We start from the raw sequence: 65,831 nt of genomic DNA on the forward strand, positions 1-65,831 counted from the left end.
CTATGATATTCCAACAAGAAACCAACAACACTTCCTTACAAGATACAAAATTCCAGCCTTTGGATATCTAGGATGAGGGATCCATATATAGATGATTGAAAGGGGGTGAGTCAGCTTCTGGGATTTTGATTAGTGTCCTCTCTCTGATAGTTCTTGATTCCACTTGGAGATTGATGATCTCTTACTCATCCCTGGGAGAATTCAGAGAGGCAAGTGTCACAGGAGAAGTTCCTGGAAGATTCCATGATCATCCACCTTGCAAACTGTCTCTGCCATTTGTCCACTCTCACCCATCGCACCCTACAAAAGGGAGTTTCAATATGCATCGCACCCTTTACACTAGGTAGGTGGGATGCATCGCACCCTTAGCACTGAGCAACCTATATGGTCCAGTTTTGACCAGTTCTGAGCAGTTTCCTATAGAGAACTTCTGGGAGATGATGTAATCAGTTGACCTTGTTCCTTTATGGTATGAAACAACACTTTTAGGGACTTAGGAGCCCTTGGTTTATGGACATGTTTGATTGGGGTTGCAGTGCCCAAAAATGTCTATAACACACCAACAAATTGGCATGGCATGCACTAGACATAAATAAAACTACAAATCAAGTACAAAAAAATCACAAAAGATCGAAAGCACAAAACTCCCAACAAACAACATGACTCAATCCCCATGGGTTCTAAATTCTTCCAAGGTAAAAATCAACCTGAGCCTTCTCTGAGATTTCATGGAAATCTCTTTTTCCATGCATTCCTCTGCATCATTCTGCCATAACCACACAATTGTCATTGCATAAATAAATATAATAATATATCAGTTATGTTAACTTATTGTGACAAGCATGTTGCCTTGTAAATCTGAACACGTACATCCATAATCTCTCAAGGGAATCCAATTCCTTGATGGATCTAGCCATAATTGGAAACCAACTGATATACCCATCAAATGCATGTTCATGATTATAACACATATCCACATAATGTCATCCAAAATCAAGGTTAAGAAGACTTCATGTGTTCATGCAAAGCATTTGTTTGGAATTGTGGTTTTTCAAACATAAATAAAGGAATTTTCACCCAATTCCTTTCTTTTACCTTTTACCTTGTTGCAATCAAGTCTTGTTATGTATTGTCACATCACCCACCTGTTAATTATATAGATAAATCAATTGTTACTTTGTCATGCTAATACCAAACATGTCACTCTGCAACTATTCACACATGTCAATCACACATTCCAAAGATCAAGACATCGTGTCTATTAATCTAAAATCAACCTTTACCAAGACTAACAACTATGTCATAATCAATAGTCAACTCATAGTCATTAATCACAATACTACAACTAGCACCCACTTTAACTCAAGTACATATTAGTTGTCTCAACACATTGTGTTAGTACAATTGTCTTGAACAAGATCATTACTTCATGCAATCTTATAGACACATACTCATATCATACAATTAATCAAACATTTAAACAACATGTAAGCGTACCATGTTAAATAAACCAAATAGATGACATGATCAAACTCATACCTCAATGTATCTTAGGGGAGGGTATTGCGTCTACACAAGTCAATCCAAATCAGTAAACACAATATCACAAATATATCGGCTCAAACCTGATGTAGAGCGATAACTAGGGTCTCTCACACCACCAATTATTCCACATTATTAAGTCAATCCGGGATCGTTTTGTTCTTTCAAGGAGTAACTCAATCCGAGGTTGTTCTGTCCAAGTAGTGCTCGGTAGTATAGCGTTCTAATGACTTAAAAGGAAACAAACACTAAGTTGTAACTAAACCAATTCAGGAAATGAAATCACACAAGGCAGATGACCAGTCAAGGGTACGGAACCAATAACCCTTCCCTTTAGAAACTGATAAAGAAAGAAAACCAAAGCATGGGCTTATAGGTCAGGAAGCTAGGCAGCGTCTTGCTGGGCTCACGACAGCCTTAGGCCTGCTATTACGCGAAAGCAATAAAGGCAGATTAGTGAAAGTAAAATGGAACAGAAATTCTGTAAAATGGAACAGCAGTAATGAAATGGAATAGCAGTAATGAAATGGAAAAGCAGTAATGAAATGGAACAGCAAACTATCATAAACAGGAAACGTCAATCATATAAAATGGAACAGCAAACCCAAATGGAACAGCAACCCAAATGGAACAGCAAACCCAAATGGAACAGCGACTCCAAATGGAACAGCAAACCCCGAAGTATGTACACGGTCTATACTACTGCAGCGATCCGAGAGTAATGTATGATGTGACTATGTTTCTGAACAAAGTGATATTACCTTCAAGTCTCACAAATACTTATTCCATATGAATCCAATAATGATAACATTCATACCAATAACTTGCTGTAGAAATGGATGCAATTCGAATAGAATCAGTTTGTGTAATATAGAGACGTGAATTAAAGAACTTATTCAGATTCAAGTATTAATTAAGAAGCATAGTCTATCATAGCAAAGATATATCGGATTACTGTAACAAAAGAAATAAGCAAACCACACAAATCACCGTATGATACAACAGCGAGTGACCGTCGGAGCTGGGCCCTTGGCTATGATGGTACACTGCTTAGAGTTACTTCAGATGTAGAAACGAAGTGAACGCCAAATCCTTTATATTGATTGCATTAACAAAAGTGTACAAAATCAGATCTTACAAAAGCTCAGTGATCAAAATCGTTCTCAGTTTATAATTATAACAACAGTCGTTCCCCCACGCTCGATGGCGTGGTACCTTTATATAACAGAAATGACGGAGATGTCTAGATACAAAAGATAAACTTAAAGCAGCGATCCCTCAGGATCGAAGATCCTGAGGGATTCGCTAATCGTTCGGGTCTCCTCTTTCCTTCTTGCGTTCTCCGTCACGATATCCTGCGTTCTTTTCCTAGATTATTCGGTTCCAATTTTACTTGATCTTGTCCGCATCCGGTTCCCTATCGACGGGGCAGCAGTTACTTTCCTTGCGCTTCTTGTTTTTACTCGATAATCCTCTATTTCCGCGTCCTTCTGCATAGAAAACATCGATTATTAGTGATTGAGCTTTGTTTGTCCATTTTCACCCAATTTACCAAAACCCTTATATTTTTAGGCTCATAATGCAGAAAAGATCAGAAATAGTATTGAAAAACCACTAGATTACTTATCAAAAAGCATACCTTCCAGGTGCTCCACACACCCCCCTGCTTACCCTGTTTCATGTCCTCATGAAAACGTTGTAATTGACATGCAGGGCTGTGAGAGAGTAGGCCGGAGAAGGGATCTCACGAAGAGGCCGACAACCATGATTAGCAACTAGATGGTCAAAGAACTGGTCTAACTGATCTGCAGGCATCTCATATAGAGCCTGATATCCAGGTGCAGGATGCCAAACAATTGGGCTGCGAAACCGATACCCCAACCAAAATGGTCCTGCTCGCAGAATCCGTTCCCCATAGAGACTCAATCGACTGGCAACCAATTCAAAATTCTCGAAGTTAAAGGGTTCCCTGAGCTGGATTTTTGGGTTAGAGGTTCAGTATCGAAACTTTGCAGCATGGAAGGCCTGGTCTTTAATAGTCAGGAAATACTCCAGACCATTTCGGATCAAGTCTCCGTGCATGGGACCTAATATCTTCATGACATCTGGGATCCTCATCATACTCCTATGCTCTCTCCATAATGCTGCTGGGTCCCTAGGTTCAGCTCGTACCCATAGGTCTAAACTATTTTCTTGCCTCTGAAAGATGTTGTAAGCTTTAAGCCATTTTAACTGATTCACCCCAAATGAGATAAAGGCTTGAAATTGTATATCGCCAACGAAAGGGCCAGGATTCAAATCAGTTTCCTGGTCTAAGACAAGATTGTGCAAGTAGAATTCACATAACAACCTTTGAACTTTAACTCCATAGTGCTTGCAGCAATCTATAAAATCATTAACAATGTTGATATGGATGGGTGCTCCTGCTCTAACAACTTTTATTTTTAATCTCAAATAACGTTTAAGCAAAAACAAAGCATAATTTTTAGCAGGGGCTCTACAAGTCAAAACATCAGTATACAAGGAACACAAGGTGTCCATCTGCTTAACAACACTATCTAGTCGACGAGTTACCTTAGCAACCTTTTCCTGCTCCTTCTGCCATCCTTCAAAGGCCTGGCTCTCAGACTGACTGATGTTTCGAAGTTGCTGTTGGAGCTCCTCATATATTTCCTTGGGGACCGTCTGTTCTCGTAACTGCTCGGCCTCCTGCTGGGCTTCCTTCATCATTTTATGCAAGGTTCTGGTTTTCGGGTCTTTCTTCCAGACAACCGTAGAAGCTGGAAGTTTAACCTGGACCTTCCTATTGCGTTGTTTGGAATTTTGGACCCGAATTACACCCGAGGGGGGTGCTTCTGTTTGAACCTCTTTGTTATCTGTTTCCTTTTTAATGCGAACAAAGGGTTGTTGCGGTCTTCCTACCACCGGAGCCTCTTGCTGTTCCATTGGAATATCCATTTGTTCCTCCGAGCCAGATGGAACAGCAGTTTCTATTGGAACAGCACCCTGTTCCTCATTATCATTCGGAACAGGGGACTGTTCCTCAACAGTAGGTCTCCTGATGGGGTTTCGTCCATCAAAACGAACCCTAACCCTCGGGGTTCTTGCTGCCGTGGTCCTTTTCCTTTGCCTTGCAGTTTTTTGTATTCTCAGACTGGCTTTCAACATTCTGATTTGTTGCCGAAGTCTGGCTATCGTGCCCAGCATCCTCTGGTGCTTCTTCCTCAATTTTGCAATTTCCCTAGCCTCGGCAGAGGGTTTGGCCTTTACTTTTACTTCTTCTTCTTCTCCCGGAACATCTTCCGGTGCCCTGGGGACAGATTGTCCCGCATTGATGTCTTCTGCTTCATTACCAAAGCCAGGCAGGTTTTCTTCCCCTGCTTCTTCTGCATGCCCTTCTTCAGGTAACTCTTCTTCTGCGGGACCGTCAAGGATGCCTCCTGGACTGGAGGCTTGGCCGTATTCTCCCATATTGGCCAGAACTGCTGCCAATTCCTCTTCTCCTGGATGGTCTTGCAACGGGCTCCCCATGGATTGTGCGTTTTCTTCCTCAATTCCTTCTTCTTGCTGGTTAATTCCAGCCTCTAGTTGCTCAACATTTCCTTCGGGTAATTCACCTTCCTCTTCCGAAGGTTCGTCCTCGATTTCAATTGGTTGGGCCGCAGTTTTCTGAATCTTTTCCAACCTTCCCCGTATTCGAACCAATCGAGCTGACTTCCTGGGTCTTTCAGGCAGGTTGGGAGTGCCAACAGGTTCTCTAGGTTCCTCTGGTCGTTCCGGCATATCGGAGGATCGCTTCCGTTTCGAAACAGCATGCTTTCCTGCCGCTGACTTCTTACATTTCTCAGATTGTTCCGGCGTGCTGGAGGACTGCTTTCGTTTTGAAACAGCATGCTTTTCTGCTGCTGGCTCCTTGTGTTCTTCTGAACGTTCCAGTGTGCTGGAGGTTCGTGGTAAAGCCAGTCCCATTTTAACTGTTTCGACCAATTCCTCCCAGGTGTCTTGCTGTTGGGCAAGACTATGGCTTATTATTAGCCGAATCAGTCCGTGGTGGCTAACAACCGTCTCTGTGTGCTGAGCCTTCTTCAAACTTCGGGCCGCATCATGTAATAATGAATTTAAAAAGGCAGGGAGATTTACAGAGCATTTTCCCTTCAAAACAGCTAGAAGTTTTAAGTGACGAGCCCTTACCACATCTTTTCTCCCTTCGCAGGTGATATAGCTCTGCACTATCTTCGCCAGCTCGGTCCAGGGTTCCCCCAGTGTTGTCGGCAGAACTCCTTTCCCTTTGACTGTCAGACTTTGGCATTCGCTTTGGAAAATTTCCATTGCTTTCTGCAGTCTTTCCTTCTTTAGCTCCCATCTGGGTCCAACAGCTGGTAATCCTGAGGTTTCTGCAATAATGTCCTCCGTGACTTCTATCCACTTTCCTCCGACTATAGAGTGGTTTTCCTGCAGATTTTGCAGGAATTCCAATGCTACAGCCTCGTTCGATTCTTGCAGGCGGTTGAAGTAATTCAACCATCCTGCATTTTCCAGAATTTCGCGGGCAGCAGCAGACGCGATCAGCTTGTGCGGTTCACTTCGGATTGTTTTCCCACCCATAGCTTACTCTCAGAAATAAACTCGGGAATGACACAGCAACTGTCCGCGGTATTTACCGAACTGAGGGGATACTCGATGCTCTTTTTAGGAAGGATTTTCGCAGAGCATGCAGCAAAGAGAAAGATCGTGGATGGCAGTCCGTAGAATGAGATCATCATACCGTTAAATCATGTTATTATTTTGCCCGAATGGTGTGCAGCCACGTAACCATTGGAGTAATGAGGTCACCTCCCCCCCCGCGATCTGATAGGCTGCCCCCAGCCGTCAAAGAGAGGAGCAGCAGCCAGTCGGGAGTCAAATCATAAAGTACAGCAGGTGGAAATTATGCCATGTTGTAAAGGACAATGAAGTACCGAAACCGAGGCAGAAAAATGGATCGCTTTTAAGATAAGCCAGTGTGATATAATGAGGAGCCGAGGGTTGGACGTCTGTCAACTATACCAAGTCTCCAGTAGTCATTGTCAATTCCGTTGCCATGATTGGTGATAATGCTCATGCGATAATTATATCAGGGTGTGACATATGATACATGCAAAGGATATAAAAGACAAACAGACTTAATATTATACCTGTTGGTGTAAATATTACGACTCCAATGCCATTAACAGAGCTCTGCTGCCAACAGGTGTTCATAACCTTGGCAAAGTTGTTTATCTCACCCTCCGGAACCATTATCCTTTGTGTATCTACTGAAGAGTGCTTTGTCAAAATGCAGGCCATTATGCTGGCTTGGTGACCAGATAACCATAATGCCATTCACAAGGTAGGCACGAAACGTGGTCAGGCTGGCTCGTGATGAGACCTCCTGTTCCAAGGTTTGCTTGTTATTTTACCTTTGGACCATATCCCTGGTGTGGTGGCCGTAATGGGAATGCCACTTCGCTTCCATCCTTATGATCATGGTAGGCTGGCTCTGAATGAGACCCCCTATCCTGCATTTGATGATTTCATGTCTTGTTCTTATTTTTTCTTTTATTCTTCTTTTGCAACACACTTCTTTTTTCTTTGTTCAATTACACATAAGGGTGGTTCCGCACTCCTTAAGAGCGGGGAATGGTGGAAGAAGTCTTACAATCCCAACAGACAGATATAAATTGTTTGCTCATATTCCTCAGTAATGATCAAGAAAGTGTTTAGGAAGATCGACATGATAAAAATTTCCAAACCATGGTTCAGGAACAAGATAATGACAGTAAAGACGAAAGTTAATGTCCTTCCTCTTGACTTCTCATATATACTGACTGTTAAAATAATAGCGATTTATGATATGCAGGTTTCGGTATATCATGCTTTTATGTTCATTGCATAATGTCATTGCTATATCTGAAGGATTTAGGAGAGTATAATCGCAAAACGTCCAGATAGAAGCAGAAAGGTTCTGATGGTGTCTTCTCTGAACTAAGCATGTAGATGACTCGTCTTGCGGAAAATAGCGGAATTAACCAAATTCTGCATCTAAAAAAGAAATATGCGAGTGCTGTTCCTTTTTGCAAAGGAACAGCAAAGCACAAAGAGTGTTGTTCCTTTTCGCAAAGGAACAGCAAAAATCCACACGGGCTGTTCCTTTTCGCAAAGGAACAGCAAAAATCCACACGGGCTGTTCCTTTTCGCAAAGGAACAGCAAAAATCCACACGGGCTGTTCCTTTTCACAAAGGAACAGCAAAGCCCAAAAAGTGTTGTTCCTTTTCGTAAAGGAATAGCAAAACCAAAAAGTGTTGTTCCTTTTCGCAAAGGAACAGCAGAACAAAAAGTGTTGTTCCTTTTCGCAAAGGAACAACAAAAATTCCAAAACGCCAAAGTGTTGTTCCTTTTTGCAAAGGAACAGCAAAAATTCCAAAACACAAACGTGCTGTTCCTTTTCGCAAAGGAACAGCAAAAATTCCAAAACGCAAAAGTGTTGTTCCTTTTCGCAAAGGAACAGCAAAATAAAAAGTGCTGTTCCTTTTCGCAAAGGAACAGCAAAACAACAAGTGCTGTTCCTTTTTGCAAAGGAATAGCAAAACACCAAAAGTGTTGTTCCTTTTGAAAAGGAACAGCAGAATCACATGAGTGCTGTTCCTTTTAAAAAGGAACAGCAAAATCAAACGAGTGTTGTACAAAATAAGATAACCAAAATACTACAAAACAAAGATGAAAAGAACATATATACAGGATGTTATGTACAAATTATGAAAAACAAATTGCTTAAGTTATGGGTGAGGAAGATTTCACTTCCTCTGCTAGAATCTCCAAATCAGTATCTTGCTGAAGCTGTTGACAAAAGGATTCCCGAGTAAGAGGCTTTCGATAGAGGCGAACTCGGTGGCCATTTACTTTAAACGTATGTCCAGAACCGTCAATCGTGATCAGAGTGAGGGTCCCATTGTCGTGCACCTTCTGGATCTCATATGGTCCTAGCCAGCGAGTCTGGAGTTTCCCCGGGAAGTCCTGGAACCGAGAATCGTATAACAGAGCCCAGTCTCCTTCATGGAAGACTTTATTCTTTATAAGTGCATCGTGCCACTTAGCTCGCTGATGTTGGATTAATGTTGTGTTTTGTAATGCAGAGAGCCTAATCTCGTCCAATTCGTTGATTTGTCGTAGTCGATTGATCTGTGCCTCATTCAGATCTAGGCCGACCTCTTGTGCAGTTCGTAGTGTTTGGATCTCGAATTCGATAGGAAAGATTGGTTGTTTCCCAAACACCAATTGATAAGGTGAATAGCCTGTCGTACTTCTCCATGTGGTTCTATAAGCCCACAGTGCTTCAGGTAGCCGAGCAGCCCAATCACGCCTGTGTGATGCGATGGTCTTTGTTAAGATCGACTCAATTATCTTGTTACTGTTTTCTACTTGTCCATTTGCCTGCGGATGGTAGGGGGTAGTAATCTTATGTTGGATATGATAATTGTTAAATGTTGCAACTAGTTTGTTTCCAACAAATTGTGGTCCACCATCTGTAATTACTTCTCTCGGAAGTCCATAACGTACAAACAAATGGAACAAAAATTGTATTACCGAATCTTCTGTAGCCCTAGCTAATGATTCAGCCTCAACCCATTTAGTAACATAGTCTGTTGCTACCAGGATGTATGTCCTTTGGTTTGAGGGTGGATTAATGGGCCCGACGAAATCGAGAGCCCATCGTTCAAATGGATCAATAACCACTTGTGGTCTCAGAGGCATTTCATCAGCTTGACCAGGTTTTCCTGCTCGCTGGCAGCTATCACAGACCTGCACAAACTTTTTCGCGTCCTTAAAGATTGTAGGCCAATAGTACCCTGCCTGTAGTATTTTATGTGCTGTTCTCTTGTCGGCAAAGTGCCCCCCGCATGGTCCACTGTGACAAGCCTTTAAGATGTCTAGGATCTCATCCTCTCGAATACACCTTCTGATTTGCATGTCTGCCCCTGTATGGAATAAATGGTCTCCAATCCACGAAAATCGAGTGCTTTTTTGAACAATTTGTTTCCGTTCCTGAGGGGTTAGGTGTTTTGGTAACTTACCCACTGCAAGGTAATTGGTGACGTCAGCATACCAGGGTGTTCGAATGGCAATGGCAAACAGATGTTCGTCAGGGAATTGATCTTCCACGGCTGCTGCTTCGCTTGATTTGGGTATTATTGAGAGGAAGTCGGCTACAGGGTTCTCCTTGCCGGGTCGATCCTTAATTGTGATGTCAAACTCCTGCAACAGGATCAACCATCGAGTTACTCTAGCATTCGTGACAGGTTTGTTTGCTAGATATTTAATAGCAGAATGATCTGTATATAGCACAACAGGGTAACCTGTAATATAATGCCTAAATTTATTAACAGCATGAATTACAGCCAGAAATTCCTTTTCAGTAATAGTATAATTGAGTTCAGTAGAGGATAAATTTTTGCTAATATAGTAAATAGCGTATGGCTTCTTATCCTCTTCTTGTCCTAGGACTGCACCGATTGCTGTATCCGAGGCATCCGATGAGATCTGGAATGGTAGATTCCAGTTTGGTCCTCGAAGGACTGGAGCTATTGACAGCAACTTTTTCAATTCTTTAAAATCCTGGTCGCATTTATCTGTCCACAAAAAATCGACATTACCTGTCAGAGCATATAGAGGTGCTGCAATTCGTGAATAATGTTCTATAAAGCGTCTGTAATATCCAGAAAATCCAAGGATACTACGTATCTCTGTTTGAGTAGTGAGGGTAGGGATGAGCAAAAGAATCTGAATTTTAGCAGGGTCTACCTGGATGCCAGCTGCTGAAATGTAGTGCCCCAGAATGAGCCCTTCCGTCATCATCATGTAGCACTTCTCGTGGCTCAGGCAGAGTCTGGTAGCAATGCAGCGTTGTAGAACTTTTTCCAGGGTATCCAGCGCTGGATCAAATTCATCCCCATATGGTGTGAAGTCGTCCATATACACCTCAAGTCCATCGTTTATTAAATCTGCAAAAATACTAAGAATAGCCCTTTGAAATGTAGCAGGGGCGTTACATAGGCCGAAGGGTAATACACGATAGGCAAACGTTCCCCAAGGGCACATAAAGGTAGTTTTATCCTGGTCTTCAGGGGCAATTTGGATTTGGTTATATCCACTGAAGCCATCCAAAAAGGAGAAAAATTTCTTCCCTGCTAACGTGTCCAATACTTGATCTATAAATGGGAGGGGAAAGTGATCCTTTTGTGTAGCCTTGTTTAACTCCCTGTAATCGACGCAAATCCTCCATTTTCCATTTTTCTTGGGTACCACCACAAGGGGAGAGACCCATTTACTGTCAGAGATAGGGTAAATAAAGTTAACATCTAAGAGCTTCTGAAGTTCATCTTTTACTATCTCTTTTAGGTGAGGGTTGAGTCTTCTTTGTGGCTGACGGACAGGTCTTGCATCTTTCTCTATATAGATGTGATGGGTGTATAATTGAGGATCAATCCCCTTCATGTCGGGGTAATCCCACGCAAATGCATCTTTGTATTTTTGTAACAGATTAACAAGTTTTATTTCTTGATCTGGTGTAAGATTGGTGTTAATATTCAGAGTTTTACCAGAATCAATTTCCACTACTTTAGTATTAGCAACAGCAGTTACTGGTATTGTCTGATCATGCGGATCTTTTAAGGGATCTTCTTCTAGCTCACTGTCAAATGCTGCCTCTATCATAAGACACTGCATATGTGTTCTAGCTTCAGTTTGACTAATAAAATTGTTAATGGCGTCGTCTTCTGTTTGATCTTTGAAATCTAACGCCTTCTGTATAGTTAATGGAGATCTAATATTGTTAGCAAGATATGATACAGGATAAGAGTTAGTTCTAATCATTGGCAGACTCGGCTGAGCTGGAGGATATAGAATTAAATTTTTAACATTGGGTCCTTTAGCTATAGTCATGTTTCCCTGCCGGCAGCCAATGTAGGCATCGGCAGTAGCAAGCTAGGGTCTGCCTAGGATTAACGGATGTCCATCTAGTCGGGTTTTAGGATTAATTACCAGGAAATCTGTGGGATACTCCCATGAATCTACGGAAACCATGACATCATTCAGAGTACCTTCTGGTCGAACTACAGATCGATCTGCCAATTCTAACAGAGTAGAGGTAGGTTCCACTGACGTAATGCCAAGCTTTTGGCAGGTGGAGGTTGTCAAAATGTTGATTGCAGCTCCCAGGTCGACTAGAGCGTTAGTCAGGGTTTGGCCATAGATTTGAACGGTTACAATTGGGTTCCCGGGATCTTCATATTTGATAGGTGTCTCCTTTCCTGATAATAGGTCGGATAAAGTACCAACTACTTGGACTCTAGGGTTAGTATTTGTATTCCTCCTTGATTTTTTGATGCATAATTCCTTTATGGTTTTCGCATATATAGGAATATCTTGTATGGCTTGGAGGAATGGAATCTTTATATACAAATTTTGTAACTCTCCCAAAATGTCAAAGTCTGGAGGTTGTATAGGTCGAGATATGACTAATCGTTCTGGGAAAGGAGGAGAGGATGTACTTGCTTGTTTATTATTTTTCTCTTTGTTTTCATCCTCCCGTTGTGGGGGTTGTTCTACTGGTAACTGATTTTCAATATGAACCGTTTTGTCTCCCTCTGTTTCTATTATTCGTCCCGATCTTAACTGAAGATCGTTGCACTCCCTTAGGTCAGACTCAATCTCTGATGTGTCTATAATTTGGATGGATTGGACTGGCCTATTATTAGGATTGGGATTGGGTTGGGCTGGGAGTTGCGGTCTCAGATTAGACTGGGGATTTTGTGGTAAAGCTGGCAGAGTTGGTTGAGGGAGTGGGATTGATCTTGCTGGTTGATATGTCGATCTTGACCAGCTTGTCTGCCAGGATGAGCTTTGCGAAGTGGAAGGGGTCCACTGTGGAGGATAGGAACTATTATGCCAATATGGTGGAGGATAAGGGCAGTTTGGCCAACCAAATTGGGACATCCAAGGATTTGGAGTAGGAAACATTTGAGGTGACCAATTTGAAAACGGGGGTTGGGACTGATTTTGCCACATGTTCTGTTGCTGAGTATTGAACTGCGGGGATTGAAAAGAAGAGGAGGGGTCTGAAAACATACCTGATTGCCTAGGCTGCCATTGACGACGCTGGTTAACAAAATATGCTAGTTCTGACTCCTCTTCTGCTTCTTTGTATACTGCCTTCAAACCAGGAAGTGAAGGGCAGCTTTCGGTCAGGTGGTCCTTGGTGCAGATAGCACATATTTGGACTGTATCCAGCGGGCATTCCTTGTGGCTGTGTTTCTTCCTGCATCGTGGGCAAAAAATGGCTAGATTCTGCTCTGCCTCGGCTTGCTTTTGTTTGGCCTGCACAATGTCAAGTTGTGTCGTTAATGTTCCCAGGATATCAGTTTTAAAATTTTCTAGAAAATTTCCAAGTTCCACCCGTGTTACTCCCTCTGTTAATGTTCTGTTATCTCTGGGGAAGCGATCATATTCTGCTGGTTTTATCCTCGTGCTGCCTCTTGAGCTCCTGATACACAGATCAATGATATCAGCAAAATTTTCCTGATAAATTTCCCCTTTCCCCATGATGTTTAACGTTTCGATCCATTGCTCTCTCATACCTCTAATTAATGCAGTTTTCAACACGTTATCAGGCAGAGGTAGTGATGCATAAGGGGATCTTTGCAAGTTATATTGGAAACGTTCCACATATTCTTCTAAGGTTTCGTTTGGTCTGGCTGACATTTGAAAGATTTCATCTTTTAATTCCCTCGATCTACAGTAATCTTGGTATTTCTTTAAAAAGGCTTCTTTCATTTGATCCCAATTGTTAATAACCCCACCACCTAAGCCCATAAACCATCTTAACGCAGCCCCTTTTAATGTAGAGGGGAACAATTTCAGTTTCTGGGGATCGGTGGTGTAATCGTATCCTCTACATAATACATCAAATTCGAACAAGAATGCGTCCGGATCTTCTGATGTGAGGCCATGAAATGTGGGAATATGCTGGAGAGGGATGGCTTTCATGGGCGCATTTGCTGCAGAATCTACTATCAGATATTGCAATGTGGAGGTCTGGGTGTTTGGCTGATTCTGCGCCATGGGATCGAATATATGCCAGTAATATTCAGGAATTTCCAAGAGAGTGTTCCTTGGTTGAGGAGGGGTAGTCTTAACAGGGATAGTCTTGACACCACTCACTTGATCAGGGATGATAATGGCCCCAACTGTCTGCGGTGAATGAATTCCTTCAACAAGTATTTTCACAGCGCTTCCCTTGTCCGGGCTATTAAAAGGCTGGTTTAATTCAATAGGAGATCTAGGTTCCTCAATTTCCCCTGTTTCTCCTTCTCCTTCACAAAGGTTACTTTGGGTCCCTTCGTGCAATGGTCCAGGAGTCAAATTTTCAATTTCTTGAAAATCCTGCTCCTCTGTTCGACTGTGCACCTCAGCAAAGGCTTCGGATGGTGATCCTGAGGCCTGAAGGGAACTAGTAGGCTGTTTAGAGTTGAATTTCTTATAACCTACTGATGGCTGAGAGTCGGCTTTCTTATAGATTTCATCTATAAAGGTCGTTCGTCCAAGGGTCACCGGCCCCTTGGCTTTGGATGGAGGCTTTTGATCTTTTTCTAACTTTTTCTGCTTAGTCATGCACTCCAATTAAACTGCTAAATCCTATTTAACCAGCAATTCTACTAAGAGAGCGGACAGTGGAGCAGGGCTTTTACATGCTCCGTACGCAGGTTCTTACCTTCCGTTTTTAAAATCCAACTCCCTCCTAGCAGATTTGCGCACTACTCTATAAAGGAAAAATGGCTATTACCCCTTCCCCGGCAACGGCGCCAAAATGTAGAGCGATAACTAGGGTCTCTCACACCACCAATTATTCCACATTATTAAGTCAATCCGGGATCGTTTTGTTCTTTCAAGGAGTAACTCAATCCGAGGTTGTTCTGTCCAAGTAGTGCTCGGTAGTATAGTGTTCTAATGACTTGAAAGGAAACAAACACTAAGCTGTAACTAAACCAATTCAGGAAATGAAATCACACAAGGCAGATGATCAGTCAACAGTACGGAACCAATAACCCTTCCCTTTAGAAACTGATAAAGAAAGAAAACCAAAGCATGGGCTTATAGGTCAGGAAGCTAGGCAGCGTCTTGCTGGGCTCACGACAGCCTTAGGCCTGCTATTACGTGAAAGCAATAAAGGCAGATTAGCGAAAGTAAAATGGAACAGCAATTCTGTAAAATGGAACAACAGTAATGAAATGGAACAGCAGTAATGAAATGGAAAAACAGTAATGAAATGGAACAGCAAACTATCATAAACAGGAAACGTCAATCATATAAAATGGAACAGCAAACCCAAATGGAACAGCAACCCAAATGGAACAGCAAACCCAAATGGAACAGCGACTCCAAATGGAACAACAAACCCCGAAGTATGTACACGGTCTATACTACTGCAGCGATCCGAGAGTAATGTATGATGTGACTATGTTTCTGAACAAAGTGATATTACCTTCAAGTCTCACAAATACTTATTCCATATGAATCCAATAATGATAACATTCATACCAATAACTTGCTGTAGAAATGGATGCAATTCGAATAGATTCAGTTTGTGTAATATAGAGACGTGAATTAAAGAACTTATTCAGATTCAAGTATTAATTAAGAAGCATAGTCTATCATAGCAAAGATATATCGGATTACTGTAACAAAAGAAATAAGCAAACCACACAAATCACCGTATGATACAACAGCGAGTGACCGTCGGAGCTGGGCCCTTCGCTACGATGGTACACTGCTTAGAGTTACTTCAGATGTAGAAACGAAGTGAACGCCAAATCCTTTATATTGATTGCATTAACAAAAGTGTACAAAATCAGATCTTACAAAAGCTCTGTGATCAAAATCGTTCTGAGTTTATAATTATAACAACAGTGGTTCCCCCACGCTCGATGGCGTGGTACCTTTATATAATAGAAATGACGGAGATGTATAGATACAAAAGATAAACTTAAAGCAGCGATCCCTCAGGATCGAAGATCCTGAGGGATTCGCTAATCGTTCGGGTCTCCTCTTTCCTTCTTGCGTTCTCCGTCACGATATCCTGCGTTCTTTTCCTGGATTATTCGGTTCCAATTTTACTTGATCTTGTCCGCATCCGGTTCCCTGTCGACGGGGCAGCAGTTACTTTCCTTACGCTTCTTGTTTTTACTCGATAATCCTCTATTTCCGCGTCCTTCTGCATAGAAAACATCGATTATTAGTGATTGAGCTTTGTTTGTCCATTTTCACCCAATTTACCAAAACCCTTATATTTTTAGGCTCATAATGCAGAAAAGATCAGAAATAGTATTGAAAAACCACTAGATTACTTATCAAAAAGCATACCTTCCAGGTGCTCCACACCTGAGTACCATAACCATAACCATCTGCACATACCAATAAACTTTAACATGATACATCATAATAAGATCAAGATATTAAATGTAATAACCATTGTCATCCTGCATATGATTGCAATGCATCCAACAACAAGTTACTACCATGCATGACTCACCGACACATGTGCATATGACCACACTGACAAACTAGCATCTATCATGCATGTAACCACAACAACAATAGAATGAAAGGCATGCATATAACTACAATGCATATAAAAACCATTAACCATCATAACCACATGCCAAATATACAAACTTGTATGATGATCTGCTCTTACCCCAAGTTCCAATGCTACAACCTCACTCTGATAATCTACATCTCCTTCTCTATCTCAGCCAATACTTTAGCGTCATGGTGACATAAACTGCAACAATGACTATCACAATGCATGCATAACAATTACATATACAACTAACATACATGCATGACATGCCATTCTTCCCATCCAGTCCAATTGTTTGAACCATGCTCTGATACCAATATGTAATCACTCCTCCCATACCTACCCACATTAACTGTCCTACCAAGGTAAACATGAGTTGAGGACTATTATGACATTACTCGGCCTCCTAACTTCATTAAGGAAGTAATGTCAACAAACTGAAACTTTGCTGACCTCCCTTAAGAGCTATAAGACCCCCATGAGCTAAATAACCACTCCAGGTGCCCAAACCCTGAGCTAACTTGCATTTTTAGTGATATGAACTCCCAGTTGCTTCACAGTTGCTTGCATAACAAGCCAAACCAATGGATATAACCCTCTAGTTGCATGGATAACCTTGCCTCCCACTGACTGCAGTCTATATTTCCCAATTCTAGCCATGCTACCCTGGAATCTGAGCCACTTTTTCGAGGCTAGCATCCAGACCTCTGCCCAAAACTTGATAAAACTTTCTAGAACAGTGAATGACACTAGAACAAAGCCAGCAATACAAAACCTTGTCAATAACTTGGCCTAACATTAGGGTAATTTTGAGGTCTAAAATGGGTCTCCTAAGGAAACTATAAAATAATAATGGAAATAATAAAATAAGATTACATTACATCATCAAATTTTAGAGAGAAAAAAGAAAAAAAATATTTTTTCAACTCGTATTTTCAACTTATCTCCCTAGGGGTTTACTCAAATTTCAAGCCACAACACTCATTGGATGCAAAATCTGATTCCTCATCCAAGGATTACCCATTTTGCATACATTATATGGACCCTACTACATGAAAAATGTTAAATACATTAAAGATGTGATTGCAATCATGTTTTTTCATGTATTTCTCATTTTTCATTTAGCAGGGTCCATCAAAAGTATGCAACATGGGTACTCCTTGGATAAAGAATTAAATTTTTCATCCAATGAGTGTTGTGGCTTGAAATTTGAGTAAACCAAAATGCGAGTTGAAAAAGTAGTTTTATTAGATTATTATTTTTTAATATTTTTACTTTTTTACTCCAAAAATGGTGAATCATACCCCATGGTTGACATCATCATCTTGAATCCTATTGGTTCTTATAAAGTTTATTTTTGTTGTACATTTTTCTTAGGAGGAACATTTTAGACCTCAAAATTCCCCTAATGCCAGACCTAACCATGATAGACATTTCATCAAACACATAGTGAACATGAAATCTACAAGTCATGAAGGCATATCTGAACATAGGGGTCTGATACTTATCTGAGAATCATCAAGAAGGTCTACTTCCCTCTCTTAATAGCTTAAATAATATCTATTAGGTCATGCATTCAATAACCATTCATTTACCAATCAAAACATGATAACAACAATAATTGGAATCTGTCGTAAAACCATACTTATAACTAGCATATAACCATAATAATAACAATGATAGAACAACAATCAAAGCCAAATCATAACAAGTACATTTGCTCATAAATACAAGAGGACAATAGTTCTTATTAACATATGAAAAGTCCAACCAAGTCAGGGACTTCTACGTACCACCCAAACATAGATTGGGCTAAATCGAATACTTCTTTCAACGAACCACCACTATGTCATATTTCAAACATAAACATGAGATATCATGGGATAAACCAATACATAAGCAGACAACGAAATATAGAGGTTAAACCACCTTCACTCTCACAGGACTGTGATCTCACCTAAACTGGTCCCAAGATCACAAAACCAAACCAAGCTTGGATGCCTCAGAATTCTGTCACCATCCCTTGAGGAATTTTCTTGTCTCCACCCACCTGTTGAGGGTTTCCCGTAGAAAACCATCTCTTACCCCAACCCTTGGGATTTTTCTTAGACCACCTCATCCGGATCCAAAACCTTCCAGTAATCCAAAGCTCAACCAATAATGGATCCCATCTCACCACGGATATCCAGGATTTGGCAAGGAAAGGCTGAAACCACAGTCAAACCAGGCCAAACCCATGCCAATTACAACAAATGAACCAAATACACACATGCATGTACCATGCATGCCAAAAATAGCAAGGAAATCACACATGCAACTCGATGCCTGCAAGTCCTCCTGATGAAGCTGCTTGACCTAATCCTTCATTGCTCGTCCTTTACATTCCTTGTCCTTCCTTGGCTTGCTTGTCCTTGCTTTCCTTTGTTTTCTTTCTCTTATTGGTTCTCTTCTCCTCTCTGAAGCCAATTCCAAAGATAAACTGACAAAAGGCTCCAATCTGATGCTTTGATGCCTCTAATTTCTTCATTTTCCCTATATTTTCCTTCAATTTGCTCCTTATGTAAAATGTGACCTTTCATTTCCCTTTTCTCCTATTTTCGTTTATGTTCATAAATAAAACTCAACAATTGCCACATTATCTTTCGAAATCCTTTTCCAATTCCTTTGTCAATTTCCTTAGCCATAATAGACAACAAGTGATGCCCACTAGGATGTTTTTCCTAACATCCAACTTGGAATACATGTCCCATGACTTTGGTTTTACTTTGCCTTTATTAACTTTATTACATGAACTTTTAACGAGGGGTTGTTACAGTATATGTTGGTATACATGTTCAATTATCTCTTGTATTGTGCATAGGTATGCCTACCTCTGGGATGATCTATATGATTGGGTATTATATGTCTTGCAAATCCTAATTAGTTCCTTGGTATTTGACTCCTTCATTGCTCCACTTCTCAAGATTTTCATAACATAATGTATTTCGACCATTAGTCTCTCTTCTGACCTCACATGTTAGAGGGAATCTATTATAACACTCTTTAACACTTTGGAGTTGGAAGAAAAGCCTACCCTAAACTACCCAAGCTAGTAAGCTAAGATACATTTATCTTGACCTTGGGAAGGAAAAAATGGAAACTTCAACACCCCAGTTGCATTTACTTAGAGTGATGCATTACTATATTGTTGTGTGTAATGAGAGGTGAACTTGTCATCATCACTCCAAATGTTATATGTGAACTTCTAGAATTTCTTGTTTCCAAGGAGATCAATTAAAATTGAAAGTAATAACTTGTTAATGGTCAAATAATTGTTTCATAAAGCTAACTTCTCTTGGCCCTAGGTGCCCAAAAAGTCTCCCATTTCCTTGATAAGCCCACATAAAGAGACCATTCCTAGGAGAGAAAGAAAAAGATAATAAGTAAATGTTGGTGAAATTATTGGGGAGGCCTCTTTGCATTTTGTAGTGAGGTTGACTATAGACTAGTAGCCAAGGAGGAGCTAATGCCATGAGATTAATAGGCAGTGCTTGCATCAAAGGTATCTATTATAAGCTATTATATCTTCTTTAATGTGGATTTCTCTATATTTTCCCCAATATTTGTCATCTTTGAATGCATTTTGTTGGATTTGAATTGACATGGATCATCTAATTTATATATAGCATATCACTTTAATAGATATTTGGTAGGAGAGAAAATCTAGGCTCTCTGGTTGTGATATGTGTATGATATAGGTGGGAGCAACGAAAACAAGATCTCTAGGAGCTAGAGCTAGATTCTTAGTAGCTACATAGGATCTACATCAAACTTCAGAGCTAAAAAGTATGTAAATTTCTTCTCCTTCCTCTCAATCTATCAATGCATAACAAAGTCTACATATATAAAAATTTATTGAATGGTCTCTATATAGATCTTAAAATGATTTTTAAAATGTAAACTCTTAACCATTAAAAAAAAAAAAAAAAAAACTACTCTAATTAACAATTAATAATAAATTTGAATCCATTTTTTGTTGGGTCCCTATAATACTAGTGATTACCCCATTACTATTGTAGTTATACCCCTTATTTATATTGTTGTGCCCCTATTACCCCCATATTGTTATTTCTGTGCCCATAGAATCCCTCTATTGTTATTTTTGTGGCTTTATATTATTATTGTTAGGTCGGCTGGATTATATTGTGACTCCTTAGACTCCTATATATAGAAAGGAGGTTTTGTCATTTGTATCATCCAAGAATTGTTCATTTATGTAATGTAAAGGAGGTTGCCCCCTCGAAGAGGCTGAATTCTAAGGCGTTGATCTATCTTTTCTATCTTTTCTTGAGCTGGTTTCATAACATTTGGTATCAGAGCTTTGGATTCTAGGGTTTCGCTGCTCCAAACAGGTCATCGTGGCATTTTCGCTATAACTTTTTTTCTGTGACGTTTCAGAAGTCGCAAAAAAAACCCATTTGAGAAGAATTGGCGCTGAACCTTGGGTCTAAATTTCAGAGCTTTTCGCGCGATATTTTCAGGGATATGATCTGAGGAAGTTGGCCTTTTTGCAGACTCCTGAATTACATTCAAAACAGGTGACCTGGGTAAAATCGTCATAACTCTCTCTCTGAGGATCGGATTGAAATTTCGTAAAAAGGTACAGAAAGAGGACGGACTGTAGTTTCTTTTATGTGTGTTTCAGATTCAAAGGTTGAAACAGTGACTCGTGGCACGTCGTACAAGTTCGCTCTACTGAACCAGTCTAAAAGCAAGTCACTGTGGGAGATTTCACATAACTCTTCCTTGGAGAATCCAATTTGGCTCAGACTTGTGGCATTGGAAAGAGGACGCAGAAGGCTACTACAGGTAGCAATTTCAGAACTGGATGATCCGAAATTACAGAGATACATCAGATTCAATATCAGGCTTCTATAAAGTGAAAAAAGGTGTGTAGTTTTTTTTTTAATTTTTTATCTAAGCTTGGTTTAACGGAATTCAAAGGGCATAGTAAAGCATTATTATCGGTAACTGATGCCCCGAGGAAAGAAAATGCAAACACCTAGTAAGGAACCTGAAAGCTCTAGCATGACTCATGAAGAAGAGGAAGAAATGCTACATGATATATCAAAATTACAAGAACAAGTGCAACAAATGTCACGCTCACAAAAGCTAACAGAAGCTAAGATAAGTGGCGTGGAATCTAAGATAAATGGCATGGAAGCTAAGATGGAGGATTCGATGGTAAATTTGAAGATAGATTTGAAGACAGACATGGAAGAATTGAAGAACTTGCTACAAGAAAGGGTCACTAATGGTGAAAAGGTAGTAAAGGAAACTCATGATGAGAAAAAAAGAAATGTTAATCATGATTTCATAGACTCTAATGTTGGATCAAAGACTCACCATTTTCCAAAAATCGATATGAGGAAGTTTGATGGCAAGGATCCCGCCACATGGATATTACAGATGGAGCAATTCTTCGATCTCAATAATGTGCAAAACACACAAAAGGTACGTATGGCAACTTTATATTTGGAACCAAATCAGTTTGTATGGTATCAATGGCTTTGTTCTCGTAAACAATTTATCACTTGGGCAATTTTTACGGAAGAATTGATAGCACATTATGAGGATACAAAAAGCAACACTTTTTTTAGCCAATTGATAAGTCTCAAACAAAAGGGTTCAATAATGGAGCACATTGAGGAGTTCCAAAAATTGAACATAAGGGTAAAAGATATTCCAGAGGAGCATAGGATTGATGTGTTCATAGGGTCTTTAAAGGATAATATCCAACATGATGTGCGCCTTTGGGAACCTGATTCATTAGAGAAGGCATTCAGGTTAGCAAGAAAAATGGAAAGCAAAATTATGGCAACTAGGAAGCATACCATTCACAACTATAAAGATGGAAGTGTTGTTGCCCATAGTCTTCCACAACCTACAAGGTTGACACCACAACAATTGGAAGAAAAAAGAGCAAAAGGGCTTTGTTACAATTGTGATAGCAAATACACAAAAGGTCATAAGTGTGCTGAGAAGAAATTATTCTACATAGATTGTGAAGAGGAAGAAGAAAAGGAGCAAGAAAGGTCAAAAGAAGAGGATATATTCCAGGAACAAAGCCTAGATGAAGAAAAAATAAATCCGACCATATCTTGTAATGCATTGGCGGGAATTACCACTCCTCAAACCATCAAGATAGAAGGACAAATCAAGAAGAAAAAGGTAATAGTGTTGATTGATTCAGGAAGCACCCACAATTTTATTCATTGTAGGGTAGCAAAAGAATTGAATTGCTTCCTATATCCAGCACCAGAGTGTCAAGTGATGATTGCAAATGGAGGAACAATAAATTGCTCTGGAAAGTGCCATAATATCAAGCTATCCATGGGAGAATATGTATTGACTAGCCCAATGCTTTCCATTCCAATGGGAGGTGCTGATGTTGTACTAGGAGTCCAATGGCTACAATCCTTGGGTACAATAGCTTTTAATTTTCAAGAACTTTTCATCAAATTTTCTTCGGAAGGAAAGGAAGTTGAATTAAGGGGTATTGCAGGGAAACCAGGAAAGATAATCAGCTCTAATGGTATGACAAAGCTTCTAAAAAAGGAGCAAAGAGGTGTAATTGCACAATTATGTTCGCTAGATGTTTCCACATTGGAATCATCTATTTCTCCAGATCTCCAAAAAGTCTTGGACAATCATTCCAAGGTATTTGAGACTCCCAAGGGTCTCCCACCTATGCGTGATCATGATCATGCTATTCATCTGATTCCAGGAAGTGTTCCTCCAAACATCAGGCCGTACAGATATCCCTATGTCCAAAAAAGTGAAATTGAACGTATGGTTGCAGAAATGCTAGAGGCTGGTATAATTCAACCGAGTCAAAGTTCTTTCTCAGCTCCAGTAGTATTGGTGCACAAGAAGGATGGATCATGGCGCATGTGTCCAGATTATAGGGAGCTCAACAAGCTCACTATTAAAGATAAGTTCCCCATTCCTGTTATTGATGAATTACTGGATGAATTGCATGGATCAATTTACTTCACCAAGTTGGATCTTCGTTCGGGATATCATCAAATCAGAATGAAGATTGAAGACATTCCAAAAACGGCATTTAGAACTCATGAGGGTCATTATGAATTTTTGGTCATGCCTTTTGGCCTTACCAATGCACCTTCAACATTTCAAGGTTTGATGAATTCAATTTTCAAACCATTCCTTAGAAAATTTGTGTTAGTATTTTTTGATGATATACTAATCTACAGCAAGTCTTGGAAGGATCATGTTGAACATGTTGACAGGGTGCTACAACTATTGGAGGAGAAACAATTATATGCAAAAAGATCCAAATGTTTCTTTGGAGTCCAGGAGGTGGAATATTTGGGTCATATTGTATCTCATGAAGGAGTTAAGGTAGACCCTAGCAAAATTAAAGCCATTAAGGAATGGAAAATCCCCACATCCATAAAGCATCTGCGAGGATTTCTTGGGTTGACAGGGTATTATCGCAAGTTTGTTAAGAATTATGGGAGAATAGCAGCACCTCTAACAACATTATTGAAGAAAGATTCATTTTCATGGACTCCGGAAGCAACAAAGGCCTTTGAACATCTTAAAGAGGCAATGTGCCAAGCACCGGTCTTAGCTACACCGGACTTCACAAAAACCTTTATTGTGGAATGTGATGCTTCAGGAAATGGAATTGGTGCTGTTCTAATGCAAGATGAAAGACCCATTGCTTTTGAAAGTCGTCCAATCAAGGGAAAGTTTTTAAGAAAAGCTATTTATGAGAAGGAAATGTTGGCAATACTCCATGCACTTAAGAAATGGCGACCCTACCTAATGGGAAGACACTTCAAGGTAAAAACGGATCATGATAGCCTTAAATACTTTTTAGAACAAAGATTATCCTCTGAAGAGCAACAAAAGTGGGTCACAAAGATGTTGGGTTATGACTTTGAAATCATCTACAAAAAAGGGAAGCAAAATGTGGTGGCAGATGCACTCTCAAGAAAGGATGAGGATGTGGAAGCATTGTTGTGTGCCATTTCTATTATCCAACCAGATTGGATAAACGAAGCAAGGGAGGAATGGAAGAATGACGAAGAAGTGTGGGCACTTATTCGAAAGTTACAACAAGATTCCAGTACTTCTGATACATTTAGCTGGCAAAATGATTCGTTATGGTACAAAGATCGCTTATACCTCTGTAAGAATTCCCAGCTAAAACAAAAGATTCTTATGGAATTGCACACTTCTCCCTTAGGAGGGCACTCAGGATTTTTAAAAACTTACCACAGGGTTAAGAAGGAATTTTTTTGGGATGGCCTTAAATCAGATATTCAAAAGTTTGTGGCGGAATGTTTGGTTTGCCAGCAAAATAAAGTTGAAACAATTAAGACACCGGGTCTATTACAACCTTTATCCATTCCAAGCCAACGTTGGGAGGAGGTTTCAATGGATTTTATCACAGGTTTACCCAAGTCTGAGGGAAAGAGTGTCATCATGGTGGTAGTTGACAGACTTACCAAGTATGCACACTTTTGTGCATTATCACATCCATTTAAAGCCAGTACAGTTTCTACTGCATTTATGGAAACAGTTCAAAAGCTACATGGAAACCCAAAGATTATTGTAAGTGACAGAGATCCCATTTTCACTGGAAATTTTTGGACAGAATTATTTTCTTGTCTTGGTACTCAGTTAGCTCATAGCTCATCTTATCATCCTCAATCTGATGGGCAAACTGAGATAGTAAACAAATGTTTGGAAGGATATCTTCGTTGCTTTGTATCTGATAAACAGACACAATGGGTCAAATGGTTGCCTCTGGCTGAATGGTGGTATAACACTTCCTTCCATACAACAACAAAAATGACCCCATTTATGGCACTTTATGGGTATCAACCACCATCCATCACATCATATTTAAGAGAAAATTCTAAGGTTCAGGCAGTGGAACATCACATCGAACATCAACAACAAGTCCTCCAACTCTTAAAGGATAACCTCGTGTTGGCACAAAATAGAATGAAACAACAGGCAGATCAACATCGCAGTGAAAGAAGTTTTGATGTAGGTGATTGGGTATTCCTACGGCTACAACCATATAAGCAAATGTCCCTAAAGCAAGCTAAGAAGGATAATAAATTATCACCAAAGTATTATGGTCCGTACAAGGTGTTGCAAAAGATTGGTACTATGGCATACAAATTGGAGCTTCCTGCAGCTTCTCGATTGCACCCAGTTTTCCATGTTTCATGTTTAAAGAAGGTTATAGGTGACAAGCTCCCAATTCAAACAATATTGCCAGAACTTGATGAGGAAGGAAAAATTATATTGGAACCGGAAGCAGTCACAGAAACAAGAACTCGACAGCTACGAAATCGATCAATTTCAGAGTATCTTATCAAGTGGAAGAACTTATCCGTTGAAGATTCCACATGGGAGGATGAGAATTTTATGCAGAAGTATCCAAAACTACTCAAGCGTTGAGGACAACACTTTTTTGAAGGAGAGGGGCATGTTGGGTCCCTATAATACTAGTGATTACCCCATTACTATTGTAGTTATACCCCTTATTTATATTGTTGTGCCCCTATTACCCCCATATTGTTATTTCTGTGCCCATATAATCCCTCTATTGTTATTTTTGTGGCTTTATATTATTATTGTTAGGTCGGCTGGATTATATTGTGACTCCTTAGACTCCTATATATAGAAAGGAGGTTTTGTCATTTGTATCATCCAAGAATTGTTCATTTATGTAATGTAAAGGAGGTTGCCCCCTCGAAGAGGCTGAATTCTAAGGCGTTGATCTATCTTTTCTATCTTTTCTTGAGCTGGTTTCATAACATTTTTTTAACTAGAGTTCATCTTAAAATCCCAATTGAATTCAATTAAATATTTTAAATTACAGATTGTTATTATAATTAATAATTAAAATACCTTATATTTAAATACTAAAAATAAAATCTCACACAATTTTCTTAAATATATATTAGAGGAAATTAACTTCTATTTCTATTTCTATTTATAAACCCCTACAAAACATGTGACAACAACATACACATACAAAAAATAGTTACAAAACATGTGACAACAACATACACATACAAAAAATAGTTACATAGTTTTCAAATAACATCATTATGCATAATATTAACATCTTCTAATCCATATTTACATATCTTTAAGTAAAAACATTAATATAAATAACATACCAATGACAAGTTAAGTCCATATTTGTATATACAACATCATTATAAAGAATGTTAACATCTACCATTCTAATCCATATTTACATATCTTTAATAAAAACATTAATATAAATAACATAACAGTGACAAGTTAAGTCCATATTTTTATATACAACATGTGATGTGATGGATGAATAAAAAACACACAAGCTCATGTTACAAATGGGCAATATTTATCTTCAATGATTGACACATATCATTAGCAAATAAACTATGGATATACCTAAAGAACGTCCTCGTTGTGCTTGCTGGGACACTTTCCCATATGTCCACTATTGTAAATGCATTCATTCATGTTATGATGGACAATATTTAAATACATTGATTCTTCACCAATCTCGATAATTGGAAACACCCCGCTTCCAAATATTTGTCCCTTCATGTGGACCCAGTGGACTCCATTAAGGCTCTCCACTAAGGCTCCACTGTTGTTAAAAAAAATGGAGGATATTTCATCAAAATCAATGGAGAATCATGGGAAAATAGAGGTGCTGTTAAAAGCTAGCACACAACTTTTCTTAAAGGAAGAGATCCCATGAAAACCCTAAAGGATAGGGTGAAGGCAAATTGATTTTCTCACTTTTTATTTTATGAAGAACCTCGATGTGAATACAATATTGAAGATGAAGGGATTAGTAGTTGGAAAGTGGAGTAATCTCCTTATGAGCCCATCACAATCATCACTTTCCCATAATGTTCTCACTTTCCATACAAAAGCCTTATTACATCTCATGTTACATAAATTGTGATCTCTTTTATTCGCTAAATTTCTTGTCTTGTCCTATGATAAGAAAAGAAATTAATACTTACTAGAGGAAACTTTTTTAAAAGTAAGAATATGGTTGAGTGGGGACTTGAAATACTTACAAGATGCAACTTTTTTAAAAGGGAGAATATGGTTGACTTAGTACTTGATTGGATAGATGATTAAGTCAAGTGAAAACATTATTTATTAGTTGAGATTTATAAGTGTAAGATATTTTTAATTAATTTTATTAAGTAAGTTTTATTTTTAGTAAATAAAATTTTAGTTAAATATTTAGTTTTTAATTAATAAGTTTATATATATATAATTATTTTTTTATCAATTAGTTTTATATATAAGAGGATGTATTTTTTTTAAATGTTTTTTATAATTATATTGAAATTTAAAAAGTTAAAATAGATGTTTTAGATTTTTGTCAATATTTATATGTTGAATAAAAACCCATGAACTATGAGCTAAGAGTTTTCTATTTAATTTTTGACTTGTTTAAATCAATGTAAATAATCTAAGAAGCAAATGTTCATCCTACATTACAAGAAAGTGGTGAGGAAGTGTAAGAGGTGTTGATAAAGTTGGTCATGATTAATAATCATCTAAAGAATATGAAATCATTATTCTTGAGCTTAAGATCAACCAAAGGAAGTGTAGGTGTTTCAGAGATGATAATGAAGATCCTTCAACTTTGGGATTGATGTGTTCAATTCCATGAAATATGTATTTCTCTATGTTATGAAGTTTATCTTGGATTTTAGTACCAATAACAACAACGATCTTATTGCAATGGGGTTGATATGTGTTGTTGCATTAAATTTTTTTATGTTATGATGTTTATCTTAGACTTCAATACCAATGGCTCATGAGGGCCAAATATGATTTACATCTATGCTTAGGTTTGAGTATTAAGGCGATCCTAAATGATTTGATCAACTTGGTTAAAGTGGATCAAAAAAGACTTTCCCTACCTCATCCCACTCCACTTAATTCATAGTCTTACTTGCACCTATTAGGATTTGGACCTCAATGTTCAATTCACTACTTCAATTACCTTTAAATGGATTACCTAGTTCTCAACTTCTTGTCTTTATTGCCCTTATTTGGATTACGCACTCCTCAATTTTTTACCTTAGTTGCCCTAATTGAGATCTAATTCTCCAAGGTGTCAATGCATGTGCTTGATTTACCCTATAGGGATTTGAATCTCCAACCCCTCGTTGTTAGTTCCTTTGATTAGTCTCAATGGGATTCAAACATCAAGCATTACTATAAGTTGTTTGTCTCTATATGTATGGATTCAAAGGCAGTGCCTCATAAGGCATTGCATATTTACCTCATCTCCCTCCATTGAAGTTTGTCATCTTGACCCTATCAAGTTTTGACCCTGCAAACCTTTACCTATTGGCCATATGGATTTCTAATGAGATCTAACCACCAAGTTCCATTATAAGCCACTTTGGTTCACCCTAGCAAGAATTGAATCCCAAACATCATTGTGAGTTATCTGTCTCTACATGTGTGTTTTCTAAACCATTACCCCACTATGTAAATGTATCTATGTAATTTACCTCAATTGAAATATGTTGACTTGATTATACCTATGAAGATTTGACCTGCCAAACCTTTGCTCACCCCACTCAATTCATTGCCTCAATTTCGCCTTCACCAATTCTTCAATTCATCACCTTGATTGTCCCAATTAGGATTTGGCCCCAAACCCTAACTATAACTTCTTTGCATGGGCCTTAGTGGGATTTGAACCCCGAACCTTTTTGCAACTTGTTTGTCTCTACATGTATGCTTTCAATTTATTATGCCATTAAGCAATGCGTATCTATCCAATCCCCATCAACTAAATTAGGACTCTACTAAGTCATATAAAGATTCAATCCCTTAAACCTTCAATTCATTACTTCAATTGCCCTTATTAGGATTTACCTCACCTTTATTGTAAACCACTTTAATATCCCTTTTGGAATTTTCTCCCAACCTATCTAATAAGCTACTTTGATTGGTTAAATACACATTAAAATTTATAAACCTCATTACCTATTTATATTCTTCATTAAATTTAAAAATAAACACTTTCTAATTAATATTCTTCATTAAATTGGAAAATAAACGCTTCTTAATTAATATTCTTCATTAAATTTGAAAATAAACACTTCTTAATTAATACAACTCAATTTAATTGAATGCAAATAGTTGCAACTTCAAAAAAAAAAAAAGGGGGGAATTATGTGGATTATGAAAAAATTAATCAAAGCGCTTGCAAAAACATTTATTAAATAGCAAACATGGGAAAACCACTGTTTGGAAAAAGATAATGCAGCAGTCATCACTACGCAGTTGCTGTGTTTTCTGGCGATTGGAATCAAACCATGTACAATTGTGACGATTTAGAGCAGCCAGCAACCATGAACCTGGTTGTAATTACGGTAGCCAAAAAAGGAGATGTCCAATTTTCTAGTATGTGGTTGCTTCTGTGCCACGTGGAATCCAGCAATGAGTAGGTGGCAGCTGTCCAATGGTACTAATGTGCATTGATCCCTCCCATCATTCACGACTGCATCTTCCAGCAGCTGCCAAAATTCAGTTTGCCTGCAACATAACCTTCCTTGGAAATCTGTGATGGATATTCCAGCATAATCCCACCTTAAAACAGTAGTTGCAGCATAGTCAACAAGATAACTCCATGCAAGAGAATGTCATGTGGAATATGCCCGTTTGAATGTAGCATCCATCCATAGGAGAAAAGGTCTGAATCGCAGACCCAAAAAAAAGAAAGTCAAGGACCGAATAATGGATGGTTTGTGTAAAGCTAAAAAGATGGGGTTCAGGACTGTACAAAGGGTAATGAAATCTTGATTGAATCTTTGGGAATATATTGGTGGGCAAAAGTGGTCTTCACGATGATGAGTATAAGCGTGTGAATGCTGTTGCATCAGTGGACCTGGAAAAAATCCTCTGTCCTGGAGCGAGGATAGCCTTTGGATCATACGTGCTTTTTCTTTGCAGGAACTGTTGCCATTTCCTGCCAAAGTGTCTTTTCCAATCAGATTCTGTTTTATAATGGGGAAGATATAGTTTCATGTCAATGCCTGCAGTTGTACAGTAATGGAGAATCTGTTCATTCTGTGCTAGAATGCTCTGAATTGGCGGTCCACTTGGATACGGTGGACTAAAACGGAGTAGAGCCACTAAGTAGAAAGTGTCCTCCCCTGGAATAATTGCAGACATGCGAGAGTCCCATCTGTGTAAACAAAGACAAAAAGCACAATCAATGCCAACAAATACTTTATATGAATGAGCCGTTGTGAGATGACACGAAATCAGGAATCGATTGCACGGAGAAAAGGCAGGCCTCTTACCACCTCCACCCAAAGATCTCATATCTTTGTGTCCGTTCGCTGGATAGTGATGACAAAATTTAAAAAAATGGAAACAAAGATTGAGTATAGATGTTTGATTTCTCGTCAAAAGTTATTAAGAAATTTGTATCGGTTTTGAATTCTCCATAACAGGAGGACAAAAAACATTTATGGTGCTGCCAGGTTGGAACAACACAATTTGTTGGTTAGTCTAGTCGCTTTCCCTTATGGGTGACTATAGTAGAGATTGATGACATGTGATGCTGTGTTTGTCATGTATCATATAAACAGCATTCCATGATAATACAGGTTGATGATATGTGATGGTGTTTGTCATGTATTATATAATGAGCATTTCATTAAATCATGGTTTCCTGGTATGGTTATAAATCAAATCATGCCATGGTTTTCTTTATTGTTATAGGCCGATGTTTATCTAGGCATTAATTTTGTTTGCATGTTAAAAAAATGTTAAAATTTGTTTTTTTTGTCAAAAAATAATAGTAGAAGTGTTTAAATTGTGTTTTTAATGGTGGAAATGGATTCAGCACCATCAAAAATTCTTAGAACATCTAAAATCTTATAGTCTGACAGTTGTAATTTATATTTCCAAAAATTTCTACCAAATCAAAATCATACTAAAATTTCCATTATTTTCAGAGCAAAAGCAAAGCCTAGTTAGACTACAGCTTGATAGCTATTCATATAACTAATTCTTGATAAATAACAGTATATTTGCCATTAACTTTTTTGTGTAACAAAGTTGGTGACTATTCATATAACTAATTTGTTTTAAACAACAGCATGTTTGCCATTAACCTTTTTGTGTAACAAAGTTGAAGCAGTTTTAAATGATATCTATCCTTAGTCTATTAAACTTTTTGGGTATAGACAACAGTATGTTTGCCATTAACTTTTTTGCGTAACAAAGTTGAAGCAGTTTTGAATGATATCTATCCTTATTCCCATTAAGCTTTTTGGGCAACAAAGTTGAAGCAGTTTTGAATGATAACCATCTCTTATACTTAGTCATGAACAGTAATGTGTCTGGCATTAACCTTTGTCCAATAAAGTGATGCTGTTGTTGTTATTATTATTATTATATTTATATATAAACTTACGCTTGTCTAAATAAACCTAAAGTTTAAATAAGTCTTGATTGGTAAAGTTTGAACTTTTGCAATACTTATGGATGAGCTAATGTTTTTGCGATTTGCAATGTAAAGTGGATTAGCGAGGGATGATGGAGTGAGTACTGACTTGTTTCTAGTGACTGGATATACCAGGATGGGTCCTCCCACACCATCTTTCAGAATCTCTCTAAACACTTTAGCATCAAACGCTGAGATTTTGGACTTAGGGACGAAGAGATTCAGCCACGGGTGGGGGGCATCCCATATTCCACTCGATCTGGCTGCCACTTCCGCAGCGTGGACCCGGTTCAGAAAATCAAAGTAGGACAAGTCAAAGCTGAAATGCAATCCCTTGATGAATCTGAGTGGGGCTAGCATGCCCTCGATTCTCTGCACAGATACAACAAATATGTATATTATATCTCATGTTGACAGACTGCCTGCAAATTCCAGCCTTTTCATGCAGGAATCAATAGTCACAGAATATGGCACCTAGAGCATTAGACTCTAGACCAGTACATAAATTATTAGTCATTTAAGTATAGAGTAGCATTGGGTTCTATTCTATTTAAAGGTTCCTGTTTAATGTACCTTATTGAGAGTGACGAAATCTTCGTCGTGGTCATAATGCAAGGCAACCTCGAGGCAATACAGCATTGGGCCTGCAGTCTGGGGTATGAGCTTGAAGTCAAAGGAAGAATTTGAGGGCGAGAGTAGTACTGAGGGCCAGCCATTGATTGGGTCATCGTTGTTTGTCAAAACGAATCCTTCTACATAGTCAAAAGTTCTCTCCTCTGGTAAAGATATCAGCAGCTCTTGGTCGGCCCTGAATTCCTCGAAATCTGCGTATACAGTTCTTATCCACCTCACCTGCTAACAAAATCCATATAGTTAATCTCTGCAACCCCTAAATCAAATCAATGATTACCCACGAAGAAATCATGATATGATTATGAATGAATCTATACATAGGATTTGTCTCGCAGGAAAATCAAATAACAGCAATAAATAACTGCGTGCACATGCAAGCCAGTGAAATTAATGTCAGCCACAAAAAAACAAACTGAACTCGATGAGTAAAAATTACAGTGTGTAAAGTGCATATTTCCTTGTGGGTTGAACTGCGGCTAAGCTGTTTAGCCATGGGAACTTATCACAATTAGCCCAGACTTCACAAAATTAGCAAAGACTTAAATCTCAGCATATTTCTAAAATGGGTTCAGCTTTAGGAAGCAAAGGCTCTGGAATTGGATTATCTTGCTTCACCCAAACCTAGTTTTCCCTAAATAGGTTTGACCAAAGAAAGGACTATCTCAGTGATTTAATTACCAAAATAGCGTTTTTTTAATACATCAGCTCATTTTTTTATATGGGCTTTAGTCCAGCATATTTATACTATTGGTAGAAATTATATCATAAAACTGTATATAAATTGCAATGATATACCAGCCCCACTAAGGAATCAAATTCAAAACGAACTCATGTATCTTTCATGAGATTGCTAAACAAAGCATTTCAAAGAACACCCATAATAATACATCTTCTCAGGCATCAACTCATTTCTTCTGTAAATCAGCCCACCCTCACATGGATGTATTGACGATGCACAAGAAGTTAACCTGTCCTCATCGTACAACTTTTAAAATCATGAAATGACTGGTTTGGTTATAAACATTTTCTATCCTTTCATTAAGTCAGTTTCCATTTGAATTCTCAACATAAAATGCCCCACAATTTTGATTCTGGTTCAGCCAGCCAAACATTGGACAATTTCTAGTTAAATAAACAAAAGAAAGTACATATTTCGTCATCATACCATGTGAGGAGCTCTCTGCAGCATTATTCTGGCTTTGGTGATAATACCAAATTGCCCCAATCCTCCTAGAGCTCCATAGAAGAGATCTTGATTCTTCTCGGGATAACAAGTCATGGATTCTCCCTTACCTGCAATTGATTAGATCATCACAGCCATCAGCATCTCTCTCCCATTACGAGAAATATATTTCGATATTCAAACACATGATTATTAACGTTGGACCATCTGAGTTACTAAACCCAAAAAAGTAGACGAAACTCCTGGTCATTCAACCAATCGTCATACACAATAAAAAAAAATTAAAAATCGTTTTATATGATTGAATTGAAAATTGTGCAACCATATAAAATATGCATCATCCAATCCATGATGCAAGAAATTACAGAATAACAGCAGTCCATGCATGGCCATGCTCAAATCTATGGAGCATGATGTTAGATCAGCCAAGCAATCAGTGTTCTCTGATAAACATGAGGAATTTGTCAAGAGATAAAACTCTTGGTTGTCTAAGAAATATTATTCCAAATCAAAGTATCCATTTACATATGTAGCAGCTTCAACAGGATCAAACCTATGCCAGATAACCTATACACTATAACAATCAGTCCCATCTAGTGTCCTACATATTGTTTCATATATGCAAATCTAAGAGAAAAACGCAAATCAAAACATATGATTATACCATAAACTCCAATTAAACAAAAACAGTAGCAGAAAATGAAAAAATTTCTTGGCTACTGCAATATTTGTCTATACCTGAAACAACATGCAGATTCAACACATTGGAGATTTGTGGGCCAAACTTAAAAGTCTGGCCACTAACCCCGCCATTAGAGAGTGTCCCACCCACAGAAAGAGGCAGATAATCAGTCCACGAACGAGGAGCAAGGCCCACGCGAAGAGTAGCCTTGAGGACATCAATCCACAGCTCGCCTCCGCAGGCATCGACATAGGGACCCTCCGTTGGGCTTCCTTGAAAAATCTCAATTCCTTTGAGAGACTTCATGTCTAAAACCAACCCATTCAAGGCCTGGGCCTGACCATTTATGGAATGCCCATTTCCCATGGCTGCAAGTGTGAGATTGGGAGAAGCATTCACCATTGTAACTACCTTCACAATGTCCTCCACAGACCCAGGATGCACAATGGCAAGTGGCTTGTGGTGGTAGATTCCTCCAAAATCCTCGCTTGTAATTGCTGTTCCAGGCAAGGAGATCGACCCATGCAAATCCAAAGAAGCTAACGAGCTGCAATCAGCTGGCTTTGTATTACTGATAATACCAGAGCTAGCTGGTGAGATCCTTGTTGCAGTACATGAGCTTGGAGGTTCATGATTTGAGCTATCACTCACCATACACCTGGTAAGGATTCTCTCCAGAAACACTATCAACACTATCAACAAATTCCTAGCCGGAGCTGGGAACTTCATTGTTGGAGCTACTACCAGAACTGATCTTAATCCCTAATCACTGTAGTCTTCAAAGGTATTTAGACCCTCCCCCCAAGGTGAACCAAAGAATTTTCCTTGATTTAAAAAAAAAAAAAAAATTAAAAACCCTTCTACTTCTTCCACCTCCTCCGCAGATCCCTTAGGCGTTTTGTTTCGCATATCATGTGATTATATGCAGTGCAGGTATTGATGATATTTATATATTCTATGGTCTCTGCAGAAGCTCTCGTGTGATACCCTCCGTTGTGTGATCAGATATAATTGTACGAAGATCTCATGTATCTAACAGTGGCAGAGTACATCACAAAACAACAATCCCAACGTCCTTCCCACCTTGGACCTTCTCTGCTCTTCTTCACCTCCAAGGAAAGCTGCAGAAAGTTTGTTTGGTTTTTGCAGCTCTGCTTGAGCCAGCTGCTCCCCGCCCTCTCTATCTATTGTCCATTCATCAATTTAATTCATGTAACACACATACATCCTTCCATCCCCCTCAGCAACCCACATAATATATTTATAAATCATACTTTATACATTTATAGATATGACTGTCAATTTCTCTCCATGTGGTGCTGCTGCTTTGCTTTCGACTGCACACCTGACTGCCTGACTAATGGGCTCCTCCTCCTCCTTCCTCTTCATAGACAATGAGATTATACTTTTTATTTTCGACTACTATCACCACCACTGCTCATTGCCCCTTTCCTAGACACACTTGGCCACTCCTGTCTGCCACTGCCTTTCACAACTCACACCCACTCACAATATCTCAATTTATTCCTCCACCACCACCAAAACAACAACACTGGTCACTAAAATATTTCCATTTCCAGCCACATTCACATTCAGACTCACCTCATCTAAAAAAAATGAGAAAAATAGACTAGCAAACTCCGGGCATATGTATATGTATACACACGTTAATACTCAAATCCATCTTCACATTAATGTCCAAAATACAATAAATTCTGAACCATTCACAGAAACCTTAGCTTTTATCTACTTAATTTCAGCCTCGTGCTTATTACCTCAAATCCGTGAACGCCATAAAGATGTCATTCACGGTGCCCTACCTACCTCCTTGATTATAAATGTATCCCTGATTCACATCTGGACTCTGCATGTTCCCCTTCCTAATTACATTGACATACTCAGCCCAATCTCCTCATTCATTATCTGCAGACCAAGTCACACGCAGACATTCTCGTCTCACACAATTGTTACTCTGGCCTCACTACTTTAAAGGAGTCTGCTAATGTACATATAACTTCTGAAAAACCCATTTGTCTCCATCATTAACATCATCACAAACTTAACCCACCATTAGCATAAACACAAACTTAACCCACATCTTCCATGGTACGGAGTTAAATGAAAATATTTAAATACTATTCTGAAAGCTGAGTGAAAATATTTTAATTTATAATAGTTTTCAAATAAGTCATAACTGTAATTTTGGAAAGCATGAATAAAAGTACTTTGTTCTATTTCATAATCTTGATTGGCTCTCTTCTTACTTACCGATTTTCTAAGCCAAATTCAATGGTATCATTTATTAGCACGCACATAAGCCTATGTGAATAAATATATTATATGATTCTTTAATATTTTAGCTTGCTTCATTTCCAAAGCTGATATCATAATGATATCATAACCCCCTGGCAGACATCACATATTGCATCCATTATTTACCCTCATTGGAATTCTGTCACTCTGTACTCTCCTCTAACTTAATCGTAGTCATTTAAAAACCTAAAGCCCCAATGAAAATTATTTTAAGTGAACTCCAAGTTACTCTTACCCACATTGGTTGACACAGTCTTCGCTACATAGATTGTTGTCTTCTTTCGTTTTTTTAATTTCTGATATGACAATATCAGTTTTTGGGGGCATGAGTAATTTAACTTTATCACAACTCAATCAGATTCCTCTTCTTAGAAGTTTTTGCCTGTAAAACTTTGTCTTTTCCTTTGAATTTTCTCCCATTGTTTCTGAGTGCCTTGAAACCTGTTCAAACGGATCATTTGATTGAGATTAGTTGGACAATGACGTTCTCATGTCTGTATTTGGGTGGTTTTGTCTGTATAGTTTTACATTTATCTGGAGGAAGCACACAGCATTCAAAAGTACAGCGAGGTTGATAAGGAGGGAAGAAATTAGCAGCACCTTGAGAAGGAGATGTTGGAACAGCAAGGTTGATATGGAGAGAAGAAATTAGCAGCACGTTTAGAAGGAGATTTTGGAAGATATCATAGGGATAAGGGGGATTTAATGGCTATGAATCTCATTTAAGATGTATTTAGTTTACCATTCACAGAACTGATAAAAATGAAGAAGACTGTTATTGTGTAGGAGGTAACAGGGAGGTAGGTTCATGAATCAATAAGAGAGGATCAGACTGCCATTGAGACAAAAGAGCAAAATGACAAAGGATGACAACATTTAAACAGGGAATATGCGAGAATAAGACATAACAGCTTGACCTCTAAGGTGTTAACGCAGGAATCAAGGATGAGAAGGAATCAAGGAAGCCAATCAATTGGGCAACGAAAATTGCAATAATAATGATAATGTGATGGATCAATTTTGAATGGTAAGATGATTGTTCACAAAGTCTATCATGGTTATTCTATGATATTCTATTATTGTAAGGTCTACACAATATGATATTGATTTTGGGTGATGTTAATTGGATAGACCAGGGGCAAGACGTTTGTGTATAAGTCTACACTAGCTATTCTATTCAATAATGGTGTCTAGCTGCTATCATATTGATTTGAAAAGTAAGCATGATAATGTTACATAGGCATGAGGTGGCAGTCATGTGTGAAGAATCCCAGGGTCACTAAAAACAAATCATAAAGTGGAAAGCAGCCACATTCATTGATTTTGTGTTTCACTTCTTCTCGGCAAATCCAAAACAAATGATGATCACTGTGAAGAAGAAATGTTTAAGGGAGAGTCAAATTTTTTGCACGAGTGGACAAACAACATCAATTGAGTTTACTTCACTTGGGTTGTTTGAATGGGTCATAATTGCCACAAAGGCAACCAGTACTTTTTGACAGCATGCTTTTAAAGTATTGATTATTACCCACAAATCGGTAGATAAGAAAGATGGGAAAATGAAATTGCTTAGAGATGGTATATAAAATGAATTGATACACTGAAATGCTATAAGCAAGCACCATTTGCATGGAAATAATTATTAATAATAGTTTTAGAGTTTTTTAATTTTTTGAATACAATGAATATTAAATTCATTAATATTTGCAGAATATTGGTGGTCTATCTCTTTTTTCACGGTGCCAAAATGTATCATAATTTAGTTGTCAAATTAACAGTGAGGACTTAGTTGTCAAACTAACAATGAGGACAACCACTGAATGCATTCTCACTCATCATCCTTATTCAAGGATGTTAGATAAACTTGACCCTATGGTGGAGTTAAGGTTATGTCAACAATTATGGTTAACAGTTGTGGTTTTGGGCACTAGTATTGGTGACTCATGGTATTCAGCCCATGGTATTACATGTAGTTGAAGCCCTTAAAAGGCTTGTGTATTCTCCATTGTAGGCAGCCATGGTTGAGCGGTGAAAGCTCAGGTTGTTGGCCAGCTTGGCTGTGTTTTAGCCAAGGACAATAATAGATCTATTGTTGGTTGGTTTTTCCCCAATTGGGGTTTTCCAGATAATCATGGTGTACATGGTTTAAATGTGTATTTCTTTATTGTTATATTTATTTGTCTTGAACCCTAACAAGTGGTATCAGAGCTCTGGTTGGCAAGGGCCTTGGATAGCTATTTGAAATGTTCCCATCGACGAAGCGGTGGCGCTGGTTGAAGCAATAGCTCGTTGCACAAACCATCGATGTCTTTGCCAAGGCCTCGTTCGATGAGGAGCAAGAAAAAAAATGCAAGCCCTGGGAATATTTTTTGGGAATTTAAAAAATCAAGAAAGTCAGAGCCATCATATTTCCCTGCCCGCAGTTGTGAAGGGAAAAAGGAGGCCCGCAGGTGGGAAGGGAAAGAAGGAGAAATCCGGGCTGCTTAGCAAAAGTCTGTGCCACTAGACATGCATCACAGCGCTGGCCCTGCACGTGAAGGAAGGGACCTGTCTGCTCTCTGCGTGGAGCCGTTGCTGGCCCTGTTCAGGCTATCGAGAAGCGAGGCGGCGAGGAGCCGTTGCAGCCATCAAGGAGTCTGCGTGTGCAGCCGTCGAAGAGGCTGCGTGCTTCTCTGCATGAAGAGGAAGACGGTTCCCATTGTTGGCTGAACCCGTTTCTGCATGGAAGGTGTGAAGCCTGGACCATTGCTGCGTGTTACATATTGCTTCATTGTTGCGGTGGAAGGCGTGAAGCGTGGACCATTGCTGCGTGTTACATATTGCTTCTTTGCTGCGTGAGCGTTGCTGGTCTGTCCTGCATGCTGCCTGCGTGGAACGCTGACAGAGCCTGTCTCTGTGTGAAGGCAAGTGCTGCGTTCATCACGTTGCTGTGTGGAGAGCAGAAACTCTGAGTGTGGAGCTCTTTGCTGCGTGAAGGAACCTGTCTTCTGCTCTGGAAGAGAACCAGAGCTGAGTTGTGTGTGGGTCAAGATAGTAACAAAATAAAAATAAAATGGAAATTTTCATGTAAATGGGTATACGACTGTAAGACCTGGGCATGCGTACCCCAGTAAATCACTGGTAAAGTATGAATGTCCGCTTGGGTGATATGGGGATGCATGTGGTGGTATGATGAAGCATGCTGAATATCAAATACCCTAACATTGACAGGGTAGGGCCTGGAGGTAAGTGGTGGCTAGCTCGCAGATTTGGCTAAATTTGGCCAAGGAAAACCCAAAGTCAAGTTTAAAGGGGGGATTGTTAGATAAACTTGACCCTATGGTGGAGTTAAGGTTATGTCAACAATTATGGTTAACAGTTGTGGTTTTGGGCACTAGTATTGGTGACTCATGGTATTGAGCCCATGGTATTACATGTAGTTGAAGCCCTTAAAAGGCTTGTGTATTCTCCATTGTAGGTAGCCATGGATGAGCGGTGAAAGCTCAGGTCGTTGGCCAGCTTGGCTGTGTTTTAGCCAAGGACAATAATAGATCTATTGTTTGTTGGTTTCCCCCAATTGGGGTTTTCCAGATAATCATGGTGTACATGGTTTAAATGTGTATTTCTTTATTGTTATATTTATTTGTCTTGAACCCTAACAAAGGAAACCACACCAGTTAGAATAACGTGTTGGTGATCCATAAAAGGGTAGGCTTTCACTTCTACTATATGTCTCTAGGCCTTGGGCCATTAACCTATTTCGTTACGTCCAAGAAAGACGACTATTAGCCAAGCAAAAGTAGTTTAAGAAGCAGTTTAAAGGCATACTCCACACCCAATTAATAATTTATCTCACTTATATGTTCAACTTCTAAATTAAATTTAAAATGCATTCTAATAAGACAATGTAAGAATCCCCGGATGCGGGTGTCATCAAGCTAGGACATGGGAAGCCACATGCCCTGCATGTGACGCCACGTGAGGATCAAGGCTCATTAAGGCACCTCGCCGCTGAGAAGCCAACCCAGGATACGCACTGCGCGGTCTTGAATGCGAGCGTAGGGAGTAATGGAGAACCTGCAGAAGGTATTCAATGCGGACAAAGCCCGAGGGAATGTCAGCTGGCTTAAGAGGGAAGGAATGTCGATTTTCTGGGCTCAGAGTGCTGAACCAGCGACGTGGAGTTGGGAAGGAAAGTGTGGCGATTTTGAGGCTAAGGAGGAAGGCATTTACTCAGGCAAGGATTGCGTCTGGATTGTTTATCCTGGGCTTAGTTATTGTGCAGTTGAGTTTGGCCTCAAGCCAATTTGGGGCCAGCGCTCAACAAGGAGAGACCGCAACAAAACGAATTGGGGAGCAACCGACGCCATGGTGCGACTGCGGGAAAGGCAGCCATGTAGGAGAGGTACTGGGCGTGGAGAGCCCTCGCGTCCCCCTGCAGTAGATGTCCACCATCATTGCTGTTGCTGCTATTGCTACCGAAGAGCAGGAGCTACACCAATTCCAGCCAGTCAGTTCTTGGAGGCCGGTGGCTCCATTGACGGAGGGCCCATGATTCCAGCATTTGGTTCTGTCATTTTCACCTTGGGCAGTTCGAGGGAGAATGCCAGCATCAACGCTCATATCTCAGTCCTGTTCACAAAGATACCAGAGGAGAACGAAGAAGGCACCCACTCTATCTCAGCTGAGGCACCTCAAGAGAGCAAGAGGGAGAAAAGCCCAATGGTGCCGCCCTCAAATGCAGAGGGCAACTCAGAGACGGAGCTGCAGCAAGCCCCTACTCAATTGCAAGAGCAAGAGCTGCCATCCACCGCGCAGGATCCCATGGCAGGCATCCCTGAGGGGCAAGGCTGGTGCAGAATCATCGAAGAAAAGCCTGAAGATTAAGTCTTGGAAGCGTTATCTGGCAAACATTGTTCTGCCTCAGGTCTGGTATGGGTTCGGGGTTGTGGTTGGTTTTGGGAGTTTGCTAATTATCTGTGTTTGTATATTTTCAGATAGTGTTCATGTTCAAGTCGTCTGTAGTCTGGGCAGTAATTCTGGCAAAGTCGGTTATATGTCTTTTCGTTGGATGCCCCTGCGCGGGTTGTTTGGTTATCATCTCGGAACAACTCTTTGTTATATGTTTTGGTACAGTTTGGAGGTGCTGCCCCTGCGAGGGCGAATTTTGAGTCATGTAAAGCAACCCAGGAAGCCACAGTCGGCGCTGGGCAGCATGTTTTTCTGAATGTAATTCTCACCTGTACATAATAAAATAGTTAGTTAGTTTTGCAGAGAAAAAAAAATAAGACAATGTAAGAATAAAATAATTACATATTCTATACCACATGATATATATTTTATAAAATGCATTATAATAACATAATTACATGATAGGCATAACCATATGATTTGTATTTTATATAAGTTAATTCATTTAATGAGTTGGAATGTTAGTGTGTAAGACAAAAATTAAAGTATTTTATTTATTATTATTAAGGTAAAGATTAGATTTTTTATTTATATATATTTTTATGAAAGTGCTATAATTAGAATAATTGTATAAATTAAATTATTAATAAATCTTGATAGGCATCAATTTGTGATAAAAAAAAATTATTTAACTTCATAATATATCTCTAAAATTTAAAAAAATCATAAAAATTAATTAAATTATCACTTTTCTCTTGTAAGTTAAGAAGTTTCCATTGATCTTTCATCTGTTTGCCTCTATGGAAACTAGAACAATGATTTATTCCAAAATAGTACAAACAAAGAAATCTATGATAATAGAGGTTGTCAAGGATGATGATATTTGTATGACAATACATAGTATCTCTCTAAGGTTCAGCGAAAAAAAGGATAGCTAAACTTAACTGAGGAGGGCATAGAAACATCTGGAGGGTCTTTAAGGGTTCGTGGCATGGCAGGGCCCTTGCATTTCTGCAGCAAATCTTCAATTCTAGCCAACTAGAGGGGCATATTTCTTTGTCCGAGCCCCATGTTGCGGTGCTCCAAATACAATTCATTAATCTGGATAAGGATCTCCCTATTCACCTCACTATGCTCCATCAAGATCTTCTTGATCAAGCATGTCATGTTCCAATACAATTCAATTGTGCATAGATATTGATTTAGCTTTGACGGGTGTGACATAGGTACTACACCCACTCGACCACTAAGGAAAGAATTTTGTCGTCTATGTATTCTTCATGATTAGCATGGACTTCCTCATCTACATTTTCGATCTCCTATTGAATTGGAACGAGGGTTTGTGATTGATAAAGCCTGGTAGTGTTGTGGGCATGAAGGCAAGTTCGAGCATTCTCTTACATCCTAAAGGAGGAGCCTCTACAACTCCTCACTCTCTATCTTAACATGGAGGTATGTTCATTGTAATAATATTACAACAATAGGGAGAGTAAGGAGCTAGTGAGCAGTGATAAAGGAGAAGTTGTGAGGAGTTTCACCAAAACATTTAGAGAGGGGGCATGAGCATGAGGAAAGATGGTGTGTAAAGGAGGTGCTCTATTGACGTGTGAGCTAGAGAGATGAGAGTAGTGCAGAGCTCTTGGACTAGCTTCTAAGCCCACATTTTCCTTGATTTTGGCTCAAACTTCAAAACACCACCCACTTAGAAGGAAGAGATTGGAGGTGATAAGAACTCAGTGGTTGAATGAAACACGAAAAATCTAGCATGGAACAAAGAAAATATAGGGTGGGGGTGGACAGGTCAAGAATACCATGGCCAAACCCCTTAACAAAGATAGAAACAACTATATTGGGATGGAATTTCCCATAGAGGCTATCGACAATATCATATGGGGGAAGCCTTGTATAGAATGCATCTGCATAAATAAGATTGAGGGATAACCAAGACATATTGATTGACATGCCAGCCTCAAGAAGAATCGATGGGTCAAACGACTCCAACATTAGATGCTTCATTATTCACAATTGTGTGAGGAGAGATCAAATACAACAAGAGGACAAATGGAAGTTGGGATGGCCATGTCGCCCCCTCAATTCAGTGTGGTGACGATGATGGATTTTCTCCCTCCCACTCTCATCAATCATTTAAAATCTTGTGTGTGTCTTTGCATCGACTTGGGATGTCATTTCGATTGAGGAATTAAATATAAATTTATTTTAAATTATTATTATTATTATTAGTTATAAAAAGAATTAACATATAAGTTAAACGTATATACATTTGAGAAAAATATATAACAAGATTTGTAACCATGGAGATTCACCCCAACTTTATCATGGATTTTTTTTATTTGTAAATATACTTTGTTACAATATGGTGGGCCAATACCAAGGCTTATCAATAGGGCATGTCCAAAAAACCATAATCTATTTCATATTATACTTGTTCATATTTTTAATTAATCAATTTAGTTAAAAGGGAAAAAAAAAATAACTACTTTGCAGATAAATCTCAACCTTTCATTTGTGAATACTACTAAGAATATTCTAGAATATTCCATCAAAGTTTAATCCCTACCATCCACCTAATAATTATTGATTGCACAAAGTGACGCTTTACAACCCAATATTTCTAAGCATTTTACATTTTACATTTATATGTAGGGTGAATTAAAAAATAATAAAAAGTTAAAAGCATTATAGAGCCCATAATGGGGGAGATGTTGTATTTTCCCTAAAATAATGTAAACATTTAAATGTTGGTTCAATTAATAACAAAAATTTTAAAGTAATAAAAATAATAAAATTTAATTTGTTATATTGTAAATTTGTTTTGCATAGAAAATTAGTGCGTCCAACTCAAGTTAGAAATTATGCTCTCGAAAATAATTGCATAAATAATCATAACTTACATTGGTCAATGCTAAATTAATAGTCATCAATAGGCAAATCATCCTATAATCTTGCTTTTACTGAAACTAATAAATTGAGATGCGAAGTGGATAAGTAAATTGCTTGCTAGGAAAAAATATTTATTGATAACTAGCACAACCATATAAATTAAATGGTTGGTAAACGGCTATGGGCAATAATCAATGATAAACATCAAAATATTTCAAAATATATATAAGGTCGCTAAAATAAAATAAAGAAAATCATAAAAATTTACTCAATTAAAATTTTATTGTTATTATTATTATTATTATTAAAAAGACTTACTATATAAGTTAAACACACACACACGCACACACATATAAACATGTAAGCAGTGTAACCACATAAATTAAATGGAAGGTAATTGTTGATAGACATCAATCCATAATAAGCATAAAAAATCCTTCCTCTATTTAACTTGGTCTAACATTGTTCACAATCAAAGGAAACACACAGTTTACTAGAAGTCTTCAACTACATCAAAATACTTACTTCATTATATATCTCAATTTGCTAAAATTAAAAAAAATAAAAGTCATAAGGATTAACTAAATTATAAATTTACTTAAATTGTTATTATAAGTATATTATTAATGATAAAACAAATTAATATATAAGCTAAATATATATACATTTAAAAAAGTCATGTAACAAGATTCTTAACCATGGAGATTCAACTCCACTTTATCACGAATATTCTTAATCTATAAATAAGCTTTATTACAATATCATGGGAAAATATTATGGCTTATCCATACCACATGCCCATAAAACTAAGAATATTCTAGAATACTTTATGGAGATTAAACCCCAATCATCCACTTAATAATTATTGATAATTAAATTAAAATTCTAGAAGCCCTATTCCAAAATAGACATGTAACAAGATTCTTAACTATGGAGTTTAACCCTCATTTTATCATGGAGATCCTTAATGTGTAGATAGACTTTGTTACAATATCATGGGCTAATACCATGGCTTATCAATACCACATACCTAAAATACCATAACTCATTTCATATGACGCTTGCTCATATGATTTTATTTTATTTATTTATTTATTTTAATTAATCAATTTAATTAAAAGAGAAAAAAGACCATAACTACTTTGGAGATAAATCTCAACCTTTGATTTGTGAATACTACCAAGAATATTCTAGAATATTTCATGGAGGTTAAATCCCTACCATCCACCTAATAATTATTGATAATTAAATTAAAATTCTAGAAGCTCCATTCTAAAATAGACACACTTATCTACATAATTAAATTAAAATTATGGAAGGCCTATTCCAAAATAGACAACCTAGCGCCATAGTTATAATATAATTTGTTCTTATTTAATAGAACCATATATGGAGTGACATAATATGTTTTACATTAAAATTATTGAGTGGTATGTATATGTTGAAACTTGCATCCCTATTCTTTGAGGAATATTCTATCATAATGTTTGTAAAGTTGGTGGTATGAACATAGTGTACAGTCCCTACTTTGACTTGTTGGTAGAGTCAGCGGGATCTTATTTTACCTCTTTACTTGTCTTTTACGTCTCCTTTAATATATTTTGATACTTATTTTACCTCATTTTGTCTTCAAGTCTGTTTTGGTTTCAAAGGTAACTAATTCAGTGTAAGTGTCGCATTGTTTTTGTTTAGTGAATGAAATGTGTACAAACTACTGAAGATGATGAAGTTATTGATTTCATGTAGCATGCATAATGAGTTTTGTAACGACCTCATTGGTTAAAGTACTTGTTGAGCCTTTGAGATAATTCGAGAACATGGGTTTTGTGGAGCAAGGCATATACGATGCCCACTATCCAAATCAATGAAGGTTCGAGAAATCAAGGGTGTTTCTTTTTGTCAACTCTCCATTAGTTCCTGTAACACATGCGAGGACATTACAAGATTCATGCTTATGGTCATGAATCATAACAAATGCCTAAATTGGAAGTCTGTTTCATTGGTTTCTCCTTCGAAGATTTGATATCATATTTCCTTGATTTGGCCTAGCTTGATTTGTTTATATGATTCAATGTAACTATATAAGGCCATGGTGCTGGGAGAAATAGGGGGGACCATATAATGAACAGCTGACAATTTAACTCTAATAATGTTGTACCCTATTTTATTATTAAAGATAACATTAATTCTTGAGTATCTATTTATTGATTTTTTGATTTTGTGAGCATGTTAGAGACCTACTTCTGAGAGAAGGAAGGCCCCCCTTCATCTTAGAAGTTGTGACTTTAATCTGTATATTTTGTGTGATAACTAGATTTAATTTATTCTATGTTTTACAAGTATAAAAGGGTTTGAACTTTTGTTGCAAATGTGATATGAATCAATAGTTAAACTTTGTGTTGTTAATAGGATTATTCTATATCTGTGGTTTTGCTAAGGATCATTCAATAGAGATCCCATGCTGGAAAAATCATTCGTTTAATTGATGGCTCTCTTAAATGGGGAACTATTAGAGCTACAATCTTTGCAACCTCTTTCTTATCGATTTCAATAATGGATATTGCTCATGGGGAATGTTACATTATATATCTTAACTTTCTCTTCATCATTCACATTTTAGGTCAAAAGTTTTCAATCTGAAAGAAAAAGTGGATTTGTCGGAGTACCGTTGAATATAATTTTACATTTAACCCAAACTTATGCCTTATAACATCCATTTATGGAAGAGAAATTGGCATAGAGAATGGTTTATCATTAAATTTTCACGTGTCTTTGAGATTTGTCCTGCATATATATTGAGTGGTACCTCACAGACCTACTATCCTATAATTATAATAAATGTATCAAATTATTGTTGAATAAATTTTCTTGACATTCATTCAATAGTAATTTTATACATTTATTATCAATCTGTGTGAGTAGGCTTGTGAGGTACCATGTGATATATATGTAGGAAAAATCTCAAAGACACACACACATTTAATGGTAAACCATTCTCTAAACTAGTTTCTCATCCAACACTGAATGTTCTAAGGTAGAAATTTCGGTTGAACGCAAAATTGCACTCAACAATGCTCTGATGAATCTCCTTTATCTTTCAAATTAACAACTTTTGATCTAAAACATGAATAAGTGTTGGTCATGGAATCCCCCCACAGCATGTTTTTCGGCTCAAAGCCCAAGTTTTGAGTGATATTATTGTAAAGCTATGTGAATTATGGGCGCGAAATGTATGTTAGAGTCATAGGGCTATCTACACTAAGTTGGAATGTAATGTCGTCCTACCCATGGTCCGCAGACCATGGGATTTTATAAATAGAGCGAGGCTCTGAGTTGTAAAGAAAATATAGAATCTAATGGATTGAAAGAGATAGCGAAGCATAGAAGAAGAGTCTAAGGGTGTCTTGGGTCGTAGTAGTAGGAAGAGGCTCTACAACTGAGTGCGCAGACCATGGGATTGTATAAATAGAGTGAGGCTCTGAGTTGTAAAGAAAATATAGAATCTAATGAATAGAAAGAGATAGTGAAGCATAAAAGAAGAGTTTAAGGGTGTCTTGGGTCATAGTAGTAGGTAGAGGCCTAGTAGAGTCCACAGCTGAGTGCACAGACCCCTGCAGCTAAGTGCGCAGGGTAGAGTTGTGTCTTTAACCAGAGAAGAGAATAATAAAGAAAGGTTTTGTTACCAATTATGTTCATCTTTTTTGAGTTTTACATGTTTGATATCATTTGCAGTTATACTATTTATTTACTGTGCGCACTTGTATGAATGGTGAATATTGTTAAGTATAATTGAAAGCATACAAATAAGCTAAGTTAATAAACTAATATCGGGTTACTAGTAAAGTCTTCGGTAATAACAATGCGTGGCTCCTTAGTAGGGTTGCGCGAAGGCAGTATCTCAGGCTGCAAGGTACAGGAAAGCGCACGTAGCGACGTGCGCGCAGGGTCGAACCGCGGACCACTTGAAACCATCAGACATCTCCAGGGTGTGAAAACCTGGTTCTAGCACCATCCCATACTACTTTGGGTGAGACCTCAGTCTGCGGTACGCAGACTGTTGCTGAAAGGGCTAATAGTACCAGGATTTATTTGGCTAAATCACCTTTGAACCTAGGTCAGGCCCCAACAAGCCAACAAACGGTTCTATTGTCGGGATTGAGATATGCATAAGGGATGTCTGATGTCGTGTCACTGGAATCCAACAAAGAAAGAAATTGAAGGGTGGTTGGACAGAAAGATTCATGAGTCCACGACACAGGAAAATAGGAATCTGCAAGTATCAAAGGAATAGTGGTTGGAGCGCTACTTATATATGGAAATCAACGAAATTTTCTTTGCATCCTTCCCCTCTGAGTTGTATGAGTGGATCGCGAAGCTAGCAGACAGTCAGGGAAGGTGTAGGCTCAACAAATCAATTGTGTGGACTCCAGAATTGGTGTGCAGACTAGAAGTATCGGATGATAAGATCGCGGGCACTGTGGACCATTGGTTTGATCGAATTATAGGAGGGTTTATCACTGTGTTCACGGTAGACATAACCGTCAGCTACAACAAGGCGGAATGACGCTTCCTCAAAGAACTACGAGGTAAGTACATTAAATCGTTGAACACTTGGATTAAAATGCTATTGTGTGAAAAGTGGGTGATGCGAATAAATTGATGTTTGGGGCTACACGAAGTGGGAAAATCTATAGAAACAAAGGTAGCGCAGTGATAGAAAATAACCCCTTGATTTCGCCTTGGCAGGAAAGTGAGGAAGAGCACGCGAAAGTTTCTCCGAGAAGCGTGATCAGTCTGATAAGGTAGTGAATTCCGTGCATACCACCGCAACCTACACCGCCACCAGTTTCACCATGGTCACCCCCATCTTCACCCACACCACCTCTGCCACGACCATAGTTCAATATCGCGAGTGCGATAAAATTGTCAGCATTCAGAGGAGTAGAGAATGAAAATCTGGACCAATTTTGGTTCATAGTAAAGGCTGTATGGGAAGCAAAAGGAGTCATGGATGACAATATAAAGAATGAAACGTTGGTAAGCGCTTTGTAGGATCGCGCACTAACATGGTGCATTAAGAATTCTAATGACCATCCAAACGCGGGGATCATTGATATCTAGGTTGTGCTGAACAGGGAATTTAGTAGGCCAAATTCAAAGACACAATCAATTATCGGGTTTAAGGAAATCGTGATGCTTCTAGGTGAGACCCCATGGAATCTGGACCAGAGGCTGAAGAGTATGATTTGCGAAGCCAACATGACCCTGATGGATGGAAAACATCGTGCATGGTTTGTAGCATCACTAATGCCGCATTTAAGGACGACGCTGTCACAACAAAAGATATCCACCTAAGCTGAAGCTTTGGAGATTGCAATGAGACTACATGAGACCCCAATACAAGATCCCAGCCTGGGAGTCCAAAAAATCCATGCGTTGCTGCAAAATTTATGTCTAGAGATGCAGAGTTTGAAACGGAGCAGGACATCTTGGCCAGAGGCATGCGAGGAGGTATGGTGCATAAAATGCAAAGGCCAGGGGCATGACAAGGACCATTGTCCAATCTTCGCTAACTACTTGGTGAGAGGAGGGCCGATGCCATTAAGACTAGAGGCACAAGAAAGACCGAGCGCGGTGCCTGCATTATGGTGCACGATTTGTTAGATAGGACGAAAACACACTACAAATAACTGTCACCTATTACAAAAGTATACATAGACGTCCCAACAATTGTTTTATAATTTCTGTAGGTCGGTAGGCCATGATGAGCGCACCTGCAGAAGTTACAAGCTGATGATGGATCGAACTCCTACCTATAGAGTATAGACCGAAACACAAGCCCTCGATCCAAATCCAGGGATGGCACGCACTAGATTTCAGGGGCACGAACGAGGTCGAGGTGGAATGGGACCAGGATGGGGTCACAAACAACTGATTTGTTACAATTGCGGAGGGCCAGGGCATTATGCCCACGATTGTACAAATTTGATGAGAGCATCATGTTTAGATTGTACTCAATCTGATCATGAGATGGAGTATTGCCCTACACTGATAGCAAGGTTGCGTGATAAGGGAGTACTCCAGCCTCCCCCAGCTCGGAACCTACAAATGATGAGTTCTGAGCCATGCGAAGAGGACTTGAATGTAAACATCGTGCTTCAAAGTGGTATCACAACAGGAGATGACAAAGGTAAGCATCCTGAAGAAAGTGCGTGGGTTTGCAAGGCTCCTACAAAGGAACCTAAATTTGATTTGGAGCGCACGAAGGAGACATTCATGGAAGCTAAAAAGAGCTTCACGGAGGCCTCCACTTTAGGTAGTAAGGATCAACTAGAACCCAGAATGGATCCTTCAATGCTCACTACCTTTCTGGAGACATGTGTGAAGTTTCTTCGCGATAACAAGGCTATAAAATGACTGCATGAACTTATCATTAGGTGCGCTGGTTCAGGAGAACCACGCATAGTCCAGAAGCTCGGAAAGCACACATCGCGAACAAGAAGGGAAATGAGATTGACTGCGCAAATCAGAGAGTATGAAATGGATCAAGTGATTCTGGATCTAGGATTGGACGTGAACCTACTGCCAAAATAGATGTGGGAGCGCATGGGTAGGCCCGCGTTGCAGTGGTCTCCTATTCAACTGTGAATGGTGAACTAGCAGAAGATCCTACCGATGGGAAGATTGCAGGGGATAATGGTAGACATCAAAGGTGCGAGCGCGCTTGTAGATTTTGAAGTGATAGAGATTGTCGATGACAGCAATCCCTATCCCGCGCTACTAGGAATAGATTGGTCCACTAATATGAATGGAGTGATAAATAAAGCGCAAAATGATTTTTGAGAAAAAGTCACTACGCGCAGTGGTACCTCTAGACCTTAGGGAATGATCGTGTTACACAGAGCCAGTGCGTGATGATGAGAGTGACAACAAGCTAGACTGTATCTAAAAGATAACCACTCGGGAACAGGATTGGGTAAATCCTACAACAGATGGCAGGATTTCGTGGGAATGCAAAAGCTCCTACACATCAGATTCCGATGAGGAAACAGAATGATGGCAAAACCAGTTACATGAGGTAACCATGCTCAATTGCACTGCATGACAACAGAGGTGAGGGATTTGCCTATGTGTGATGGGTTGACAGCGGTGGATGAATTCCTGAACAAATTTGAGAGTGAAGTGCCAGAACAACATCGTTTTGACGCTCTGAAATGGGCACTGCACGCTACGCCCACAAAATGGTGGGGTGTGCACCAGCAGAGTTTCGGGGACTGGCACGAATGCAAAAAGATGATGCAATTACGATTTGGGAAGCCTTAGATGCAGATGGAAGCTGGGCATGATGGACGAAACAACCTGCACACCCACCTTTGCATATGGGCACAGACGTATGTTACGCACCTCGCACAAACACACACCAATAGGAAATAGGAAAAACAAGCAGAAGTAGGCAAGACAAGTGCACAAACAACGAAGTGTGATATAACATAGCACACCAAAAACCATACACGGGGAAGCCTTTGACAAGTTGTGCGAAGTGCTGAATAAGGTCCACCATGTGAGACATACCGACGGGGACCTTCACGTACCAACGGTTGCATGGGCTTATAGGACCATGTGCAAAACTCTAACTACGCAAGTGCTTCAAGCTAAAGTATGAAGTAGGGGTTATAGTCCCTGTGGAGCATGCAAAGTCGAGTCCGTGTGTAACAACACCCGTAGATACGACAATCTGCGCAGACCGGAACAAAGAAATCACACAGCTACGAGAAACAAAACATATAAGACTTGAGGAAGAAATCTGATGAGGAAACTTTAGACTTCGCTAACTTGAAAAAGATGGGTACGGCTAAGGGAGAAAAGCTCTTTAATGGACACAGTGGTCAAGAAGCTAGAAAACGAAATAAAGGAAGCATTCTCATCGAAAAGGATGGCAAGGCAAGGTATGTACAATCATACTGACAAATTGGAAAACTATCGTCATGAATTGGTTAGTCTGTTGCCTTGGCTTGGGCCGCATATCACCAAACGTAGTGACTAGGGTAGCGCATTGCAAATAGTAGAGTGTGCGATGCCGATCATCATAATGGAAGATGCGAATTCTTCGCGAACCATGGTGAAGGATAGGATGGAACCCTGTACAAGTGGTGCAACCACCTGACTAGCTATAGGAAGAACAATCTTAGCACTCCAGGAAGTTGAAAGGGAGCGTGGGACTATAAACTATTCTTCCTGGGAGCTACGCAATATTGAAAATGCGCATAGAATCAGAACGTCATAGGGTTTGTGATCGCGCATGGAGGGCTATGCTACCACGCGGGTTGGCTGGGAAGTGACCATTGGTGTCACTATTCATGATGGGATGTTTGATTTGAGGTTAATGGAGTAGGCAACGGGCATTTAAGACGTGAGTTATGGACAAGATTTTGGAAAATCTGCCGCTAAGAAAGCATTAGTGGCCCAAAATTGGGGGGAATGTTCGAATTCAAATTCAAAAGGCACTATAAAAATCAAAGGGTTGGCCAGTGAACAACACTTGGTCATTTGAGAATTGAGCACTTGAGCAAAGCACAAAGCATTGAGATCTGAGCAATAATTGAGCCCCTAAGTTCGCGGGAGACAGAATACAACCTAGAGATGATGATGACCACTAAGAATGGGTTGGGAATTGAATAGGTAACCGCCGGTGAGTCCGCGTAGATCCAAATGATGGAGGATGTTCTAGAAGGCGTCGGGTGGTGATAGAAATCCCCAAATCACCACGAACACCGAGGCCCAAGAAGGATAAGCAGGCAATGTGTCTAGTACACATGTCCCTGAGGAATCTACGACACAACAAACTATCCATGGAAGAGAAGGGGAAAGCATTCACAATACAAATAGATGAGGAAGAAGAAGACTTGCAGGCCCTAATCACCGCAGTAGAAGAAGAAGAAGATGTGGAGGAGGATATCCAACCATTGTTCTCTGCAACAAAAATGCCCGCGTATGTCCCTCCATGGAAAGGGAAAAGCAAAGTACCGAAGGATCTGGATGAAACGAAGAGTTCACTCCAAACCCCAATCCTCACCGATGGCATTGTATTTGAGGGCACGCACCTAGGCCGCGTGCTAACCATGAAATTTGAAGACTGGGACCTCTCTAACTGCGAGAAGTTCCCGCACCTAGAGATCGAAAATATGATGAAGCAGAATACTGAGGGGGCGGTGATAACATTAGAGCCGTGGAAATGGATGTACGGTGTGGAAAAGGTCGGGTTGCTACATACATAATGGATACCACATTTCCACCAAGCGCCCATCACCATTTTCATCATCAGGCAGCCGCTTTGCCTAGTGCATGATGGGTATCTATGGCTGGAGGAGCCTATTCCCATCATGACAGACCTCATTCACTGTATTTCTTGGTCCCCCTGTAAGGGAAAGGACCCCACGACTATAGCCGGAAAAGGTAGCAATTCGGCTCTTGTAGAAGCCATGAAGGAAAAATATAAGCTGGAGAAGAAGAAGAGGGGCTATGCCATCTCCAACATCAAGGACAAAGGGGTGCGTGTAGCAACCCAACTCCTGGCTAGAAAAATTATGAGAAACTACCGCACCGATGAGGTACCAGCATCGGTGGTCGCGCTAGCCAAGCAGTGCATGGAGGGGGTCCAGTTCAATTGGTTTGAATTCCTCTGCGAGGAATTTTTGACAAACTATTGCGAAGCCTAGGAGTAGGGTAAAACCTTCCACTACGTGTGGTTGCTATTATCCATATTGCTAGTAGCGGGAGAACTGCCAGAGGACAGTCAATTCCCAAACATTGACAGAGAGTTACCAGAGGCCGCGAAGTACGCTTCGCTTTGGGCCACCAAGGACGCGAAACGGATTCGCGACACCAAAATTTTCTGGGTGCTCATGGAGGCGAGCATTCGGATGTGGATCATGTTAACACCCAGGTTGTTCCCTATGACTCCCAAGGGAATACGGCCGGGGTAACCACTAACCAATCTTTGGATCACTGTTTCTAGCCAAACTGTGATCAGAGAGGGCTCTCTCTTTATGATTTGTAACTGTTTATGATAGGGTTTTAGGCTAGCTATTGAGCACAGGTTTTGTTTATGTTTTGGTTGAAGAATTTCTTTCAGATCTCTTGTGATGTAATATTCAGAGAGTCAAGTATCATTGGGCAATGGAGTCTATAGCAGTAGGTGTCTAGAAACTTTGAGATGAACTGGTGAAACTTACAGGGCCATTTGGGTGCTTTATAGAACAAACTTTTGATTAATAACATGAACAGGCTAAACAAGCAGTGAGAGCATTTAAGGATTTTCACTAAATGTTTAAGTATTTTCACCAAACTGGTTATGAGAAATGGATGGATGTCTCAGGGGCAAACTTGAATCCCTGGGAATATCTATCACTGTAAAAGATATAGTTTTAAAGTGCAGCAACTAAGAATTACACTTCTTTTACTGTATCTGAAGAAAACATGGATAATAGCTCAGTTTGAGTTCAGGGTAATCGGTGATTAAATCCTGGAACTATTCTTCTACTTTGCTATTAAGTGTAAAATATTAGGCAACAAAAGAGAACAAAAGACTCGAAAACATGTAATACAGAGATTTAAGAAAACTTATTGTTTTATGAAACACTCTGGAATCCTGCAACGTTCACCATTCATCACAACGCATCAAATACACCAAGCTTTGGAAATTCCATTCTCCCTTTGTATTATTTCTCTGAGAATTTTTACAGCAAGCGAGAGCTCTTCAAGGAAAATTACAACAACCCCTTAAGCTTCTGTGAGGGGCCAATATATGCTTGCGATTGTTTACAAAAAATATCTGAGTCCTGAGTTATCTCAGACTTAATGTTCTTACCAACTTTGAGATATTATTATCAGGAATTTATTACAGCATTGAATACAAAATAAAGGCGCTTTAATGTTCTGTCAGAAGATATTTTGGCCTTTGGGATCTGCTGAGTCGGTTGAGATACTTTGATTAAATGCTGGAGAACCCGACTTTATGGCTTGTGCGCTGTATGCTGTGTTTGTCACCTGTGATTGTGACTGCTGCAGTAGTGAGTAAATAGCTCTGCCGAGTTGGCTCAGCATCTGCCTCTTCCTTGTAGATTTTATTCATCAAAATGGTGCCTGCGTATGACTGCTCATGTGCTGGAGAAAAAAACAACCTCACGGGTTCGGACCTGACAAAATTATCTGTGTCAAATTCCTCCATACTTCCTGTGTGGGCAATTGATGATTTATGATTGCCCCCATAGTCTCATCTGCCTCAGTGTACTTAAAGAAATTTGGTGGTGTATCAAACAGATGATCAATTTCATTCATAATAAAAAACAGATTATCCACCCTATCATACAGATTCTGCCCTGATGCTGGCCCTGTGTCTGCTGAGGTACTGGGCTGTTTTGCAATTTGCGCTACTGCATGGGCATCAATCCTTTTGTTGTAATTTTCTAGGGTGAGTAGTCTTCCTACACTGCTTAAGATGCTGGGGAGGCCTCTGTTCTGCAATGCCACAAATCTGTCCAGGAACTTGTTGATCTCGGTCTGCATATCCTGTGTCCTCCTCTCCAGCGTACCAACTAGACTTCTTAGTGTCAGGACTCTTTTAACTACTGAGATTGTTTCAGTCCTGTTAGTAATTCCCATGGCCGCTAGTTGAGAGCTAGTTTTGTTATTTAAAACATTGACCATTCTGCTGGCAGCATCTGGCATGTGGCCAAGGCTTGCTCTGGCTCTGTGTATTTCCTTGTTTGCCTTGGTGATGAGTGCTATTTGCTCATCCATAGTCTCAATGTACTGCCACTGATTGGTGATGGATCGACCGATGTTACTCCAGAGGACTGCCTTTAGTTCTGCTGTTACCTTCTCTAGTGCAAGCTCTTTTTCTAGTTCAGCTATTCTCTTTTTTAGAGCTTTTATCTCTCTCTCCTTTGTTGCTTCATTCTGCTTGCTTTTGTCAAATTTTTCATTCACCTTGGCCAAAGTCTTCTTGACTTCATCAAGCTCTTTCATTTGGGATTCAAGAACTTGGATCTCAGCTTGTAGCTTCTGCATATCCAGACTGGGAGTCTGTCCTGGTGTTGGTGTAGTTGTTGCTGTAGATGGTGCTGTAGTTCCCGTTTGCTGAGGAGGAGGAGTAGTTGTTGGAGGGATTTCCTCAAGATTAATTATCACAGGAGGAGGCTGGGAGGGTTGGCCCTCTTCTCTTTGCTTCATTGCTGTTTGTAGTGCTGCCTTTGCAGCTTCTGATTGTCCTAGCTGGTCTTGAGTTCGAACCAGCTCCTTGTACAGGGATATCAGTAGGTCTGTAGCATCCTTTTCCTGCCTTTGCTGGGCAACCTCGTCTGTTTGTGGGTGGATGGTGGCTGGGAGCTTGATTTTCTTTCTTAAGGCCGCCATGTCTGCATCCCTTATCTTCAGGAGTTCTTGGATACCCTTAACATTTTTAGGATCATGTCCTATTTCTATAATTACCTCTTCCAAGGACTTGATCCTGTTGTCCTTGGCTTGTGATGATGCTCTCTCCAATTCCAGCTGAGAGGCTGTATTATCAAGGCTGCTCTTCAATTTGTAGTTTTCCAATGTCTCATCTGCCAAGGAGGCATACACCATTTCACCAGTTTGTTTATGTAATTCAATCTTATCCATAGGGTGTATGTCTTTGGCCAGCACCTCCATGTTGGTTCTTAGGTAATCCGAGGTAGAATGAGGATGCAGTGTTGTGGGCATGAAGTGACTCATGATCATCTTGCCTTCACTTACATCAAAGGCAGACATGAGTCTTTGCTGATTGGTAGGAGCCAGGTTCAGCAAATGATCGTACAGCTGTATTTTAATAGGATCACTCCTCCTCTTAATGTCAATAAATTGCTGTTTGATGCTTGACTGTCCTTCTCTGCGCTGGCTGGAGGAGCTGACCTCTCCTCCTATAGTTCTATCATGTTCATGCTGAAATGAACTGGCTGAAACTTCTCCACTGGGTGGGCCCATGCCCATTGCTTGCCTCACTGCTATGTCATCCTCTTGGGAGTCATTTAGTCTTTGTCTTTTCTCTCCCCGATTAATGGATGAAGTCAGGGGAGTCTCTCTATCCCTTTTCCTGGTTAAGTCCTCCTTTTGTGGGGTTTGGAGGACCGAGGAATCAACAGTAGTTTCTGCTCTAGGAGGCACCACTGTCTGAGCCTGTTGCTCAGTGAAGCTTGGAACATTAATCACTTTTTCTTGCTGCAAGGGCTGCTGTTCACTAAACTGTTCCTCTTCTTGTTGCTGCCCAAGTTCCTGCTGCTCCATCTCTTCTTGCTGCTGTAGCAATGTGTCCACTTGTTCTTCTGTCAATGGAGGTGGCTGTTCCACCTGCTTCCCTTTATCCTTGCTTGCTGTCTGTGGTGCTTTCTCGGCAGTTTGCTGCTGTGCTGTTGATGATGTAGCAGCTGCTCCAAGTTGCTTTTTGTAGGAGAGGGGCACCTGTGCACAAGTTTCCAAGTCAGCTTCCTTTTGCATATTTCTAGCCTCTCTCTCAAGTAACTCTTCATTAGTAATTTCTTCCTCTAGGGTACCCTCTTCCCAATTTGATGCATTGGCATACTGTTCAATCTCGGGTTGTCTCTTGTGTGCATAGCTACCCAATTTGTATCTAATCCTCCTGAGGGAGATAGCATGATTGGGGTCATAGGGTATCCATTCAAAACTGGTTTGCAGTCTGAGGCCTTCCAGGATAGTGTTTGCCTCTTTCCATCCCTCTTCTTTCTTGTTATATAGGAAAGGACCCAGCTGGTTCCTTACCTTCAACTGTGACTTCTTGTTGTTGCTCTGAAAATGAAGATAGTCTGAGTTCCCAAACTGTCTGAAATATTCCAAGGCAAAAAGCCTCATGGGGACATACCTTGGCAACCTAAATGGGTTCAACTCACAGCCATATATCCTGATGACTGTGTGGTTTTGGTAGAAGTACCAATTACCAATGCTGTAGGACTTATTCAAATGGAGAATTCTCCTCATGTCATCAGTTAGTCTAGGAGGAGGAGTACCATGCAATACTGTCATGACTGGATAGATGAATAAGTCAATGAACTCAGTGTATGTGTAAGGTGATACAGAGGTATGATGAAAAACAGAAGTCCAGAACACAACTGACTTTGGAATTCCCTGGGCATTGAGTGGCTTCAAAGGAATAGAGAAGGTGGCTGGCTGATAGAACAAGAATAGATGGTATATATATGAAGTATACCTGAATAGTCTTTCCCTCTTCAAGTTCATAAACTGCTCATGGATTTTATCTGCAATGTAGGTTGCATAGTCATAATGTACAGCTGGGGGTTTACCAGGAGAGAATATAGACAGCATTGCCATTAGGCTATCATCCACATCCTCCATCCCCCTGAATCCTAGGACATAACTGATTAAATCCACTAACATCCTGCCCAAATCATTCAAGTAGTGATACCCAATAGGAGGGGCTCTGACTGATTCAGAGCCTGGTCTTACAAACAACTGATTGATTTTAATGATTTGGTCATTTGACAGCTTGGTCCCTTTGTTTATCAAGTTCTGCATAAAGAGGGGAGTCAATTGCTTGGCAGTTTGGAAGTGCAGCATTCCATTTATACTTTCTGGGGTAATCTGGAACAGGATTGAGCCTGTGGGGCTGATGACAGCTCTTTGGCTTGGGTCATAACATTCCTGGCAGCTGTAGATGAGTTCTGGCATAGGATTTACTTGGGGAAGGTTGTAGATGGGTAAATTTGAGTCCCAAATTCCCAAGATGTCTGCCCCACTCAGGTGCTGGGCTTTTAACTCATTCATCATCTGGATATTGTATTTGGTTCCCATAGGGAACCAGTCCAGCATTTGGTAATCCATGTCTCCCAGGGCTTTCCATGCTAATTCCTGGTGAGGAGCATTGAGGGGCTTGATATTTAGAGCAATAGGAGTCTCCATAGTTCTTCAAAGTGCAACAATTGTAGGTGAATAGTCAAAATGGAAGCAACACAGAATAGAGGTGATTCTCTGTAAAGACAGTTTGTATTTTGGATACTAGAGGGGAATTTACTCAACAGCAATTGAAATACTGTTTGTTTTTTAGGAGCAGAGCTTCTCTAAGGTCTAACTGTCCCCTTCCAGCGGGTGAATTGAGACCAACAAGGAATTTTCCGAGAATACGCAGTGAGTATTGTTTTTGGGTGAATTTACCGGAATTATGGCTCGGCTGGTGTTTTTCGACTTCACAGTGGCAAATGTGGATTTGCAGAGGGAAATGGGTAGTGTAACTATAGTTTTTGAGGTGCCTTTATCCTTCTGAGCAAATTAAAGTTCAATAACCGTCGTATGGAGGGCAGGACAACTGTAAATACCTGTAAATTGGCGAGCAGAGGTCGAGCAGGTGTGCACGGTTGCTGCTGAGGAGGTCGCCCGGGTTAAATCAACAGGTTGGCGGAAATTCGAACATAAACGGTAATGCAGAGACAACAACAGCGACAGTAGTGAAAATAGGAAAAAAACACGGTTTTTTGGGTAAATATGGACCTTTTTTACCATTTTGGCGCTTTTTAGTGATGACATCAGCATGACGTCATTGGTGGGCCAAGGTGAGGTGACGTCAGCTGACGTCATCGGGTGACGTGGCGGTAGACTATTGGTCCAATGGGGCGATGAGGAGGCAGCCATGTCAGCGGCCAGATGGACGAATAGCGGGAGCGAGTACAGGTGGATGTGACGTGGCGATTCGTTGGCGGAAACAGGTGGCGGTTAGGATCATAGCGGTTACGGTTAAGGTTAACCACTACGGTTTCTCGGGGCGGTTTGGGTACGGCGCCGAAGTTGTCAGGCCCGGCTCCGAGATACCTCAGCGCTTGACGCGTGGAGAGGCCCTGACGTGACGCAACGTCAGCATCTCGGGCGGTAAAGGACAGCAGTGGGAGCCGCTCCGATATTGACGTGGATCGTCAGATCTTCGGGCCTTGATCCGACGGTGGGCGGAGTATGGAGGTGCTCGGGTTATATGCGGGCGGGGAACTTTAGGTTTTGTGGGTTTTTTATTGGTTTTTCTAATGTTTTTTCATTTAACCAATAATGCGCTAACCCTTTGGAAATGCGCCAGAGACGGGTTTTTGACTTTGGTAATTTTTGCAAAGGATTTGAAGGCGGAATAGGGTTTTATAAGGGTTTTCCAATGCAAATGGTGGTTTGAGGAGCAGTTTGACTTGCAGCAAGGGGGAATGGGATGGGACAGGTTCACCAAAGTGACCAGATGTCATTTTGGTCCCTTTTGAAGAACATATGGCTATAATGCCAAGGGGAGGGAGTATATATAAGATTTGGGGCTTTATACACCTTAGTGTTAGTATTATTAGGGGAAGGGGTAAAATGGGGGAGCTATATAGTAAAATTAGAGGTTAATATGAATGAAGGGAGCAAATGAAAGGGATTTTACTGAGTTTATCTGAAATTGACTTGGTTTTGAGAGTAGATCAAAATGAAAAGACCTTAGACAAGAAATGTGGATTCTGAATGAACTAGAACCACCATAAAACCATGATCTCTCTTCATAAATCTCAGCTGAAAGAAAGGGAGTGTTAGTAATGGAATAGAGGGGAAGAGGGAAGTTAGTCATGCTCCTTGCTGTAATATGATGGAATTAACCACTTTGTCTATTGATAGATTTTGCCTTGGCAAAACACCTCTTGACATATGTGTAATGGTGAAAATACCCTTTCTGCAACCACAACTGCCTACCAAGCTATTTTCCTAGCATTTTTTGTTTCTCCATTGGAGGGTGCATTTGGACTTGCAAACCCTTACTTGCCTTTTCTTTTCTCTGGCTTTTTCTTTATTCTTTTCTATCTAGTTCTACCCTTATCTCTTCCAAGGTCCCAGATTAGGCTGTTGGGATCCTTTTCTTCTCTACCTAAACTAGCTGTCTGCCAAGATTAAACAGTTTGGACAGACTTCTTTCTCTATTCTATAACTCAAAATTGAAAGATGGCATGACCCAGATTAGACTGTTGAATCATCCACAAAATTGAAATAAGGTCCTCAATACTTGAAACACTTTACCCACCTCTTGCTTTCTAGGAAATATGGGATCTTTGTGAACTCAAAGCAGAGCATATTTGGCCTTTCTCTTGTCAATCATGAAATATGAAACCTATTAGTATAGGTATGCAACAGTGGCTCCACATGGGGATGGTTTTTCTTTTGAAAGACCAAGAACAGCAGGTCAGATTGCCTTGTTCCTTGACTGCCCATCTTTGTCTTTGAAATCAGCTGCATAAATGTGTCAAACTTGTGTGCTTTTTCTTGGAAGACCCCCGATTCTATTAGCCTCTTGCTGCTTGGTGAATCACTTGGGAAAACTACTTTTTACAATCTAAAACAGAAAACAATATGTACATCTGCATATATACAAAGAATCCTTAGGTTCCACTCATGGGGAATAGTCAAAGTAGTGCTTCAGCATCCTGCCATTGACAGGACCTTCATCCAAGTCAGTTTCAGTCAGACTTTTAAGGAAGTAAGTGTTGTTACCTTGTACTGCTTGGACAGCAAATGGTCCTTTCCATAAAGAATCAAACTTTCCATGTTTCCCTTTCTCTTCTCTTCTTGCATCCCACTTTAAAACTTTGTCCCCTACCTTGAAATCTTCTGCTTTGGTTCTTCTATCAAAGGCCTTTTTCAGTTTCTCTTGTAGTATCTGCACTCTGCTGAAAACTTGTTCTCTGGTCTGCTGTAAACAGATTATCTGATTAATCCTTCTTTGCATGTCATTTGGCTCTGCTTGGCTTTCTTGCAGAAGTTTCATAACCGGCACTCCTAGTGATGAAGGAAATCTGGCCTCTAATCCATAGACTAACTCGTATGGGCTGGTCCCAATTGATCTTTTAGTTGTCAGTCTGTCTGCCCATAAAGCATTTACTAGTTTCTTATGCCAGTTCTTTTTGTTCTCTTCCAGCACTTTCTTTATGATATTTATTAAACTTTTGTTTGATGATTCAGCAAGGCCATTTCCTTGAGGATAGTAAGCTGTAGAATGGCCCAAAGTAATGTGAAATTTATGGCAGAAGTTCACCATTTTCTTGGATCTGAAGGCAGCAACATTGTCTGTTATTATCTTGTCTGGGCAGCCAAATCTAGCCAGTATATTGTTTTCCAAAAATTGAATGATTACTGAATCATTTGCTTGTCTGCATGGGGCAGCTTCAATCCACTTGGTGAAGTAGTCTGTTGCTGTTAGAATCCATCTGTGTTGCCCTGAAGATGAGGGATGAATTTCCCCAATGAAATCCAAGCCCCATTGTTGGAAAGGTCTCTCTGTTGCAATGGGCTTCAAAGGAGTGGCAGCAACTGTCTTTTGCCTTCAAACAGTTGGCATTTGTGGCATGAGGCTGTAAATTTCTTAACATCAGAGAAACATAGTAGGCCAGTAATAACCAGCCCTCAATATCTTGTCCACAGTGGACTTCCAGTACAAATGTCCACCACAGTCTCCAGCATGGAAATCTTGCATGATATTGTTAGTTTCATTCTCTTTTAGACAGTGCAGCAAAATACCTTCATGGTTTTTCCAAAGTAAATTTCCATCTATTACACAAAATTTAGATGTTTTCATTTTTAGGAACCTACTTTTAGTTCTGGACAGTCCTGGGGGAGCACACAGGTTTTGTAACACATAGCAGATGTCAGAGTACCAAGGAGATTGTTCAAAGGCTACATTGATCTTTGGAGTCGCCAGCTCTGTTTCACTGTCCAGTTGGTTGATGTCTAAGGCTTGGAAATTTGCTTCTGTCATTAATTTGGCCAAACCTTGTCCTTTTATTAGCTTTGTGGGTTTTATTTCAATGTCAAATTCTAGTATATTGGCAATCCATTTTCCTCTCCTGCCCTCTAAGTTTTCTTGGGTGAGAATGTCTTTGACAATAGGACTTGGTACATAAGCCACAACATGGGAGTAAAGGATGTAAATCCTAAAGTCTTTAATAGCCTTGATCAAAGCATAGGCTTGTTTTTCCATTATTTGATACTTTAGGGGGGCATCTCTAAGAGCTCTGCTGAAGAAGGCAATAGGTTTCTCATTCCCTTGGTCATCTTTCTGTAATAATACAACAGCAATAGTATGTTGGGAGGCAAAGGAAAAAATGATAAAGTCTCTGTCAAACTGAGGATTAGTTAACACTGGGGTTTGAGTCAAGGCTAATTTTATACTTTCAAAGGCTTGTTTTGCTTCAACAGTCCATTTGACCTTTGAATCTTTCTTTAGCATATTGTTTAGTAATCTGATTAATTCTGCTAAATTAGGGATAAACCTTCTTAAAATGTTGATTTTCCCTAAGAATCCTTGCAGCTCCTTGACATTCCTTGGGTGAGGCATTTGTAGGATAGCTTGTATCCTATCTGGATCAATTCTTATGCCATCTTTTGAAATAATATGTCCTAGAAGTTTCCCTTCTTCCAAGCCAAATAATGACTTCTTGGGGTTTAAGGAAATACCATATTTCCTGCATGTTATGAAAATCTGTCTTAAATGTTTCAAGTGTTCTTGGTCAGATTTTGAAAAGGGTGTTAGATCATCTAAGTAAATGACCAAGAAGTCATGGATCTCTTTTGCAAAAGCAATGTCCATTGCTCTCTGAAACGTTGCCCCTGCATTTTTCAATCCAAAGGGCATTTTCACATATTTGAAAGTTCCCCATGGGGTTGTAAATGCAGTTTTGTCCTGATCATCAGGGTGTACCAGGATTTGATTGAAACCTGAGAAACCATCAAGCAATGATATTCTTGAAGCCCCTACTACTCTTTGAAGAATGTGATCCATTTTGGGTAGAGGGTAGTTATCTTTGAGTGATACTTGATTCAAATTCCTTAAGTCTACACAAAGTCTAATCTCACCGGTTTTCTTTCTTGTAGGGACCAAATTTGAAATCCATTCAGAGAATCTGATTGGTGCTATGATACCAGCTTTGAACATTTTCTGTAATTCTTTTTCAATGGAAGGAAGGAGCATAGGATTGATCCTTCTCAATTTCTGTTTGAATGGATTTTGATTAGGCTTGAGGGGAATGGTATGCTGGATAACAGAAGTATCATAAGACTTTAAATCCTCATAACCCCAAGCAAAGACCTCTTGAAACTCTTTAAAGAGATCAATATATTTGGGTTTTTGCTCAGGGGGCAAAGCAGCAGATAGCTTTATTATTTTAGGCTTGTCAATAGTACCAATGTTGCATTCTTCAACTCTTGCATCCAATGGCTGCATCTTTGGCTTTCTAGGGATGTCATTTGAGTCAAAAATGTCCTCTAGTGGGGTAAGGCCTGCTGGAAGGAAATTGTCTTTGAGTTGTATGATTTTATCTTCAGCGTTGCTCACCTCTTCACAGTCAATTTGGTGAATTTGCTGAATGTTTTCTTTGTTGAAAATGGTTGGACTGAGTAATTGTTTGGCTGTTCTAGGTGACATTGGGTGGGCAGACTGTTGAGACTGTAATTGTGATGGACTTGCTCCATCAAACATTTGTGATTGACTTGCTGTCTCAAGCATTTGTGATTGACTTGCTGTCTCAAGGTCAATATTTAATCCTGTGAACTCTTGTTGCAAGGTTAAAAAGTTGTTTATTTGCATGTCATTCTCGAATACTTGCCACTCTTTGACATTGTTTGGAATAGAAGGCCTATGTTTGACCTCAGCCGTGAAACAATTGTTGGGTTCCAATGGGAATTTGAAGGTGCTGGCAAATGTTGCCAAGCTGTGTGCATGGAGATTGTGGCCCCTTGGAATTTTTGTGATAACAAACTCGGAGAAAGTCTCTAATATTTCAATTACAGCAGACCTGTAGGACCTCAATCTTTTGTCATTGGTGACAAAATTCCCTTTCACTTGTTGGATTACTAGATCAGAGTCCCCCATGATGGAGAGGCTAGGTGCTTGTAGTGATTTTGCTAGCTTTAGGCCCAACAGCAGAGCTTCATATTCTGCCATGTTGTTAGTGCATCTAAAATTCAATCTGTAAGCCCTACCTTCTGCATAACCTTTCTCTTTGTTATGTATCCATACTCCAGCCCCTGCCCCTAACTTGTTGACTGAGCCATCAAACTCTAGAACCCACAGAATATCTTGCTGAACAGGAGATTTAAAATTCTGTTCATGGGATGGCAATGTGAGCATGAGTTGGGGTTTCTTTTCCCATTTGTTTCCTAGGATAATTTCATCATTTGTTTGACAATCTTTGACAACTAGAGGAGGGTTAATGTGTATTGTTGGGCTGATTGAAGTTTGGCAGGTGCTACTTGTTTGATCAATGTTTTGTTCTTGTATGAGTGTTTCGGTCTTAATGTCATTGTTTGAGAGGCTTGCGCTGTCATTGAAGAGGATGAAGGAGTCTGTCCGAATGGACAGCATATATTGAAAATTTTGAGGCTTTTCTTCACTGCTGACCATATACTTCATGAGTGTTTCCCTATAAAGTCTTTTTGGTTGCCCAAAGACAGAGATAGTCT

General features: G+C 39.6%; 1 protein-coding gene across 1 annotated transcript; it reads right to left on the minus strand.

Moving 5' to 3' along the window:
* Window positions 1–29,462: 29,462 nt before the first annotated feature.
* On the minus strand, window positions 29,463–36,198 carry LOC149256275 (cytokinin dehydrogenase 7-like). Its single transcript, XM_089460714.1, has 5 exons — window positions 34,283–36,198; window positions 33,527–33,654; window positions 32,302–32,580; window positions 31,838–32,100; window positions 29,463–30,459 (listed from the first exon to the last, which is right to left on the minus strand). The coding sequence occupies exons 1-5, from the start codon at window positions 34,953–34,955 to the stop codon at window positions 30,114–30,116; spliced, it is 1,689 nt and encodes a 562-aa protein (XP_089316840.1). The 5' UTR covers window positions 34,956–36,198; the 3' UTR covers window positions 29,463–30,113.
* Between the last annotated feature and the right edge of the window lie 29,633 nt (window positions 36,199–65,831).

The sequence above is a fragment of the Pinus tabuliformis genome, chromosome 7 (assembly GCF_031772625.1).
Source record: "Pinus tabuliformis cultivar Carrire ecotype Pingquan chromosome 7, CPIR1, whole genome shotgun sequence".
Classification (NCBI taxonomy): Eukaryota; Viridiplantae; Streptophyta; class Pinopsida; order Pinales; family Pinaceae; genus Pinus; species Pinus tabuliformis.

What these genes read in the sequence shown, in the direction of transcription:
- LOC149256275 (XM_089460714.1), bottom strand. Translation starts at nt 34,955, where the DNA reads ATGAAGTTCCCAGCTCCGGCTAGGAATTTGTTGATAGTGTTGATAGTG. An exon ending in GAATCTGCATGTTGTTTCAG is followed by an intron (nt 33,655 to 34,282) that starts GTATAGACAAAT and finishes AATCAATTGCAG; the next exon opens with GTAAGGGAGAATCCATGACT. An exon ending in TGCAGAGAGCTCCTCACATG is followed by an intron (nt 32,581 to 33,526) that starts GTATGATGACGA and finishes TTTTGTTAGCAG; the next exon opens with GTGAGGTGGATAAGAACTGT.